We start from the raw sequence: 71,138 nt of genomic DNA, 5'->3' as shown, positions 1-71,138 counted from the left end.
AAAGATTATTAAGCTCAGTTCTTTGGCATATATATCATCAAACTTTGAACTGTTCCATCTGACGCTTCTTTCTGTACGTACTTCCCCTGCATCCTACTTTAACTTTGCCAAGTAATAGTGTTTCTTAAATGTCTCTAACTTTGTTCCCCTTCAACTGAATCCTTTACTTTACATACTCCTCGCTCGAGCAAAAAGTACATTTTTGAAGGGAAAAACTACTCTTTTTGTCCCAATTTATGCGAACTTTTTTTTTTTTAAGATTCAAACTTATTAATCTTGATTGTATATTTGGACATATAATTTTTAAATTTTTCTAAATAAAATTAACATATTTAAAAACTATGTAAAAATATTATACAACAACAACGATCCAGTGAAATTTTACTAATGGGGTCTGGGGTAGTGTGTACGTAGACCTTACCCCTATCCCGAGGGAGTAGAAAGGTTGTTTCCGAAAGACATGTAAAAATACTATTAGTACAATAATTAATAATTTAAAATATTTAAAAATCATATGAAAAAGTTATGAGAATAATTTGTTTGACTCTCGAAATCCTAACACCATCACGTAAATAGGGATGGAGGGAGTATCTAATAACGGTGAAGAATGCACCTTCATCATAATTCCGAGGTATAATTTCAGCTAATCGATTCAACAACGAGTGGCGCAAAGAATATAATAGAGTTAGATATTACGAACCTATTTTATCTCAACTTAAAAGTGATAACGTCTAAATTTTAAATCCACTATTGTCAACAAGCAAGCCTTTCTGATTGGTCGTGGACTCATACTATGTATCATCTAGTCTTAATTGCTGGTTTCTGTATAACCTTTCATATTTGTCAAGGTAAGAGATTTACTCTTATCTCCGTGTAGTCTAATTTTGATTGCTCGTAACATACATTAAGGTTTGTTATATGTAGCAGAAGAATACATACATATCATGAGTTTTACAATGTATATATGGACAAATAATTACACACACGCTCTCTCTCTCTCCAGTTGGATTTAAGACGTCAACGTTGTCCATTTTACTATGTAAAATATTGATAACTTGAGAGCTCCGTTATATATCGTGAGAATTAATGACAACTTTTTTAACAAGAAATATATTTCATAAACAATACTAATTGCATGAGTGGTTATTCACATAAGTAAATAAGTACGTAGTATATCATATTGGCATTCACCAAAAGGAAAAATGTCAAACAGAATTTACCTTTATTTAGGAGTAATAAGAACGTGACAGGGCAAACAGTTAATTTAATTGTTGAAAACCAATACATATAAGTTTAAAAAATTTGAAAGTTAAATACTAAACTTTAGGTTGACATTCAAAATATATATATAATAAACAAATGCCACGGAAGAGTGTAAATGAAATTTTAAATTATCCTCAAGTCAATTAAAAGATAAACATTACTTAATAGATAACCATTCAGACATGCTAGTGGGTGTGAAAATTCTTTATGCTGTAACCACATATAAGTTAAAAATCTATCCTGGAGTGGTGCATAATTTGTGTCACAGCATAATTTGTGTCACAACTATAATTAGGCCAACTTTCTAAAATGAGTAAAGTCTTAAACGTAGTCCCAAAATGGTTTCATAAAGTCCTGAAAGAGTTGAAAACTAGATACTCGCCGTGTTTCTCTGACTAGTTCGTTCTCAATCCCCTAAGGCCTATATCTAGTCTGATTGGAACTAGGATAGTCCCTCTTCAGAAAAAACAAATAATTCTTAGTCCCTTGCAACAGTCCTCTATCGTACGTTCCTCAGTATGCAAAAGCAGAAAAGCACATTGGTATTCAGTTATCTCTGATGCAATTCCCAGAAAAAATTACAAAATATTTTCAAGTTAAGATTTTTAAAAAAACGTACTCTATGTAAAACTTTTATTTATAGAGTTTGATTATATCATATACACGACAGAAAAACTTCAACAATATCAACTTACTTTTATACCGAGGCGGATTCAGGATTTTGACAGGATTGGTACACTATTAAGAAGAGGTGGATCCAGAATAGCAATTTTACGGATTCAACCTTTATTTCTTACGATTGCGTATCCATTGCACTTTTGAAATTATAAGTTTATTTTTTTTTTAAATAGTAAAGTTCTTACATCTATATCTATTTTTCATGTTGAAAATATTGAGATCAGCTGAACACATTGACTATATGCTACATCATATACTGCGACTAGTTAATATATACATTTTGTTTAATCATATAAGATTTTACAACAACAAAAGAAGAATAGGAATTTCAACGTGTGAAAATTTTGAAAGAATAAACCAAACAAAAAAAAAATAAAAAGAAAAAGTACTTAATTAATACGCAAAAAATAACACCAGACACGTCCATCTCCCGTGGGCGTCTACTTTTAGAAAAAAAAAAGGAAAAAAATAACAAGATTGACATAAGATTTGAATTCACAATCTCACCTCAAGAGGTACACTCAATAACCATCACATCATATAATACTTTGAGCATGAGTGCACACACATATATTTAAATAATTTTAGAAAAATATAGCATTACTATACATGATATTTAGGGCGGGGAGCATGGGTTCAAATGGCCCCTAGATACGCCCCTGCTTTTATATGTTATATTAGCTAGGTTATTCACGCAGAATTCGGAGAAGGACAGCACCCCAAGGAATGACTCGATCCTGTAACCTATAGGTCACTTGGACAATTTTACCAAATTTGAATTATCGGTTTAGATAAGTTAAATGTTTATACGATGATAGTGTTAAAAAAAAAACTTAAAGTGTTTTAGTTGTAAATTGTGTAATTACCTAATAAATAATTGATATACATATTTGTTTTATGCTGTCAGAAGGTAAACTCTTATATGTAGCAACAGTTTTTAACCCTTTCATTCCATTTAACCCAAGTGTGTGCATTGTTATAGCATATGGACCCAGAGGCTTTCTCAGCGAGTTTGTTCAAATGGGACCCTAGAGGTGCAATGCCACCGCCAACCCGGCTGTTGGAAGCCGCGGTGGCGCCTCCTCCTCCACCACCAGTTCTGCCACCGCCGCAGCCTCTATCGGCGGCCTATTCCATTAGGACAAGGGAGTTAGGAGGGCTAGAGGAGTTGTTTCAAGCTTACGGTATACGTTATTACACTGCTGCTAAAATAGCGGAGCTAGGTTTTACGGTGAATACTCTATTGGACATGAAAGATGAGGAACTTGATGATATGATGAATAGCCTTTCACAGATTTTCAGATGGGAACTCCTCGTCGGAGAAAGGTACGGTATCAAAGCTGCAATCAGGGCGGAACGGCGGAGGCTTGAGGAGGAAGAACTACGGCGGCGCGGCCACCTTCTGTCTGATGGTGGAACTAATGCCCTTGACGCTCTCTCACAAGAAGGTTGTTTTCTTTGAACTTGATAACTCCTAGAGTATATACTTGCACTTGGATATACAAGTGCACATAACCAGTTCGAGTGATTTCTAAGACCAAATTCAACTTATTAGGAGCACGTAGTTGGTATTTAAATGTTTAAGAGTAGCTAGTTAACGAACTGTGAATTGAATTGCTACGTATTTCTAGTAGATAATAACATGCATAATTTTTTCGAAATAGCATTATGTTTAATTTGTGGAGCCACTGTTATATTGAACCTGAACCACGAGCCTAGCTATAGGAAAATACTTTATCTTTACTGATGCATGCAACCAAGCAACTATAAGGTATTAGGGTTCTTGTTGCATATTCCATATTTGACCATCTCTAGTTCATTCTTATGTAATACTATCACTCTACTGATCTGAGAGGTAAATAATTTTCTTTACTACAATTTTTTCATACTCGTTATAGATATTTTGGATTGTTAACTATGTTTAAAGTGATTCTCACTCAAATTAAATATATGTTATTTTATTTAAAAGTTATAAAAAATTAATATTCTAATACACATGAAAACTAAGTGTTTTAACCTTATACTCTGTCACATAAAATGAGAATTTGGGAGTAATTAGATATATTTTGTATGTACTCATTAAGGTGTCATGACGATATTTTAAACGTGTGTCAAAGTAAAAACGTATAGGTAGGAGTAGCACTTTTTTCCTTCACATGATATAAGTTCTCAATTTGTGTAAATATATATATATGGTGAAGTAGGGTTGTCTGAGGAACCAGTGCAGCAGCAAGAGAGAGAAGCAGTTGGAAGCGGCGGAGGGGGAACGACATGGGAAGTGGTGGCGGCAGTTGGCGGTGGAAGAATGAAACAAAGAAGGAGGAAGAAGGTGGTGTCGACGGGGAGGGAGAGAAGGGGAAGAGCGTCGGCGGAGGAGGATGAAGAAACGGAGGAAGGTCAAGAAGATGAGTGGAATATTAACGACGCCGGGGGAGGAATAAGCGAGAGGCAAAGGGAGCATCCTTTTATCGTGACGGAGCCAGGTGAGGTGGCGCGTGGGAAAAAGAACGGCTTGGATTACTTGTTCCACCTCTACGAGCAATGCCGGGATTTCTTGATTCAAGTTCAGAATATTGCCAAGGAACGTGGTGAAAAATGTCCCACTAAGGTCACCTTCTTTTCTATCTCTCTCTTTTTTCATTTAATTAAAAAACTATTTTACAATTCAAAAATAATTCGCGCCCTTAACTAATTTTACGTGATAAAAATGTCCTTATCCATGGATTATAATTTATTTAACACATGTTTTGTTGTTTGGATTCCTTAACATAAACACACATCTTCTATTTTATCGATATTGTCATACAACTTTTTATGATGAGATATTTTTAGTTATGAAACTGACATAAATTTTTTATGATGTTTCTAAGTTGTAAAATATATTTAAAAGAATATCGAATTGATATTACAATTCATCACACTGATAAAATACTCTATGAGATTATATTGGATTTATTGTTGTTGTAATTTAATTACTAAAATATATTGGCTTTATTCAATAAATGGAGCTGAGTATAGTATACTCAATTGTTTTTTTAAATTTTGAGTGGATATAAAAATTCTAGGTAGTAGTTGGTTGGGAAAAGGTTGGGCATAAAAATGAATGTGGGTTGAGAAGACCTCGTTAATTGGGTCAAGGTAACCATTAGCTGTCCGGAAGAGAACTCGACAGCTAAGGTACGGAATTGATGGGCTGAACCCTAAAGCTTAATGAATTTCGCCCTCGGCCCATTACTCCTTTTGTACTTTCACTCAAGTGGTTCCACCTGTGAGCTTGTCCTTGCCTCATCGAAGTTCTACACATTGACCAACGTATGAGTTTAACACTTCAACGTTTTTTGTTTGCGAATTAGTATGAATAAAGCTTTCTTTTCTTATTCTTTTTTTTTTTTTTTTTTAGTTTTTAGGAGCCAAAGCTTGATTTTAATAAATTAGGCTTATGCTAGGCGCTTATTTTTTTAGCCGAGTCCTTGTATGGTACCCGTCTCTGTCTCTGAGGGACAATTAAACTAGCAACTCATAAACGCTGCCGTAATAATTCTTTTTAGTTTGGGAATTATGAAAAAAAATTTAACTTTGTGGTGTTTCTGTTCCACAATATGTTGTTCATTAACTAAACAATCCTCTAGTATTCTCCATCAAAAATCAACTATTTGAAGTTAGTTTTTGGCAATTAAAATTAGGAAAAGCAATTATCAAACTGACGTATTTTAGCTTTTGAAATTGTTACGGTGCAAAAATTAATCATCTTACAGTAACGTTATCCTATGGAATGAAAATGGACAGGATGATATTATGTCGAAATTGCAGGTAACAAATCAGGTGTTCAGGTACGCGAAGAAGGCAGGGGCAAGCTACATAAATAAGCCAAAAATGCGACACTACGTGCATTGCTACGCACTTCATTGCCTTGATGAGGAGGCCTCCAATGCGCTAAGAAGAGCTTTCAAGGAGCGAGGAGAGAATGTTGGGGCATGGAGACAAGCATGTTACAAGCCCCTGGTGGCCATAGCTGCTCGACAAGGCTGGGATATCGACACCATCTTTAATGCACATCCTCGACTCGCCATTTGGTATGTCCCCACCAGGCTCCGCCAGCTTTGCCATTCTGAACGAAGCAACGCTGCTGCTGCTGCTTCTAGCTCGGTTTCTGGTGGTGTTGGTGATCACCTGCCGCATTTCTAAGTTGAGAGTAGAGTACTCAGTTTAATCTTTTCTGACTTTGCTTGCCCCTATATCTACCTCCTACTTTGTTCTACTTGTGATGTAATCTTTTCGGTTTAGAGACTAAAATATCTGCATAACATGGGTGTCCCTCAATTCAGTTCTGCAAATTCTGTAACTGCTTTAGTTTAGAACTTTTGACATATACTAATGGTTTGGTAATCTTGATGTCTACTATTGTCATGTAAATATTTCTTAGGAAACAGAGATAGCTTAGTACTGGACAAAGACAAAAGAAGAGAATAAGAATGAACCACGATTACATCCAAATTGGTATATCAAAGAAGTTTGTCAATGTCGGGTAAACAATTCAGGCTATTAAGTAAAACATTCTCAATTCAGGGGGTCAAGAAGAATGAGTAGGGTATCTCCACAACACATCACCCCAAGTGCTCTGACCATCGGTTACCTCCTTAATAACAGATGCTACTTCATCCACATTCACACGAATCTGCTGCTTGCTGTCCCTTTCACGGATTGTCACAGAGGATGTTGAATCCACTGTAATGGCAAAGGGAACTCCAAGTTCATCGGTTCTTGCATACCTTTTCCCTATTGACGTACCTAAAACACAAAATCACAAGGACCACAACTAAGTATCAAATAATTAAAGCACCACCAGTTCATCAAAACCAAAAACAAAATATGCATACAACAACAACAATCCCAATGTATCTCACAAATAGGGGGGCTGGGGAGGGTATTATGTACGCAGTTTTACCCCTACCTTATGCAGATAGAGAGGCTATTTCCGGTAGACCATCGATTCCAAGCAAGCATACAAATCACAACAGTATAAAGAAGAAATACAATAGTGTAAAAGTCAGGAAAGCGTTAACAAAAAATACAAAATATACATATTGTAGCACAATGACAAAGACAGGTAATCATTGTTATGATATGCCCACCAAATATTACATCAGTCAAAATCTAGTGGTATACAAGGTAAACTTTAGCATATTATATGATAACAGTGTATCGATGCAGACATGTTCAGGTTATGGTAAATCTATATATCCTATAGAGATATATAGGATACAAGCACAAGGGTGCATGGTAAATCAAAAGGAAGATGAAGTAAACTCAAATTTCTGCATTTAGACCATGTGAACCCAGCAGTTGTCAGGAGTGTAAACACCAACCTTAGCCAGACTTTAAAGTTCATAGCAATGAGCTAAAATAAGTTACTATCAGTCACATTTAGAGAGTAGAGCAAACAAATTTGATAGATGGAAAATATTAACCTGGACAGGTGGACCTTAATGAACAATCGAACAATACATCATGTCAATAACTTAATATTTGTTTAAAATTCATATAGTGAACTCAATAATTCCCGGGTGAATTTTCTCCCTTCTCTCTTATATGTTCCAGGCCAGCTCATGCGCCTTGACTGTTCCATTGGTTATTTGCATCTCCCACCATTAAAAGTATTAAAGGGCAGCCCGGTGCACTAAGCTCCCACTATGCGCGGGGTCTGGGGAAGGGCCGGACCACAAATACCACTAAAAGTATTGAGTAACTCTATTCACTAATGCTTAGGCAGATGAGAATAATCACCAACCTTTTTAGCCTACGGTGGGATTCGAAGCATAATCTCTCATTCCCCCTTCATCGACTACTAGGTCACACCCTTGGCTGCAATTCCCCAGTAAACTTTAACCCAATTTGCAACCAATGTTGGAATTTGATTAACCTATGTATGTTCGTTTTAGGACAAAGTAGAAAGCACATTTTCTTAGGAATTTTAAGTAATGTTGACATGTCAATATTTCTTATCACTGTCCAAAGAGTAAAGGATAAGAAAATAATTAGCAAGCAGCTGAAAGCTCAACTTATTTACTCCAGAAGTGGCAAAATGAGTAGACGGGTGAGATGTAATGATTATGAATGGGATGGGAATAAATATTAAAACACCCTTGATCCAGGTAGCTTTTAAGGGAAATTAGAGAGAAAAATTGTGACTTACTCAGAACTTAACATTATTGTGGCCAAAGCTAGTGCTTAGAATAACTCTCGAGGCCGAGCTTACCTGTTATATCAATCTTATACGAGATCCCATAGGCAGTCAGCGACCTAGCAATTTGTCTGGCAACTTCCTCATATTGTTGATTCTGAACCAATGGGAACACAGTGCATTTTATAGGAGCTACAATAGGAGGGAAGCTGAAAAAATTCATTTGTTCATCACCATCTCTGCTAGGTCTTGTGTTGAAAGAATGCTCATAGAGGCAGTATATTATCCTCCCAATACCAAAAGATGGTTCAATGACTGATGGAGTGAAAACCCTCTGGTGTTCCTTCTTCATTTCCTTAGAGATGGACACCATATTCTTGTTTATAGTGACAACCCTGTCGAGGGTGCAAACATGAAATTCAGCCTCCCCCTTAGACTCCAATGCTGCTTTCATTTCCATTGCTTCCTTTTCACCCATAGCCTTGTGACAGAAGAAAACAATATTCTTAATAATTTAACCCTCACATGAAGGGCATAAACGAGTAAACTAATGCAATACTGCTGTGTACCTCCAGTGCTTCAACCACCATCTTTTGGTTACCCTTAAAAGCAAGACCCAACTCCTTTTTAGCTGGAGTTATAATAAGCTTCTGAAAATAGAGATAACACATGAAGCTAGTAAGCATGTTTTACAAATTTTATTCAGGGTTATATTATAGACCACAATCTCTTGGGCACAAGTTGAAAGAAAGAGAGACCTCTACTTCCCTGGGCTCTGGAAACTTTTCATGGGCTACAAGAGGCACACCACTTTTATCCTGCAATGCATGACTCAGTTCAGTGTAGGATAGTATACTAAGAAAAGTTATGCTCATTTTGCATGAAACGCTAGGCGAACCATAAGTTAACAGATAGCTACTGAAAAGAAGTAAACAGTGAATTTGGAAACACCAAGCAACTGATGAAGTACCATATGAAAAGACTTGGGAGGTGGGTGGGGTGAAGAATATAAAGAACTAACAGTATGTGGCTATTTTAAGTAAGCCTCACCGTGTGAGCACGCAAGTCATACGCAGATCTATCAGCTATACCAACACACTCAATCCATCCATAAGAGCATTCAATTTCAGCATCCCAACAGTCTGCAGCATAATGTGCCATTTCATTTGCAAGATGTTGACGAAACCGTAGCCGGTCTTTGTCAATACCAAGATGAGTAAGAAATAGATATACTCTCCCTATGAAATATCCAAGAGTTTCATTGTTGACAATTCCCTGCAGAAGCAACAGTGATGACTCAATCAAACATGTATAATGGAAAAAATAGAGGATTTATCCAGGAGACTAGGAAGAAACCGAGAAGTTAATTGTTGACTTTATCTTACCTGGACAACTGCTTCACCAAGACGTATTCTCCTAGCTGATCTTCCAGAAACCTGATCTTCTCTCGGGAACATCAAGAACTCCAAGTTTGCAACATCAGGAAATTTTGGATGAGATTTATCCTCCGGGTCAACAAAGTGCTCAATCTCAGCCAGTGTAAATTCACGGACTCTCAGGAGACCTTGACGTGGTGAGATCTGCATATACCAAAAAAGCAAACATCGTTTTGAACATAAACATGCTCCATCTATGAGTTAATTAAAGAGGTTAAATAAATTTAGAAAGCTTCAGTAACATATGGATCAAATATGAATTGACCCAAAAAAGAACAGTTAGGTAAAATGTTAAAGCCTATGGTTGCCTAATATGGCGACCAAAATGTATTAGCATATGCTATCAGTTTCAAGTTTGAAGCATCATCTATGTCTACTTCGTCATACCCAAGGAACAAAATAAAATAGAACAGTCTATAGATTCTGATTATCAGCAATGTGGATAAATTTTGTTGCCCTGGCAACTATTCCATCATTCAGGATTTGACACAGTAATCTACTGAGACCTCATGTTATAATTTTTGCAAAATAGACACTATCCGAATTACAAAGGCTTAGTTTGGATCTAAAAGAATGATATTTTTGCTTGGTCGAAAATATACAAATATGACCAGGATACACATCAAAAGAATAAAGGCAATAATAAGATATGGATTTTATGAACCTCATTTCTAAAAGCTTGACCAATCTGTGCAGCCGCAAAAGGAAGCTTATTTCCATTGTAATAGTACAAGTCCTTGAAGTTAACAAAAATGCCTTGAGCAGTCTCGGGACGCATGTAACTGCAGGAAAATAAATTGCAGAGGCAATAAATTATAACAAAAAGACTTATGACAAACTAAGCACAAAAGTAATGGGTTAGCACACTTCTATATTATGTGTGCTCTAAAGATATTCTTACCCAGGACTTACGCCAGAAGGCCCAATGGATGTTTGGAACATGAGGTTGAAAGGATAAGGGGCAGAAAGAGGATTCCTGGTATCAGGAGCAGTAATGCCATAATCCTTAATCTTAGCACCGAGCTCTTCAGCAGAGAGATCATCCAAAACAGCAAGCACGTGCCTGAATTCCGCGGCCTTTTCAGCTGGAAGATTAGGATCTCTCTCAAGTTTGTCTTTGCAAAAGTCCTTGAGCAAATGATCTGCTCGGTAACAAGTGCCCGTCTTTTCGTCTTTCACCATTAGATCAGTGAACTTATCGACATGACCTGACGCCTTTAGCACAACTTCAGGCGTAACACATGGGCAATCAACTTCTAACATGTTCTCCTCAAGAACAAAATGCTGAATTACAGAACAGCAAGTCACCATTTGAAGTATCATATAAATATGAAAGAAAACCCCCAATTTTGACTAATTAAACCCATATTATTAATGTTCACTATCTAGTTAATTACCCCAATTTAGCGTAAAAGCACATATCCCTAACATAAAGTTGAGTAACTGAATTGGAAAGCACTATAACACAAAATTGAGAATTCTGATAGTAAGAGAAAGAAAAATACCTGGCGCCAGAAAGAGAGGACGTTGGATTTAACGGCACAACCGGGAGGGCCATAGTCGTAAAGGCCAGCAACGCCACGGTAGATCTTGAAAGAGGGGATGTAAAAGAGACGGCGTTCAAGTGTGTTAATAACAGCTTGCCGAAAAGCTTCTCTGTTCTGGGCTTCTTGGGCAGGGTCCATTTTACCAAAGAAATTCACTCAGAATTCAGATCAATTTATCTACTACTATAAGAATACTCACAATTGTTGGATTTTTGTTTTGTCAAAGAAAGAAAAATATCAGAGGTAAAGATATTTTTAGGCTTGAATCTCTGTCAGCACTTGAAAAGGTAGCGACACTGTGGATAACGGATATTTGAGGTTGTTTGGCTGGTTTGTGAATTTAATATTCCGGTCGCCCCTTGGTTTTTAGGGTTGTTGCTGCTAATTCACGCCAATCTCATGTTGCCTACGATTTATATATTCTCAAAGAATATGTTCAGTCCACAGAATCTAAAGTGCGTCTCTTTGACTGCTTTTCTTTTTACATTGGAAAAATTTAATAGAATTACTTAAATCTCTAGTAAGTTATATTACCTAAATCAGCTAGGATAAGAAACTTTATTTTCTTAAACGGTAACTTCCAGACTATTATAACTTCTTCGTGGTTGTGACCTTCGATAGCCAAAAAAATCTACATATTTCTTCGCATCCTCCAAATATGTGTAATAATAGCCTTGTTGATTTCCAAAGAACACTACTAGTGCTAGTTGCCAATATTAATATCAGTGTTACTACTTGTAAGATTCAACCCCCCCCCCCCCCCGCCCGCCCCGGGCCCCATCAAAAAATGCTACTCTAAATAAAAAATTTAAAATCTTTATAAGCTAAGCTCCATTTCCTTGACTGGATGCCCCGCCCAAGTTTATATGTCTTCATCGTACATTTTTTTTACTCATATGGATGTCATTTGCCAAAATAAGATGTAAAAAACGATAGGAATTACATAGATTAATTATCTAATCCATAAGTCTCAAAGTCTTGTCGTAATCTTTATCATATAGTCAAATATAACAAATAGCCAAATTTAAAGAAGTGACAATTTTTGGCAAATGAAAATCTTATGATACTACCACTAATTTCAAAGTTGGACTTTTGAAGTAGTGTTAAAATGGCAAGAGCACGTGAATTAACGGTCATTGACCAAAAAAATTTTTAAAATAAATTCAGAAAGCAATGGATTTCTTTTAAAAATCTTTTGGCAATATCTATCAGTATCTTATTCCCCTCTATTGAAATCAATATGTGCAGTGTAGAGTTGTACATTAGTAGTATAAGTTGTACATAATTAGTTAGAATTAGTTTAGTGTTAACAGATGGTTATATGTATTGTTTGAAGTAGTTAGTAAGGTGATATATATACAAGTGACTACCCACGTGTAAAGTGAGATGGAATAATATAGTCTAAATTTTCCAGAACATTCTCTTCTCTCTCTTTCTGCTATTTTCTTCATAGCTCGAAGAACAGCTCCCATTTCCCTTTGAATATGGTATTAGAACCATAGATTCATGGCGGTTTCGAGCTGATTCTTTGAGGAGTTGAAGGCTAGTATTGACTATTGAGATATTTACTCAATTTCGTTGGAGAAGTGAGAAGTTAAAAAAGTTCGGCAGAGATTTGGGTGATTCACTTAGGGTTTGCGATTCATCTCATAATTCATAAATTTCGGCAAAGAGTAAGCTTTTCCTTGAAGATCGACCTTGAATCTATCTTCGATTCACTGATTTCAAGCCTTGACGATGACGAACGCAACTTTGAAAACTGAGAAGGACAACGGAGAAAAGTTTACGGACATACACCCTAGACATCCTCTCTACTTACATCCTTCCGATAGTCCAGGTAGTGTTCTAATCCCTCAACAACTAACGGGAATAGAAAACTATACAACTTGGAGTAATTCCATGCGAGTTGCCTTATTAGCCAAAAATAAGCTAGAGTTCATAGACAGAAAATGTCGGAAAGAACAGTACAAGAGTGACATAGAACATGAATGGGAAAGATGTAATGCCTTTGTGCTATCCTGGATCGCCAATTCAGTGTCTAAAGAACTAACAAATGGAATAATATACTCAACCAATGCCTATAATGTTTGGACAGACTTAAAGGAGAGATTTGATAAGAAAAACCTCACTAGGGTCTCTCCATCACCCATCCGGCCAAGGCTTCCAATATACACTTAAGGTGAGTTTCTAAGTGTGTTTTTATGATGATTTCACTTCTCAATCACTAGTTACAACAAGATTTTGTATTGGATTTCATAGGATTTCTTCAAAATCTCAAGAAAACCCCAAAAGTTGACTTTCAGGATTTGGTCTACAAGAGGTAATCTTTCACCCTTAAACCTACATGCATGGATTGATAGTGAATATATGAGCAAGGAATAAGTACTAACACTTATGATATGGTGATTGGTATCCATAATTAATTAAACTAGATTATTGGGTGTTGTAGAGATTTTATAATGAGTTAATTAGTAAAATTTAGTAGATGTGAGTTCATTGATGATTATAATGGTGCTAAGGAGGTAGCTAGTGGACAAAAGATGTTGTAGTATCTCTTTTTGGTGGTAAGGAAGGATTGTTGGATGAAGAAATACCATTACTAGAGGTAGTTGAATGCTATACACTCTAGGTGTTTGATAAAATGCCAAAACGACCAAAAACCTAGAAATCTTTACTAATATTGGTCCAATTGAATTATGTTGATGTAGATTGAAGTTGTAAGAGTAGCGGGTGGTTTTAGTAGCACTAAAGAGCTCCATCAAGGTATGTTGTCTAAACTTTCTCTCTTAGAATCGAATTCCATAATGTTCCCATAAGTTTCAAAGTATGGGTTGCGTATTAAAATGTTATGACTTTGAGTCGTGTTTCAAATGAAAGCTAGTATGTCAAATTGTGTGAGAAAAACTCGATATGTTTAAGGTTCTAAATTGCTCATATGTGTACCTAAAGTCTTGATTGAGAATGTCTTGTTGTTGATAATCTATAAAGATGCTTGAAAATGAAATAAGTGAATTGGGATATAGAGTGTGGTCACTGTGCCAAGAATTTAAGTTATAATTGTGGCTAGTTGTGCCAATGAAATGAGAGGGTGTGATAAAGATTATGAAATGAGCCTCGACTCAACTGTTTAAAAATAATTTCGAAAATAGAATTGCCTAAAAGCTTTTGTACTCAATTCATGCTCATAAGTGGTTGTTTTAACTAATGCTTTACTTTATAAATATATCCAGTATGATTCGAGTTCGTACATACTCATGTGTTGAAATTGTATATTGTCATTTCTCGGGAAGAGTATTGCAAGAATAAATGGTGTATTGATTGTTTATGATTTTGATGTGTGTTTTTATTACTGGTTGGTATGCCCCATTCTTTGGGAAGAAACCATTTGTATTTAAAGTTCCCATTACAAATGGATTTAAAGTATATAATTTCTAAAATATTCTATATGTTGATATTTGATGGTGATCTTTGAAATTGAAAGAGGTGACAGTGTGGAATATGAAATATGGCCATCATACCATGAATAAAGAATCTTGTGAATGGCCAAATGAGCTAAGAAAATATCGGCGTTATGAATGTCTGAAAATACTAATGATAATTTATACAATATGAAAGATGTTGAGGTGAGTACAATTGTATTTATGTTACCTCTGTGTGCAAATCAAATCAAATTTTTTTTTTGGGAGAATCATTATCAAAACCGAGGAAGGGTGGGTCATAAGACCCACACCTGAAACTACACGTGTCGGTGGAGGGTGGATTGTGATTATTCCCCTTATTTGGGATGGAATTGAAATATTGGTAAAATTGTGATATTATTCCCCTTAATTGGGATGAAACTGGTAATAATTATGGATTGGGAAAGTCAACCCATAAGGCATATGTGGGAAGACGGCCTAGCTGATCGGGTGGAGATCGGACGCCATGTTGCGCACATGGTGGTACTACTCTTGGTAACAACTTTCTTTCGCATCACCTGTCAAACCACATTGTCCGTAAAGAGATGGCCTAGCTGATCGGGAGTGATCGGACTCCGTGCTAACAAAGACGGTGGTATATCGGTGCTAATAATCTCCCAACCAAAATTGTATATGAAGTTTATATTTTGAAAATTATTATGTTTTAACTGGACATTTGGATATTATTAATTGTGACTTGCTGTTTCTATGTGTTGCCTTTTCTTATATGTGCATTCTATTTTGAAAGAGGACTTTTAGCTATACATACTAGTGTTATTCAACAGTACTAACGTCCCTTTTGCCGGGGGCGCTGTATCTTTAATGGATGCAGGTGGTTCTACAGTAAGAGACATTGATCAGTGATAGCAGTACACTCTTTTCAGCTGATTTGGTGAGCCCCACTTCATTTCGGGGTCATGTATCTTTTGTTTTTCATGTACTGTGTTTTGAGGTATAGCCGGGGCCTTATTGCCGACATTTTCATATTACTCTTCTATTGTACTTAGAGGCTCCGTAGACAGGTTGTAGGTTGTGGTTGATGTTGGGAATTGAACTACAAATGTTAGTATTTGAAAATCATGTTTTTCGTTAATTCTATAAACTCGTAATATTTTAGAAATTGAATGAAGCTATTAATGGGAATGAGTTGTTAATAAAATCTTTTCAGTATTTGATTAATGGAGTACATCTCCTCTTTATTCATGGATGGGTTTGGGTAGAAGGAAATCTAACAGGCTTACTCGTCCGGGTTCTTTCGGTTGAGCGCCGGTCACGCTCCCCGAGTCTGGGGCGTGACAAACTTGGTATCAGAGCCAGGTTTTAAAGTGTCCTAGGATGTCTCGGAGCCGTGTCTAGTAGTGTCCTTCTTATCAGTGTGTTGTCGACCACATCTATAATGAGGAGGCTACATGGACATTTAGGAAGTTAATTTCCTCGCCATGTCTCATTTTCCAAATGAGTAATCCACGAGTTCGAAGTAGCGAGGAGGGAATGACCGCGTCATTGAATCTTGGGGAGATTACACAAGAGTTCTTTGGGAAAATGCGTCAAGCCGTGGAGGGATTAGAAGAACTTGTTCCTAAGGGAAGTGTCCTTGTTCCTACCAATGTCACCATACCACCGGATCATGTGGTGAGAGAATCTAAGAAATGAAAGAGAGTTGTTGGTGCTAATGAACCAGGTTGTGTGATTTGCAGCAAGCGCCACTTGAGAACATGTTGGATGACCCTTGAAATATGTTATGGTTGTGGAAAGAGAGGGCACAAGAAGAACAAATGCCCTAGGTTGGGTACACCCATCCCGGTCTATCCGATGTGCGGGAAGTAACATTTGGCACCGTGTGGTGAGTATGCTCAGGAGCATGTTAGGGGTGGCAGGTTTGGGAAATTCAATAAGGCCTACACAGCAATCCGGTACTGGAATTGTAACTCCCGCATTTGAAGCTTGGAGGAAGGATAAGGGGGATGCTTATAATGTATGCAAAAGGGGTAAATATCAGGTCAGTGGGACGAGTCAGTTTAGCAGACCTCATCCCCGTTGTGTGAAGTATGGGAGATGTCATCCGAGAGTATGTCACTATGGTACCTATGTATGTTACAAGTGTGGTATGAGGGGTCATATTCATAGAGATTGTCATTCGTCTCGCCAGAGCATGGGCGGGGGAGCGACACAACCATCCAGTTCCATAGATACTACATCCACAATGCCTCCCCCAGCTAGAGGCACTATACCACCCGCAGGGCGTGGAGAATCTAGGGGTGGTATTCAGAGCTCGGGAGGGCCCAACATATTTTATGCTATGAGGAGGCGTCAAAAGTTTGAGGCTTCTCCAGATATGGTTACAGGTATATTAACTGTCCAATCTCATGATGTGTATGCTCTTATTGATTCCGGTTCCACTTTGTCATATGTCACTCCTTATGTTACTATGGAAGTTGGGATAGAACCGGAAAAACTTTATGAGTCGTTCTCTGTATCTACTCTTTGAACGAGATGCAATATTTGTGAAGCCTCTTTATCACAATTCCTTATATTTACAGCCTCTTGAGAAATTGAGTTCTATAATGAGCTCCTTGAATTGGGTTATAACCTTAGGCTAACTTTCCTAAATTCTCAACAAGAGACTATACCTGATGAATTTATGACGGAACCTTTTGATTCAAGTAGATAACATATGCCCACTTGTGCTTATGCATGCATCGTCACAAAGTTTGCCTATGTGGTATCAAATCCAATGTAAAGCATCCTAGTGTTGAGATCCTTCTTGAGCCACTCTTTTTCTCTCTGGTGTATGTGGACCCTATGGTTTGAACAATAACTTCACTCCTTTATGAATACTATCATGAATCATTTTCACTGTCTAGTAACATAAGAGCATATCTCAGCACCTATCATATGTGTACCTGTCAATTGAAAGGGGTCACTTGTCCGCATAAAGTTTCTGGAAAATTTGAGATTTTCACAAATTTGTCACATGAAGATCTTTTTGTTTACCTATCTCAGTATGACTTTCATGTCTACCTAGATCATTCCTCAGTGACTAACTCACTTTGTTCCTAATATAGTAGTTGCCCATGATGTGGCCTGATATTACAGCTTGAGAGTTATTATGGCAGAAACATGTCTAGCTCATAGCAAAGTGTTCATTCTCTCTAATAAATACATGATTTCATACCAACATTAAGATTTCCTAGCTACATGATTGCACTCGTGTGTGGTTGAAAGTTAAGCAGCCTTACAACGACTTTCCTCCCCACTTCAGGTGGATGCTTCAGATTCTAGCACATATGGTGAGCATATTGATTTGAAAGACAAGTTTGTTGTATCTCTAGTCCTCTCATATAGGATCAACTATTGTAAAGGGTTAAGCTGTTAGAATGATAATAATCTCACAAGTGTTCAACTTCATTTTTCATCCTCATGGGTTTGTGGCATATCTATTCCTTGTGTTAGTTAATGTTGAGAGCATAATGCAACTTCATGTATTTTGAAACCTATATCACATTCAGGGTGCTAGAATATTCTCATTTTGTGTTAAACTGATTTTTCTTACATTCTAAGAGGCGATTGGTGTCACGTACTTGGATATTTCTCTTGAGGCCTACTATTGCTGAACAAGGCACATATGGAATGAAACAATTGTTGTTATCCTTTTTATGACTCATAGTCTTCCAAGAATAACTGACGCTAATGTCTTTATCCTCCCGACCATGCCTCACATATGTCACATGTCTAAAATGACTCATTTCTTTTAAATCACAGAATCATGAACATGGTCCCTACATTATCAATGCCTATTAGGCAACTCTATGCCTCATTTGTAGAATCAATGATTTCATCACAATGATTAACCATGTAAGTGTTATTGGTAGTAACCTTCATGTCTCTTAGGATATAACCTCCTGAAATGATCTGCTCAGCACATTGATGGATTCTTGAAAATATTCCAGCCCAATCTCGGACCTCATTGTTCCTATTTATAGTAACCTATGGGGGTTGAAGGTTCAAACATGTCAAAGAAGAAGTATCATCCTGTGATCAAATATATTGGATAGGAAGTTTTATGGTAATATTCATGCTAGCACATCTTAGAGTAATTGTTGGAGGTCGCCAAAGGTTTAGCTTGTGCGTTCGGCATAGGGATTTAGAGTTGAAGAAAGTGAACGGGTTATTCTCAAGATTATCTCTATGAATATATTGGGTGAATTGTTAAGGAAGGTAAAGTATGTGTAGTCACATTAGGTCTTATGAAATCTTGAACGAAATAGGCCAAACTATAAATATGATGTTTTCCTATTATTGTCCTCCGTGTACCCGGTGTTTCACGTGTCTATGTCTAAGGAAGTAATTGGAAATCCTTTGTATATTGTTCCGATATAGGTTATTGAAGGTCAAGTTAATGGATAGTTAGCTTATGAGAGGTACCTAATTGTCATCTTTGTTAGATAAGTCTGGAAGTTGGGATTGCCTACGTCAATGTGTTATCGCGAAGTCTGTAAGTCGAGAAGGTCACCTTGAAGGCCGAAAGTGTTGTGAAAAGAAACTATTTTCGCTTGATTGTATAGCAATTGGTTTTGATTTGAAAGGTACTTCCTAGGTGTTATGATTTAAAAATGTGCAGTTCATGTCCAGATATCACTCTTGATAATATAATGCCTGTAATGTTGAGATTAGTGTTGTTGATATATATCGTGATATTTGTTGAGTTGTGGATGTGTTGTTAGGAGTTGTTTTGGTGGTCCTATGGCAGGTGGTTAGGCCCAATTGCAAAGGAGACTCTGCCGAAATTTCTGAAAAATTTGGGAGTTAGTCAAATTTGGGAGCTTAAGATGTGTGGAAGAAGAAATGAGTTATGTTAAGTGTTCTGTGACGTACTCTACTTCTCATTAGAGGACGAATGATCCTAAGCGGGGGAGAATGTAAGGCCCCCCCCAAAAAAATCCAAGAACTCAAGGTTTGTGGTGCCGAGGTAGGCTAATGTGTAAGTCCCCTTGAATTTCTATTGCTAATTCGATTGATTTCGAGCTTAGGAATACAATTTAATTTAGACCCGAACCACATGAGAATTACTGAAGTGAATAAAGTTATTTGGATACTTGGGGATAATTATTTTATTAATCTTTGAGTGTTGTAATAATGGGGAACACTTGTATGTTAATTTCAAAGCAATAATATAACGACCCAACCGGTCGTTTCAACTTTTAGAATCCCGTTCCCTTAAATAAAACTCTCCGAATGTCTTTTTAATAATTTATGACTTGCGGGGATGGTTGGTTCGGGATTTGGATGTGTTTGGGTTGAAATCGGAACACTTGATTCCTTAAGTTAACTTTAAAAGGCCAAGTTTGACTTCGGTCAACATTTTGAGAAAACGACCTCGGAATCGGGATTTAACGGTTCGAATAGGTTCGTATGATGATTTCAGACTTAGGCATATGTTCGAATCGGGTTTTGGATAACCCAGGAGTGTTTTGGCGCTTAATAGTAAAAATCAACTATTTGAAGGTTTAAAGTTCTTTAAAATTGGTTTGGAGTAGGTTTTTGAGTAATTGAAGTCCGTTTGGAATTTCGAGTTTGGGAATAGTTCCGTATAGTGATTTAAGACTTGCACACAAAATTTCGTCTCATTCCGAGTAGTTTAAGCATATTTCGGCGCATTGGAAGTAAATTAAAGAACTTGAAAATTTTAAGTTTGAATCAATTTGGTTTGGGGTATGATTCTTAGATTTGATATTGTTTTACACATTCCGTGAGTTCGAGCGAGTCCGTTTTATGATTTCAAACCTGTTGGTATATTCGGGCGGGGCCCCGGGGGCCCCGAGTGTTAACCGGATGAGGCTCGAATCAATTTTTGGAATTATGAAGAAGAGCTGAAGCCTTCTGTTTTTGGATTGCAGATAAAAGTACTAAGAAACCTAAGGGAATAATTAAAAATGTGCTTGTAAGAGTAGATAAGTTTGTGTTCCCTGTAGATTTTATAGTGTTTGAAATGAAAGAATGTCCTGATGAACCAATAATTTTGGGTAGACCATTTCTTGCTACAGGAAGAGCAATCACATATGTTCATCAAGGACGGCTAATTTTGAGGGTTGATGAAGAAAGAGTCATTTTAATATGCAAAAGATACTAAGATTTTCAGGAGATGAGGCATCATCTTCATGCTTTTCTATTGACATGATTAGTGATCTTGCAGATGAATTCAAAGATGATCAATTAATTTCTGACTCAATGGAAAGATGTTTGACCAAATCAGGCACTACACAAGATGATGATCCCACAATCAGGAAAGAAGTTGAAAGACTGGAAAATGATTCTAAGGATAAAGAGATGCAATTAGAAGAAGTTCAACCGAAAATTGAACTCAAAGTTCTCCCTTCTCATTTAAAATATGTTTATCTTGAGCAAGAATTATTTTCAGTAATTATTTCATTTTCTTTGACTGCAGAACAAGAAGAAAGACTAATTCAAGTCTTAAAAGCACATAAAGGAGCTTTAGGTTGGACTATAGAGGATATCAAAGGAATTAGTCCAGCAATTTGTACGCATAAAATCCTCATGGAGGATATCTACAAGCCAATAATCCAACCCCAAAGGAGATTGAATCATGCAGTGCAGGAAGTGGTAAAAAAGGAGATTGTCAAGCTTTTAGCAGCATGTATTATTTACCTAATTTCAGACAGCCCTTGGGTAAGTCCAGTTCAGGTAGTACCAAAGAAAGGAGGTATGACAGTTATAAAGAATGAAAATAATGAACTCATACCTACGAGGACTGTTACAGGATGGAGAATCTGTATTGATTATAGACGTCTCAATGATGCTACCAGAAAAGATCATTTTCCTTTACTATTTATTGATCAAATGTTGGAAAGAATTACAGGATATGATTTTTACTATTTTCTTGATGGCTATTTAGGGTATAACCAAATACCAATTGCACCCGAAGATCGGGATAAGATAACTTTCACATGTCCTCACGGAACATATGCCTATAGGAGAATGCCATTTGGTCTGTGCAACGCCCCTGCTACATTTCAACATTGCATGTCACCAATTTTTTCTGACATGACTGAAAAATTTCTTAAAATTTTTATGGATGATTTTACACTCTTTGGCAAAACATTTGAAGTACACTCTTTCGCAAAATGTTTGAAGATTGTCTTTACCACTTGACTTTAGTTCTTAAGAGATGTGAAGAGACAAACTTAATTCTGAATTGGGAAAAATATCATTTTATGGTTACAGAGGGAGTTGTTTTAGGACATAAAATCACTGCTAATAGAATAGAAGTTGATAAGGCTAAAATTGATCTTATAGCAGGATTACCCCCTCCCACAACTGTTAAAGGCATTAGAAACTTTCTAGGTCATGCAGCTTTTTACAGACGGTTCATAAAGGATTTTTCAAAGATTTCAAAACCTCGGACTAACCTCTTGATGAAAGATATTAAGTTTGATTTTTCAGGTGATTGTATGATAGATTTTGACACCCTGAAGGAGAAATTATCAACTGCCCCTGTAGTTGTGTCCCCTGATTGGAGTCAGCCTTTTGAGATTATGTGTGATGCTAGTGATACGGCAATTGGAGCGATTTTAGGTCAGATAAAGGATAAAAATTTTCGTCCCATTTACTAAGCCAGTAGAACACTAAATGAGGCTCAACTGAATTATGCCACAACAGAAAAAGAGTTACTGGCAGTAGTATTTGCATTTGATAAATTTTGTTCTTATTTGATAGGAACGAAGGTCACTGTTTTTACTGACCATGCAACTCTAAAAATACCTCTTAGCAAAAAAGGATGCTCGACCTAGATTGTTAAGATGGATTTTACTTCTGCAAGAATTTGACCTTAAGATAAAAGACAAAAAAGGAATAGAGAATCAGATAACTGACCATTTGTCTAGACTAGAAGACCCTCCCCTTGAGTTCAACGAGATAAAAGAAGAATTTCCTGATGAACACATTTTTTCAGTTGACTCTATTGTGACTCAACCACCTTGGTTCGCAGATATTGCTAATTACTTGGTTGGAATCTCTTACCAACAGAGAAAAAAGCTTATTTATGATGCTAAGTATTATTTGTGGATTGAACCTTACTTGTTCAAAATTTGTGCAGATAATACCATCAGGAGGTGTGTACCTAAAGAAGAGATGACAAAAATTTTGTATCACTGTCATGATGGAGCAATTGGAGGTCATTATGCTGCAAACCGTACGACATTTAAAGTATTGGAGGCCGGATTTTTCTGGCCAACACTCTTCAAAGATACCCGAGCATATGTCACACAATGTGACAGGTGTCAGAAAATATGTAATATCACTAAGAGAGATGAGATGCCATTACAATCAATACAAGTATGTGAAATATTTGATGTTTGGAGAATAGATTTCATGGGTCCTTTTCCTTCTTCTCATTCTTTTGAATATATCCTTGTGGCTGTGGATTATGTATCAAGATGGGTTAAAGCTATCCCCACAAGGAAGAATGATGCTCATACAATGTGTAATTTTCTTAGAAAAAATATTTTTACTAGATTTGGCACATCTCGAGTCATCATTAGTGATCAAGGAACTCATTTCATGAATAAGAAATTTTCTGCTTTGCTATCAAAATATGGTGTGACTTACAAAACTGGAACACCATATCATACTCAAACACAAGAGCAAGTTGAAGTTTCCACCCGCGAGTTAAAAAGAATTCTTGAAAAGACGGTTGGAATTTCAAGAAAAGACTAGTCTTTAAAATTAGATGATGCATTATGGGCATACCGAACGGCGTTCAAAACGCCAATTGGAATATTCCTATATAAATTAGTCTTTGGAAAGGCTTGCCATTTGCCAGTTGAATTAGAATACAAAACCTTTTGGGCACTCAAAGCATTAAACTTTGAATTAACATCTGCTGGTAAAAAGAGATTTTTTCAGGTTAATGAATTGGAAGAACTGAGGTTGGAAGCTTATGAAAATGTCAGAATTTTCAAAGAAAAAATAAAAATATGGCATGATAATTTGATCAAACAAAAAAGTTTTAAAATTGGAGATTGTGTACTTCTTTATAATAGTCGACTCAGGCTATTCTCGAAAAAATTAAAATCCAGGTGGACAAGTCCTTACAATGTTACAGGTGTTACTTCCTATGGAGCAATCGAAATTTAACAGAACAGTGGAGGAATTAAGTTTAAGGTAAATGGTCAGAGACTCAAATTGTACTTTGGAGGACATTTTGAGCAACATCCATCAGTCACTCTGATAGACTGATGAATTCCACACTCAATAAGTCGAGCCGACGACGTTAAACTCAGAACTATGGTACCTACCCGTAGCTATTGAGGGTGAAGCAATGGAACCTCATAAGTCCAATATGATTTGTATGAATAAATGCTTAACCAATTGATCTGGTTAATATCCAGATTATTGTACAACCGGGATATCCCATTAAGGCCTCTACAAAAACAGAGCCATCTATACAGGAGTAATTCCATGCTGGTCGGTATGCCTAAGTCACTGGTTGGTTAACCATCTAATTGTGTAAATTAATTATTGGCTCAGGTAAAATTTCTGGTTTATATCAAAACCCGAACCCTATGACTGCTAAGGTGTTAAATTAGTCCAGTCTATTACATATAGAACATGTGTGGTCACAGTTTCTTTCATGCTTTCTTCCATGATTGCAAATTTGAAAGTCAAAAAGATTTTATTTTATTTATATGTTTATATTCTTATAAAAAGGAGTTTCTAATATATTTATATATGCATATATATATAATTTATAAATATTTACGAAATATCAAGTGCTTAGTTATATGTCATAATTCTATTATTTTGTTTTAAAAAAATGAAAAATATATATAATAATATAAAAAGAATGATCACGTTCTTTCTTTAAAAGTTGTTATAAGGAAAGTTTCTCTTTTGTTAATTTCTTTTTTCTACTTGAAAAACAAATTCTATAATATTATAATAATTTGTTTTTTTCTTAATGATTGTGTCATTGTAGGTTTTTAATTAGTAAAATAAATTATTTCTATTGTGCTCAAATATTAAGTCTTTTCTTCATTATCATATCAGTTCCATGCCTATGACTTTAATTTTGTGAAGGCAAAATTAGCGTCTCCAACTCGCAAGATCAAAGGAATTGAGAAAAGTTATTATCACAAGAAGGTAGACTCAATAATTTTTCTAGAACTTGCTCTAAATGTTCTTCGAGGCGAAATAATGGATGACACTGATTCTTGAAAGATGAAATTAAGCTTTCTTTGATACACCTTTTCGCCTCTTTTAGTTTATTCTCTCCAAGAAAAAAAGAAGCTTTTACCTCTTGGAACCTATCTTTGAGCCTTTATCCTATTTTTGTTTTAAAAAACACCATGGTCTATAACTCAAAAACAAAAAAAATGAGAAAAAAAGATGTATATTACTATTATAGTATTACTTCTTCCGGCCATGATAAGTAATGTTTGTTAGAAAAAGGGAAGAAAGATTGTGCAAGGCACGAAACAGAAAAGAAAAAAAAAGGAGAGAGATCTAATATATAAGAGTGTGTATATTCTTATATCTCTTTATGTTGATAAAAGCATATATACAAAAAGAAAAGAAAATACAAAAATACTGGAAAAAAAAGATGGAATAATTAGTATCAAGGAGCATTTGCTCTAAGCTGAAAGAAGAAAAATCACTACAAAAATATCTTTATCCTACTAGCCTGAATCCTGACATTATAAGCCAAGAAAAAGTCCTAAATAGATTTTAAAAATCAGTGTTAAATCTATATTAGTGAAGATTAACATGAAGAGCAAGCCTATGGACGAAAAATTGTGATATTCAAGACGTGTGATAATAAAGTTATCAATTCCGAAAGATTCAAGAGAAAAAGAATGCAAAATTTTGTTTTTTCAAAAAATGAAAGCAGAAGCAAGGTAAAAGATTTGGTGAAACTTAAAAGATTAATCATTTGACATGATGGAGAAAATTATTTTGAATAAATTTTCTATCCTACAAAGACCAAAAGTTTTGAAGAATATGTTATATTTTTTTTTCATTAGAAATGTTTTTCCTCGAGGACGAGCAAAGATTCAAGTGTCGGGGAATTTGATGGATATAATTTATTCATATATTTTTATATGTAAATATTAAATATTTTAAACAAAACATGAATAAATATACCATGTTCTCCCATATTTTCTAACATACTTCGTAGGAGGAAGAGCGTATGAAAATTGAAGAAAAGAAGCAAAAAAAGAGTGGGAATTGAGTAGTCAACCGGGAATGAAGAAGCAAATATAACACCATAATTGCGACAATGGCAATTGAAAATTATGGAGCAAATTACATAGTTGCAACTAGCAAACTACTGTTGAAACTATGGTTCTTCCTCTGCAGAATGAAACTCAATTGGCAAGGTCATAGTTGCACCTACAATTTCCATAGTTGCAACTATGGGGAACCTTAGGCAAGAAAACTCTATAAATAGAGTGTGAATTTTGAAGAGAAGACATCGAGTCTTACGGGAGAAAACTACATTTTGGTCTCTCTCTCTTTTGTCTTTAGTATTTCCTACTAGTTGTCTTTCTTTTAGAAGAATAATATTTCTTCATAAGTTCTTTGTTCCTAAATTAGTTTTTCTTACTTCGTAATGGAGTAACTTCTTTTATTGGGATAGTTGATGAAGATTGATATATATATTTATAATACTATCTCAGTTTAATACATCCTTGGCTTGAAACTTTCTTTTTATACTTTGTACTGTGCCGTAATAATAGTTTTAATTAATCATTATTATCACTTCTACATAGTTTATCTCTAAGTTATTCTTATATTGATTTTGTAATTCTCACGAAGCAAAATTGATATATAATAACCAATGAATAATTAGTAGAGTGAGAGTAATTTTTAGTAATCTATTATTCCAACTTCGTAATCTTGCTTGCCTCAGTTTTAATTCTCACGGAGGAATTGTTGTAGGCAAGATTATTGTTTTTTTAGTAAAAATATTCTCACGAAGTTTTTACTACCTCTTAGCACAATTCAAGCAAGAAAAATATTTTGGTTTAATCGTCACTAGTTTTAACTCAATTAATCACATAACCTCATGGAGTGCTATTAATTGACTACTTCTTAGCGAGCTAAATATAATTATATTAGTAATAAGCAATTATTCCTAAGAGAAATACATGTAAAATTTGAGATTTTATTGTAATATATTATCAAGTGAATTCAACGATTCCCAACTCTTTTAAATTATAAATCTTCCGAAAGTTCTTGGTTTTTGTTTAAGTAATTAACAAGCTTTAAACCTCACTCACTTTTCATCAAACTGATTCTCTCAAATAGTAGTTGAAATATTAAAAGTTTGTAGTATAGATTTTTCAATCTCTGTGGGATGATATCATAAACTATATTAGAATTTGACAAAGCACGAGCAGGAAAATCCTATTCACATTGGCCTCGTCAGTAAGATATGTGAAAGACTGTCCGGGGCAAGGTCTACTAATGAGTAGCAAACAGAGTGGCAAAGTCATTGCATTTTGTGATACTGATTGGGCATCATGCCCAGTGACCAGAAAATCAGTAACAGGCTATTGCATAAAACTTGGAGATTCAATAATTTTCTGAAAATCCAAGAAGCAGAGTACAATTTCAAGAAACTCAACAGAGGCAAAATACAGGAGTATGGCCACAACTGTAGCTGAATTAGTATGGATACAGGGATTGCTTGAAGAATTGGGTGTGAAAGTTGATTTGCCCATGGAGTTGTACTGTGACAATAAAGCAGCACTGCAGATTGCATCCAATCCTATGTATCATGAACGCACCAAGCATATAGAAATTGACTGTCATTTTATTAGAGAAAAACTGCAAACATGGATGATAAAGACTTCACATGTACCCAACAAGGTTCATATAGCAGACATATTGACCAAGGCACTTGGGAAGTACCTGCACAGTGAAATGGTATGCAAGTTGGTTATGATAAACATTTTTCATCACCCAAGTTTGGTATGCGCAGTGTAGAGTTGCACATTAACAGTGTTAGTTGTACATAATTAGTTAGAATTAGTTTAGTATTAACAAATGATTATATGTATTGTTAGAAGTAGTTAGTAAGATAATATATATACAAGTGGCTACACACGTGTAAAGTGAGATGGAATAATAAAGTTCAAATTTTCCAAAACATTCTCTTCTCTCTATTTCTGCTATCTCCTTCTTAGCTCGAAGAATAACTCCCCTTTCCCTTTCAATACCCTCTCTCCCCCATTTAAAAAGAAATTATTTTTACCATAATTAGTGGAGTCAACTAAACTTTTACTGGACCTGAATACCCATTGACTGAAAATGTAAAGTAAATTTAGGGAAAACTATGTTTGACCAGTACAATAACAATAATATATCTAGTATGATTTTACAAATGGGGTATGAGATGTGTAAGGTAAATATGTTGTTTTCGATAAATTATAAGCTCAAAAAAGACATTTTCAATTTGAAAGATATAAGAGGAAAAAAAGTTAAGATGAAAATACTGAACAAAAGAAAAGTATTGACAACAAAAAGAATAAAGCTAACCAAAATTAAATAAATAACAATAGTGATAAAATTGAAGAATAAGACAATAATTAAACAATAATAATATTTTACAGGATTCCTAATATTGCCATCATTTCTAATGATATTTTACAGGATTCTTCTTTTATTGTAAATGAGATTACTGTAATTTCTTTCTGTCTTCTAACCATGAATAATTTCAAATACTTTGGTTTCTCTGAAATTATCTAGCCTTGGAAACAAAAGGGAAACTATAGTAATTAATCTGTTTTTGCAATGAAAGAAGAAACAAAAACAACAACAACAACAATCTAGTAGAATCCCACTAGTGGGGTTTGAGGAGGGTAGAGTGTACGCAGATTTTACCCGTACCCCGGAGGGATAGAGAGGTTGTTTCTGGGAGACCCTCGGCTCATAGATAATAGATTTGTAACAATATATAATAGAAACCAGAAAAATAGTACCAGCATCGTAAAATACAGCAAAAAAGAAGAAACAAGACTGCTGTAAAAATTATTAGGAACGACAAAAATCTAATACTCCTAGCATATTAGGAATCAATTTAGGTGAATAGCAATAGTCAAATATAGACCAAATAGTCACATATGAAGGATGGTTCAATTTCCCAGTAAGTGATATTGTTCACAATATATCGAAGTAGAACTCGAGTTGCCAGTTGACTTACTCGGACTAAGGCCAATAACATAAATGATATGTCATTCTTTCTGGTCGCCTGTGTTGGTACCAATGTTCTAAGATCGCATTGGATCTTCTGTGATTTTCTTCCTCTCGAATTGTGAAGAAGTAGTACTTGCAAGATGAATACTCAAAGACAAAGAAGAAGAAAAAAGTTGTGTACGGTTAAAACCGATTGAGTCAGTCGTACGGACTGATCGAGACGGCAATATTTCGATCGAAAGGTATCTACGTAAGGTCAGGTCGAGGTCCGAAGAAAGGGCTTCAGGATTCGAGCTCCAAATTCGAATCAAGGATCAGTTCGGCATCATTATCGGGCCCATGACCAAATCGAACCACGAGGCAAAAGGTTGTCGGAAATGCACAGACCGACCAACACCCACCCCGAATATCAAGACTCCGAGTTAGGACCGAGCTCGAGTCAAGGCCAATGGCTCGACCCGATATCGAGTTCGAGTCAGTATCGAAACTCACAGACAAGGCCGTTACAACCACACTAATGGAGAGAATCCTGGTGGGAAGTAGGGAAAAGACAATACATCATAGGCTCTCCACTACGTATTTTTTATTGTATATAAAGTAGGATCCTTCTACTATAAGGGGATGGGTTGTAAGCAGAGAGACATTGTAACAAAAGAATTCTTCTCATATTGAAAAATATTCACTTGTGTTTATTTCACTTTATCTTATTCATTCTTCTTGCTCATTGTTCTCATTCTCCTAGTCAAGAATACATGTATTTCTATTTCTCTATGCGATTTGTATCAAATTATATCACATATCCTTAGAACCATACACAAATTTAACTCTATTCAATTTTTCGGGTAAATAATTTGGCGCTCACCGTGGGGCTAAGCATAACAGTGGTTGTTTGATACGAATCCGAAGAAACACATTGTTGTGTTTTACGCTCGATTCCGAAAATGTCTTAGATTTCGGATTAGCAACGACTAACTACCAATCAAATGGCTTCACCAATTGACAATAGAGTCGGTCTTCAAGATGAGAACAATAACTTGACACCCAATATCGAAAGGCCACTTGTAAACGCCGTTGGAGCTCGAATCGGAGCGCCAATAGATATCAATTCGCATGTAGCCATCGAGGCAAACCTCCATGCTGAACCCGAGAATAGCATCCATGGTGGCACTCGATCTGCAGCTCGAGATACCCATAACGTCGGGGAAAACGGCGTTAGCTTGCGTATGATTTTCGAAATGTTGCAAGCCCAACAGGCAGCAACAGCTCAGTTGCAGAGCCAAACCCAGCTACAAAGTAGGCCGGAGCCCAGTCCACCTCGAGAAATCAACCACAGAACGGAGCTAGCCATAGTGAAGTCAAATGAGCAAGAATCGGGGACTACTCCTGAAATTACTAAATTGCTCGAGGAACTCACAAAACGAGTCGAAGCCAACGATAAAAAAGTAGAAACATATAATTCCAGGGTCGATCAGATCCCGGGAGCTCCACCAATGATAAAATGGTTAGATTCGAAAAAATTCATTCAAAAACCTTTTCCCTCGAGTGCAGCCCCAAAACCAATTCCCAAAAAATTTCGTATGCCCGAAATACCCAAATATAACAGAACGACCGACCCCAATGAGTACGTCACTTCTTACACGTGTGCCATCAAGGAAAATGATTTGGAAGATGATGAGATCGAATCTGTATTATTGAAAAAATTCGGTGAAACCCTGTCAAATGGGGCAATGGTATGGTATCATAATTTACCATCTAACTCTATTGATTCTTTTGCTATGCTTGCAGATTGCTTCGTAAAAGCACATGCCGGATCCACAAAGGTCAAAACCAGAAAGTCAAACTTGTTCAAGGTAATACAAAAGGATAACGAGATGCTAAGGGACTTCGTATCTCGTTTTCAAATGGAACGAATGGATCTGCCACCAGTCACAGACGATTGGGCTGTTCAAGCTTTCACTCAAGGTCAAAACGAGCAGAGCTCGATGGCTTCACGGCGACTAAAGCAAAATCTGATCGAGTACCCAACAATTACTTGGACCGATGTGCACAATCGATATCAACCCAAAATAAGAGTCGAAGATGACCAGTTGATTTCTAGGTCCGTTACTAAAAGAACTACCAAGCAAAGGTCGACAAGAGATTGATACCAGCCATATAGCGGAAACGATATTACTGCTGAGTATCTTAGGCCTCTTTAAAATCAACCTCGTATACTAGGGGGCTTTATCATTGAACGTATCTGTGATGATTATCAAGTTCGGTGCAAAGGAAGTTACTTCGTTATTTCATGACAAACAGTGTCTCAACAGGAAACGTTGTAAGAGCCAAATGGTCAAAACGAACCATGCTTATGTAGTTGGCTCGAGCCCTGACGCAAAACATGAACACATGTATAATGACTTGCAAAGAAAGCCCTTTTCTTTACCGATATTCTATGTTCAAGATTTATTATGCAAACAGAATCGAGTTCGAGCAAGCGCTCACTCGACCATTAAGCCTACGGGCTACTTTGACCATTACGCCTACGGGCTACATTATTTCGAGTTCGAATCATTCACTCGACTACTAAGCCTACAGGCTACTTTTATTTCGAGTTCGAGCAAGCACTCACTCGACTATTATGCCTACGGGCTACATTGCATCAAGTTCGAATCATTCACTCGATTGCTAAGCCTACAAGCTACTTCTATTTCGAGTTCGAGCAAGCACTCACTCGACCATTAAGCCTACGGGCTACTTTTACCATTACGCCTACGGGCTACATTATTTCGAGTTTGAATTATTCACTCGACTACTAAGCCTACGGGCTACCTTTATTAAGAGTTCGAGCAAGCACTCACTCGACTATTACGCCTACGGGCTACATTGCATCGAGTTCGAATCATTCACTCGACTGCTAAGCCTACAAGCTACTTTTATTTCGAGTTCGAGCAAGCACTCACTCGACCATTAAGCCTACGGGCTACTTTGACCATTACGCCTACAGGCTATATTATTTTGAGTTCGAATCATTCACTCGACTACTAAGCCTACAGGCTACTTTTATTTCGAGTTCGAGCAAGCACTCACTTGACTATTACGCCTACGGGCTACATTGCATCGAGTTCGAATCATTCACTCGACTGCTAAGCCTACGGGCTACTTTTATTTCGAGTTCGAGCAAGCACTCACTCGACCATTAAGCCTATGGGCTACTTTGACCATTACGCCTACGGGCTATATTATTTCGAGTTCGAATCATTCACTCGACTACTAAGCCTACATGCTACTTTTATTTCGAGTTCGAGCAAGCACTCACTCGACCATTAAGCCTACGGGCTACATTGCATCGAGTAAAACTACTTATTTCTTCGAATTCAAACGAACACTTGACTATTTAAAGCTGAAGGATGTTCGAGCCCGATAAAGCAAATGTGACTACCCACAAGGCCCGAAGGCAACAAAGATTAAAATTCAAATTATCTATCTAGCTTGAAAGGCTATTTTGCTTCAAAAGGAAGAAAGATTTATATTTATAAATTTTTTATACTGAGGCGGCTACTCTGCCAAAAGGAAGTTCTTTATACAAAAACCGAAAGCGGCATCGAAAGAACGCAGCAAACGACCTAAGGCTCTAAATGACTCAATCTTCATCGGAGGCCGTATTCTCGGCATCGTCCTCATCTTTAGACTCCCCCGAGTCATCAGAGTCCTCCTCAGGAAAGGCCAACCTCCGAGCTTTGTTCTCCTCTGCCCTGGCGACTTCAATCTCGGCCCCAATATCGAAGCCCTGAGCTCTGACGTCCTCGGGAGAATCTCTCCGAGCTTGCCATTTTGCATGTTCGACCATGCTCTCAGCTTTGGCTTGGTTAACCTCGACATCGATCCTAAACTGAGCCACTTTGGCATCATCTCTTTTATTGGCCTCGATCACCTCAGATCTGGCCACTTCAAGTTCTTTGGCCAAATCTGCTTTATTTGAAGCGGCCAAATCCAACCGATATTGAAGCTGTTTCATCTTTTCGATCATCCCCAAAGCATTTTCTTTCGCAGATCGAAGTTGGACATCAGACAGCTCCAACTGAGCTTCGACGGCTTCCTTTTCGAGCAAGGATATCCATACACTTTTTAAATTCTTCTGCCTCGGCCAGTAGCGCATCTACCTGTGAGTTAAGCCATCCAATCTGCTCGATCCTCTGCCGAACCTGCAAAATCGGATCATTAGTGGTTATCTCTTTTTCATCTTCACTATCATGGAACATTCGGAATACCTGCTCAGCCATCTCCTTATGCTCTTTCCGAGCCGCTGTCAAATATGCTCGAAATTTTTCACTAAGTAGCTTGTACGAGTCACTCTTTTCAGTGAGGCTCCGAACCCCGGCATCCTGCTGCTCCCGGATTCTGTGGCCATAACTTCTGCTTGAAGTGCTTTAAAAAAATGGATTGGTCAAGGTAAAGATAAATGTGTCAAGTGCCGCAGTCAAATTAGTCGCCAAATGATTGATCAGCCACGTATAAACTCGGCATTAGTGACTGCCATAAGAATGGCGAAGGAATCGAGAAAGAATAATGCCCCTAGAAGGCCTCAACCAGCCTATCATCAGGTGAGCAGATCTGGCGAATAGATCTAGTTATAGTAGTATTGTTTACAAGTTCAACTTAAACTTATAGTAATATTTTGACATACAATAAAAAGATTTATATGAAAAATCACTAAAATTAATTTTGAATAGTATAAGATAAAGAAGTGTTAGGAACCTTAAGGTTGAACGCATCAAATTTAAATTTTGAATTTATATATGCAGATGAGTGAGGAAGTTCGTCCTGATAACCCATTTATTAGGGAAGGAGCAGCTAAAAGGGCTGGAATGGCTAATGCATCAAGCGGGGGACCATCCCTTCGGATCATTTCGGCCCAATATTAGCCGAGAATGATCCGGAGAGAAATCAAGGTGTTTTGGTAGGGGAGTCGTGGACACATCGTTTGAATTGCAGGCAATGGGGTGTGCACTGGCCCCATGTGGCCGGAATTGCTGGACAAACAAAATATGGTGCGCAATCCGTGGTGCTCTCAGGTGGCTACGAAGATGACGAGGACCATGGAAAATGGTTTCTCTACACTGGAAGGTACAGTTAATTAATTATCTCTATATATGAGCTTAATTTCAACATTTCTTGTTTAATTGAAGGTAGTATTTTAGACTCGAGGCATGCATGTTCCTATATATACAAGTTAACATCTATAGGTAATTCTCCTTTAAAATTCCTTACGATCTATATAACTTAAATTTTATTATATTATAGTAGCTCCTTTTAACTGAAGCCTTAAGCTTTAGGAGGGAAAAACAATCTAAGCAATTGAGATTTTGATTATCTCGATGAGTCCCTCTTAGATCTAATTATTTGCTCTGTGACTGTTTCTAATATTATTATTTTACGAGAAATTAATTAAGACCTTCCTTCTCTTATTGCAATATATATGCAGTGGGGGAAGGGATCTAAGTGGTAACAAACGAACGAATGAGGATCAATCATTTGATCAAACATTCACCAATTCCAACGAAGCTTTGCGAGTCAGCTGCCAAGAAGGTTATCCAGTTCGTGTTGTTAGGTAATATATCATAGAATTTGATGAGTAATATATTTTTTTTCATTAAGCAAGTCATGACTCCCTTGTAGTTATTGTATAAATACAATGATTAAAACTGAAGTAACAATTAATGTGATATATTTTTTCTATTAAAGTTGACTCATACACATTTTTATGCATGATCAGATCTCATAAAGAAAAGCGTTCATCCTATGCCCCACAGGATGATCTTCGTTATGATGGTGTATACAGGATAGAGAAGTGTTGGAGGAAAATGGGAAAACAGGTAAAATATTTCTTTTATAAATTATAAGATTCCATAAACTTCTCTAGCTAGCTGTTAATTAATATTAATTATTCTAATTCAACTGACTGAATTTGAGACATCATATGTATTTTTATCATCAGGGGTACAGGATGTGTAGGTACTTATTTGTGAGATGTGACAATGAACCAGCCCCGTGGACGAGGTTTGTACATGTTTTCTTACTTCCCCAATTGATTACTCTACTACTGTTTAATTCTTAGCTGCAGATTAATTATATTCTTATGCAGTGATGAGCTTGGGGATATGCCTCGGCCCTTGCCAGAAATTCCTGAACTTGAAGATGCCCTTGACATTTTTGAGAGGACCCGCAGTCCTTCATGGGATTATGCTGTATGATATTCTTTTCCTTATAATAAACTTTTTGAGTACTTTAATTAGCATGCAATATTTTGTTTTTCAGTTTTCCATCACGAACACTAACTTAACTCTTAGAAATTTCTCGAGTATTTACATATATAGTACAGTACTTTCGAAGGAGTTTAATTTGTATATACTTTGATAATGTGAAAGATTTTTTATACTATCAAGTCATATAAAGATAATTATAGGTAAAAAACAGAACTAGTTAGCATATTATTTGTTACGACAAGTTAAAACATATTGATAGCATTAAAAATCTCTAGGTGTTTTCTCTAAATTCTATTAAAAATATATTATTGGAAAAATAATTCATGTCTGGCCAAGAGGAAGAAGGTAGGTGGAAGTGGAAGAAGCCAGCACCGCCAAGCCAACAAAGAGTAATTGAAGGAAGTTCGACGGATAGGAAGAGAGCAAGGAAGACACCAAAGAAAACATCTATGAATAAGACACTTTTAAAAGGTTAAGCAAAACCAATACTAGTTAGTAGTAATTAGTATAGTATATTTCTCACCCTTTCCCTTCTTTGTTTCGGATACGTCTAATGCAAGTAAGATTAATTAATCTAAGTAGTGATTAATTTGTTATTTGACGCAGGGTTCAGTTGTCTACTTTGCAAGAATGTGTTAACTCTCCCTGTGACAACTCCTCGCGCTCATAACTTTTGCAAAGCTTGCCTTGAGAAAGCATTTAAAGGACAATCCTTTGTAAAGGAAAGGGAATGCCATAATGGGCGAAAGCTTCGGACAAAGAAGAATTTTATGAAATGCCCCACATGCCCACTTGACATTTCTGAGTTTTTGCAAAATCCTCAGGTTAATAGAGAGCTGGAGGATGCCATTGGGAAATTACAAGAGGAGTTTGATGAAAAAGACAATACTGATGATGATATTGAAGATGTAAAGGAAGAGGTTATAATTAAAGAGGATAATGAGAGTAATGTCTAATGATGATGACATCCCTTCAAATGATAACAAGTCAAACAAGAAATTAAAAGAAAATTGATGCTGGGGAAATTGATGGTAGTAATTAGCTGATGTCCTGATTATTGAGGAACTTTTTAATTTAGTAAAAAACGTAAACATTTGTCAAGGAGTTATATCCACATATTGGACCTATTTCCTAACATATGTCATCTTATTACGTCTCTTGAGGATTTTTATTTGTATTTTGTATTCTCTGCCTGAAATACATTAATATTTATTTAGTACTTTAGTTTTATTTGATGTGACAATATTTGATTTAGCATGAAATTTAAAATATTAGTTTAATTTATATGTTGTATTAGATATGTTGGAAGAAAATTATTAAGCTAGTTTAAAAGCTAGTTAGATAAATTAAATGTCTGACGCCTTTTAATTAGATAATTAGGAGGTTGACTGTGAAGATGATTAACCAATTTAAATTAAAAGTACAAAAATTGCTTGTTCGAAACCGTAAAGATAAAATAATAAGTAGAAAGAGGTAGTAATCGGCCAACTAAAACAAAAGGTTGCTGTATTTGCACAGACAAAAAAGTGGCTATGCCATTGAAAAAAATATTGGTATGATGCCTGGTTTGTTAAGAGAGTGAATAGGAGGTTAGGTTTGCCAAAAATTTTAAATCGTCGCTAATATTTAAATACAGGCCTTAAAAGTGATTATTTGTGCAAACGGCCAGTTGAAGTAATTGGGTTTGGGTCTTCTCTAAACCTGTCCAAGAAATGGGCGTAATGCGCTTAAATGGGTCGTAAAACAAAACCGTCTTCGAACTCGGAGTACTGAGTAAATTGGTTCCTTCCAAAGCAGCACACTAAATTTTACACTCTTTGATGGATTGCTTGTTTCCTTCAAGTATTTGCTTCTTACTTGTCTCATCCTCGCCGTAGTCAGGTTTTTTCTCCTCTCTTTCTCTTTCTCATTATTCAATTCTAATTGCGTGCAACAACCTAAAACTTTTGTAGTTTAATGAGGTGAAATTGTTAATTAATCCTTTTGATTCTGTTCAAACTAAGACATATTTTGTTAAACTGTACCTTCTTTTGGTTATTTGATAAATCATTTTCTGACTTTTTCCATTCGGTGAAAATCCTCAGGCGAAGTGCTCTGTGTTTTGTTGAATACATTGAAATTCACTCTCCTGCCTAATTGTAATTTTAGTATTTTGCTTTACAGGGACCTTCTTGTAGCTGTATTTTATAGGATATTTGAATTGGTAAGTATCTTGCATAGATATACAGTAACATAGGCATAAGCTAACCTCTTTAAGAAACATAAGAGCACATGATGATAACATACTCCTATATATGGTTGGAAACTTAACTACATAAAAATTTAGTGAGGAGTCTTTTTATGGTAGTGATTTTTTTTATTTGCACTCTATATAATATAGTTTTGATTTGTTCTTTAGGTGAGGAATACATAAATTGTGTAATTATGATCTTCACTCTAATTGGAAAAGTAAAAATAATGTTATCTGCCAAATCATGGGGCGTGAGGCGAGGCGTTTTACCGACCAACTTTGTCGGTTAATTCGGCCGGTCATTTTAAAAAACCGATCAACTTTGGTCGGTTATTTTCGTGCGAAAATACAATTAAAGAGTATGAATCAAATAAAAGACAGCCTTAAAACAAAATGTACCAATGGTCTAGTGGTAGAATAGTATCCTGCCACAGTACAGACCCCGGTTCGATTCCCAGATGGTGAATCTTTTCATTACATAATTAAAATACCGACCAACTTTGGTCGGTTTTTTTTGCAATATTTTTTTTTTTGAATTTAATTGACCAACCAAAGTTGGCAGGTAATTTCCGACCAACTTTGGTCGGTATGCTTTTCCGACCACTAAAATACCGTCCACACGTAAATGGTCGCGTTTTGGACGGTTATTGGCCATTACCGACCAAAGTTGGTCGGTTTTTTTGGTCGGTTTTTACCGGATTTGTAGTAATGCATGCGAGACTCATTTATCTTATCAGATGGTTTAGTGTATAGATGGACAATTTTGATTGGCTTGATGTTGCTGATGTTCCATTTTTCTTTTTCCTCCTATTTTCTCATAAGGATTCATGTACCTAATCTTTGATTGGCTTAGAGTAAATCATTTCAATCTTCTCCTGGAAGAATACATAATTTGAGCTAACTGATGCAAAACCTGCTATTAAACCACCAAATGATGTCTTTTTGAAATGGAATGGAATGGACCCTTTTCTGGCAATGGAAATGGTGTCTTTTTTTCTTTTGAGATTATTGTTTTCCTTTTGCCTTTCTTCTCATTCTTAAAATTCCTATATTTAATCTGTTGATTATGTAATCACCTATTCACCCCACTTGCGGGATTATATATGTAATCAACCTATTCAATCTTAAGGAAAAAGAAAATGTTAACATTGGATGGCTTCAAGTAAGGGATACGGTTCATATAAGTGAAAGATCTTAGATAAACTGCAAATATGAATAAGAATTAGTAAATCGAACCCTTACGTAGACAAATTTATACCAAATGTTCAGCGCCCGAAATGAATACATAGAGTATTTCCTTTGTTGTTCTCTTCTTTCTTGGTCATAAAGAAAATAAGCAAGCTCATTTATTTTATTCTACTAATAAGGCCCCAGCCTCCACAGTATCTACATCTCCCACTTTTTGTCCTATTATCTGCAATAGAAAAAAATTGAATGACATTGAGCAGAGGGTCTAGTGGAAACAACCTCTCTACTTGCACAAGGTAGGGATAAGGTCTGTGTACTCATTGCCCTCCCCAGACCCCACTTATGGGATTACACTGGATTGTTGTTATTGTTGTTTTATGGGATTGTTGCTATTGAAGTGTGTGTATCTTATCGTGTAAAAACTTCAATTTAATAGTTTTGCATTTGCAACACTCCCTCTGTTTTTTTTTCTTGATCGGTGATGGTGAGGCTCGAAACCAGAACTTCAGTCTATTCTGATATGCTCTAATATCATACTGAAGTGTATGAACTATCTAATCTACGATGTTATCTGAATTGTATGGACGGCTAGTTTAAAAGTTTAAACTGTTAGAGAAGGGATACTCTTTTTTATTAATTTTTAGGTCTACTACAATAGCAGAAAATTGTTAAAAAGTGTCACAAAAATGATGAGTGTGCCATGATAGCTGGTTGAGTAATGTACGAAAAACTCTGAATGATATTGCAATACTGAAAAAGCCTCATTTGAATTGCTCTCGCCTGAGTTTGTTATTTTATTTTGAGAGATATTTAAAGAATGTATTTAACTAGTTCGATATCCAGCTGGCTTCAAACAGTTTCGGCTTCCATAGCCTTGCAGCCTATTCTTTTGTATTTGCTTCCCCTGGGCACCGGTCTTGGTAACATTAATGTAGTTAACTGCAACCATTTTTTATTTTAGTTTTGCAATACTGCTTTTTGGATGGTTAAAAAAGAATAATGTGCTTACTGATACTCACTTCGCAGAGGTGCTTGGGAGGATAGAATCCTGTTTTGAGCTGAGCCTCTATTGCCAAAGAAAAAAGGGAAAAAGAAGTAGAAGAACTACCGACCAAAAGGAAAAAAAAGGATTAACTTTTGAGGTTCATTATACTATTGGAACAAAAGTTGCGTTATTGTTTAGGTGGAACATTACTTTCAATTTTTGGAATCAATTTGATTTTTCTTACGTAGTTTCTTTGCTATGCAGAACTAAGTTTATCTGGGAGAACATTCATGTTTCACATAAGTCTGTTGGTTGCTTGACATCTGTTCTGTCTTCTTAATTGCAGCCTGTGAGAATTCTTACAGATGTGATTGTTATGGGTTCTGGAATAGTGGTAAGGGCCTTTGCTCAGGCATGTCATCAGGCACTTGCAAGTAAGTTTCCGTGAACATATGTCCGATTTGTTGAATTGATTCTTAATTTTACAACAGTTAGCATTAGCATTTTACACCCAAAAAGAAGGTTTTCTTAATGGGCTTTACTGATTCATATTTGAGCAAAACCAGCAGGGTACTTTGTTGACAATCCCAGCTAGGTGTTCCTGCAGTGAAAGCAAGTGCAAATGGAAATAATCTTCCATCTAATGCTGCACAGCTGCAGGATCAAGCTCTTGGACTATCGAATTACAGTACCATAGATCATGATATAAAGTAGATTGTATTTCTGCTTGATGACTCAGTTATACCCCGGTGATAAAAAATGCTCGATGTTTTGCCTCTTTATTGATTGCCTGCCAATATTTAATTTGGAATTTAAAATGTGTTTGGTTAATGGCAGATTCCTCAAAGAACCAGTGCCGCCCATGAAGCAATACACAATATAAATGAGCAAGCAAAAAATCAGAGGCTACACAAATTCTTGGTTTGCGGAGCATTCATCATGGGAGGACGCGTTGCAGGTTTTTCTCATTGCGATTGCTGTTTTTGTTTTTTGTGTTGGAGCGCATTGCACTTGAATTCTTCTCTTTATCTATATTTTCGCCAGAGATATGTTTACTTATATTTGAGAGATGCAAAGACTTGGGAGTTTTCATCTTCAAAGTTCATAGTATCAAAGAGTCTTCAGAAACAAGGTGCCAGGGTAGGACAGGATCCAAATTAGTAAACTGGAGTATTATTTTTGCTCTGCTTGTGCTAGAGAATCTCCTGGTCTTTTAAGGAATATTTTGAGCAGAAGGGCATTGCTCCAGTCACCAGATTTTCCGGTAAAAGTTTCCGTATGTATCTGTTGTTTCATGTGCTTGTGGCAGTAAAACCTTGCGAGTGTGATGAAGCGCTATCGGCTATGCCCGCTGATATTGGTGGAGGAACTTTAAATTGCGGTTAGACAATTGAGAGTAAAATTAAAGAATGGCTCTTGGTAATTTGTCATTGGTGTAAGATTTGATCTCTTGCAAAACTTACAAGTTATTAGCTGTTCGATTGAGTCCATCAGGGAGAAGCAGCTTGAGGAATCACCCTTGTGAAGAGGCATAGTTCGATTTGAAGTATAATGGTGTTGAAAAATAAACCCGACCATAATTGGTTTGGTTTGGTTTTAACTAAATAAAGTCAAACCGAAATCAAAATAATCCGACATTATATTTATACAATTTTTAAAAATATTTTATACATATAAATATTTATTGTAATATAATTTATAAATATTTTTAAACATGTTCACAGTTTTGTCTTTAAACTTATTATTTAAAGTTTGGACTTAGCATTCTTGAATGGTCCAATAAATTATATAACCCATAAAAGTAGTAAGTCAAATAAAGTTCAAATCAATACTGTTGCTAATAAAGGAAATTCAATTCAACACTAGTAATGATGTTGGATATCTATTTCTTAGTTTTGCATTGGTTTATAATAAAAATGCATAACCTAGTTTATCTTTTTCTTTAGTGTTTGGTTGTGTAATTAATAGTACTTATTTTAACATGACTTGTATAGTGTTTTTAGATTATGTTAATTTTATTATGGCGTATTAAATAGTAATATTTTCTTTATGCGATTTTATTATCTTTGTTATTGAATATTTTAGTACAATGCTATGACTCATTTCATATTATTGTGTTATTTATTTGAAAAATACATTTTATAGTTGTATTCTACTAGGACTAAAGAAATATTTAGAGCACAAGTTACATATTTGGTGCTACGAAGATTTTACCGGAAAAAAACCCGAAAATTCGAGAAAAACTGAGTTTGAAAAATCCGACTTTATTGATTTGGTTTGATTTATAAATTTAAAAATTCGATATCATTGGTTTGATTTGGTAATTAAAAAATTTGAACCAACCCGACCTATGTACCGAAAGATATCATATACTAGTTGACTAGGATGCCACCATTTAAGAAATATAGTAGGGGTTAGACTTGAGGTCGATAGAAATAACGCCGAAGAGTTGCAGGACATGGGCGTTGGGATAATAACTTGTATTAAAGGATAATAGTGCAGAGATATATGATTTTGGAGAAAGTTATGTAAAATATGAGGATTTTTTTTATGTTCTTATCTGTTACTAGTAATAATGATTTCAACGATATAAGTATCGGATACACGTGTGGGTAGCTAGTGAAAGGAATTTAGCAAGTCGGCGTGCCTAAAAAAAGAAGAAACAGTTGTACTATCATATTCAAATGTAATTATTATTAGCTGCGCGAATCACTCCTTTTTATCTTCCCTTTCTTCTCAATAACAAGTCATTATCATGAAAATCGTAGTAACATTTTAGTATTGTTTTAAGTATAACGAATACTGGACTCCTAACATCTTGAAAAGACGCATACAGCTTTTACTATTGTGGTTTGGCACATGAATCTTGACAAACTAATATGAGGAATTTAGATTTAGACAACTAAATTAATCAAACATGAGGAATCTTTAAAAAAATATTATATCCCTCCTATATGTTCCACATTTGGTTATATTCGAGTTAACTTCTATGAGTGTAAAAGGAATTTTATCAGGTACTAAAAACAATTACAAGTGACCAAGTAAAGTGTGATATTTATAACCCAAAAATAAGGCATGTTACTATTGCTAGGGGTGTACAAAAAAAAAACAGATAAATCGTACCAACCCGATAATTCGAGTCAAACCGAGAAAAAAAACCCCGATTGTGGTTTGGTTTGATATTGAAAAAAAAAATCCGACCATAATTGGTTTGGTTTGGTTTTAACTAAAAAAAGTCAAACCGAAACAAAACCAACTCGACATTACATTTATACAATTTTAAAAAATATTTTATGCATATAAATATTTATTGTAATATAATTTATAAATATTTCTTAAACTTGTTCATAATTTTACCTTTAAAAGTATTATTTAAAGTTTGGACTTAACATTCTTGAATGGTTCAATAAATTTTATAGCCCACAAAGGTAGTAAGTCAAATAAAGTTCAAATCAATACTAATGTTAATAAAGAAAATTCAATTATGGACTGCTTAAAGAAAGGATGCCTCTCATCAATTTAGTCCATTATGGTTTTCTTTATCATTCTGGACTACTAAATTCAGTTCTAGCAGTGGCCATCTCACGAAATTGGCTCATTCGCCAACTTGACGTGAATGACGATAGTGTTCTATTTTTTAGTTTTGCATTAATTTATATTGAAAATGTATAACTTATTTTATCTTTTTTATGCTTAGTTATGTAATTATAATACTTATTAGATGTACTTATTTTAGCACGACTTAGATAGTATTTTTAGATTATGTTAATTTTTATTATTGTGTATTAATTAGTAATATTTTCTTTGTGCGATTTTATTATTTATGTTATTGAATATTTTAGTACAATGTTATGTCTCATCTCATATAATTATTTTATTTTCTTGAAAAAATACATTATATAGTTGTATCCTACTAGGGCTAAAATAAATATTTTGAGCACAAACTACATATTTTGTGCTATTAAGACTTTACCGGAAAAAATCCCGAAAACTCGAAAAAACCGAGATTGAAAAATCTGACTTTATTGGTTTGGTTTAGTTTATAAATTTAAAAACCCGACGCTATTGTTTTGGTTTGGTAATTGAAAAATCCGAACCAATCCGACCTATGTACACCCCTAACTATTACAACGGATTAAAATAAACTAATAATAGGTATAGCCGTATAGGTCTTAATAGTCCTACCATAACAAAGGCGGATTAATTATTAACTTTCTCTGATCCCAAATATTAGTCGCTTTGGCAAAATAATTTTGTTTCAAAATATTTGATACTTTAGTAAAATAAGAAATCATTTGCTCTTACTTCTTTCCAGATCTACCTCTCTACTCTAACTAGTGGAGTATTACTGTATTAGTTAAGCGAGAGAAAGATAGTAGTTTAGACAAATATTCTTATGATCTATAAAATAAAGTGTGCAAAATCTAAAAAGATAAATATGAACGGGAAGTAACAATTGATTAAAAAAAACACATCAACCAGTATTCATATATTCCATATATTATTACTTCAATAAAAAATTATTGGAATACGAAAGGGACTCGAGAAACCCTTTAATAGGGCTTGCTTTAGGATGAAAAGCAATTAACGTACTTATCTATGTTATTAAAGAAACTTTAGATAAAACTAGGTGAACGCCCCCCACCCATGATGGGTCTTGAAGAAAAAGCAAAGAAATGAATCATGATTTATGAAAGTTAGACGGTCCTTGTTTCGCTACGTGTTTTATTCATTTTCATCGTTGAATGATATGACTTTCTTTTTAGCATGATTGTAACAACAACAAAAGATAATATACTTTGTCGAGGTAAAATGATTGTTTTCGATAAATTCCCGGATCAAAAAAAATATAAATTCGGCAATACTAAAAAGAAAATACAGTAATGAAAAAGCCGTTTAATATGGTGTAGTCGGTTTAAATTTATATATTGGCTAGAATTCGTCAACCAAAGCCGAATTCCATGACTTCTTGGATTACTTTGTTAAACATTTGTTCAACCTTTCACATTTGTTCTCTCTCTATCTCTTTATAAAGGTAATATAAGATACAGAGAATGCAGACCTAGAAGTTGAAAAATGCATGCTGTAAGTTCACTTTACTTTCACTCTATTCTCAAGCTACCCTTTTTAAGACTAAAATATAGTCATCTTCAACTTGTTTTTCAATAAAGCTTCTGAGAATGATCAGACATGCACGTTTATATGCTAAAAGAGGAAGCTCAGATGATCATTTTTTCAAGCTTTGGAATTAATGCCAAAAGGTCAGTTTTCAAACTAGCTTCATAACAAAGGAAAGGGAAGTATATATGCCTTTTCTTTCTTATATATATATATCTATTTTTTCTACTTTTTCTCCCTCCTTTTTTAAGTTCGCCGGTTTATGTTTGGAATGTTTGATGTTCTTTAACAATCGGCTAAAATATCGTCGGAATTATCAATTAAATAAAAAATTATTTTATATTATACAAAAAGTCAGCCCGATATATGCCCAAAGTATCTCGAAGTATATACAGAGTCCGAAAAAAGACGTATACGAATAGTTAATATTGGTCCATTGTGCCCTGATCACTCTATGGCTTAAGCGCCGCAATCATTAATTGGTGAGCAGGACGTCTTTACTACCTATACGTAGGATTTGACTTATACGCAGCGATGTTCAAGAAAATATTGCACAGTATTATTTAATTTTTTATTACTCTCTTATAATTGTAAATCTATTTGACTGGACACGGAATTTAAAAAAAAAAATATTTTTAGAACTTGTGGTCTTAAACAATTTAAAAAGGGATCCACAATATTTGTATGGTTATAAAAGCTTCTCATTAAGGGTAAAATTGTAAGTTTAAGTAAAATTATTTTCAAATTTAGAAAGGAGTCATTCTTTTTAGAACAGACCAAAAAGGAAATAGGTTCACGTAAACTGGAACGGAGGTAGTAGTAGATTGTCTTTTTATTTTTCATATAATTAATCTACTTCATCGGACAGCTATATGTTATTATATTTTAGGGCGTTTAAAAAATTAAAATTGTCTTTGTATAGAACTTAAGCTCCTATATATACATAATCTAATATGTGGGTCTGAAAAAAGTAGTGAGTACGCAACCTTACTCCTATCTTGTGCAGACTGAGACTGTTTTCGATAGAATATCGGCTCAAAGCAAGCATGCAAAATCACAACAATCTTAAGAAGAAATATAATAATGTAAATCTTCTAATATTGGTATTATTGTATATGATAAATAAAATCAAATGGTTAAGATGTAGGGAAATCGCGAAATATTTCGTATGTTCACTATGATCTATTAACGGTAGGAAGCTGATCGAAAACTGGATATCCTTACTTACTTAGCAGTATCATCTACTACTTTATACCAGGGGCGGAGCTAGCATAGAGCTTGCGGGTTCGGCGGAACTCAGTAACTTTGATCCAAATCATGTATTTGTCTTAAAACTTCATTGAATATGTATAAATTGTTAATTTAGAACCCAGTAACATAAATGAATTAGAATCTCGAACCCACAAACTTTAAATTCTAGCTTCGCCTCTAATTTATACGTAACAATTAAAGGAAAGGACGGCGTTCCACAAATCTAATTGCCTATAATGCAACTGAACGGAAGCAAAACTTAGTTGCCCAATAATTGCGTTCCCCCTCGTTCTTACTTTAATTAATTTCCTTGCCATGCAAAAGAGGCAATTCAATTACTAGCCAACTTCAGCTACAACGTAACATAATCAAAATTCTATTCTTCTATTAGCTATATATAGCTATTAGCTTCCACTTATTTAACTTGACATCATTATGCATGTACCATTTTCATTGAATGCCATATGCTTTACAAATACTCACATTGAGAAACATGGACTAGGTGTAACACTTGACAAATTTGTAATATTTTTTTGAGACGATTTAAAATTATTTAGAGAAGTCCCATATGAATTGAGTTTATCTTTGCAAATGACTGTCTTGTCCAAAATGAGAAAGGGGTTCATTTTCTTTAATCCAATACAGTGAATAGTGCTCTATTTAGCCGTTTGTAAGGCACAATAGCAGTCACTAAATGAATCAATGTTGATGCATCAAATAAACACATTTCATAAATTTGTTAATTTTTTTAGACGATTGAAAATTATTCGGAAGTCCCTTAAGAATTGAGTTCATTTTTGCATGCTTGCTTTCAGCCGAGAATCTATTAGAAACAACTTCACTACCTGCACAAGGTAGGGGTAAGTCTGCGTACACACACTACCCTTAGAGGCGGCCTAAGGGCAAGGCAAATGAAGTCATTGCCTTAGGCCCCCAAAATATTAAGGCCCAATTTTAAGTACTATGTGTCACATATATTTTATGTAAATATTATTAATAAAATATTTTAAAAGTTTTAATTAAAGATATAGAGCTGGGTGGTAAATAACGATAAATTTCTTTCTCGTTTAATTGAATGATGTATTTACCTTTATTATCAAATTTAATTTTTTTCTCCTGTATGTACACTCATGTTTTTTTCTAATGTTTCTAATGATTTTACTTACTAATTTTCAGTTTCTCTAAGTTGGTTATTTCTTTTCACCTTATTTTATTGATCCATCAAGCAACTCTTTTTTGGTTCATCTTTTTAAGAGAAAACCCCCCAAATGCAATGGCGCACAAGATTCGAAACAGATAATCGTCGTGCTCCCTCTATCTTCTTCCACTTAATTAATGTCATATTTTTATTTACGATACCACTAAGCCAAAGTCCTAGAGTTTGCTTTGTATCTTATTATTCTATGGATTTTATAAAAGAAATAAATTTAAGGGCCTTTTAATATATTTTGGCTTTACGCCACAAAATTCGTTGAGCCGCCCCTGACTACCCTATTCAGATTTCACTTGTGAGATCACACTGGGTAGGTTGTTGTTGTCGTCAGGAGTGTTAGCTTGACACTTAACCTTTAAACACATAAAACCACACCAATATTTTTCCATTAATTCATGAATATATATAGTTCTACTATTACACTTAACTGAAATACAAGATCAGAGGACAGAAAACCCCAGTAAAACCATAAACTACGAAATAAAATGCGACGGAAATCTCATAAAACTTCTTTCAGTCTTCGTATCTCTTAATACTAGGGAATGAACTTATGACTTTCTATCTTCAAACTCTTCCCAGTTACTTTCATGAGGTCCAGATGAGCTTGAAGTAGTACCAAAATGCGATGAAAATCTCATTAAAACTTCTTCTTCTTGCTTGTAACTTGATTGTAATTGCCTCTGCTCATAAGAAGCTGGCAATTCCGATAATGTACTGTTAGATGATGATTGCGCAAAATCAAAAGAAGCAGATAACTGCTGATTATAACTTGGCGAGATACCGAAGTTTAAATCAGTAATATTGCTGTCACTCTGAAGTAGCTGAGCATAGTGATGTAAACTAGGATAATGTTCTTGACAAGGGAGAGGATGATTATTATTGGAGCTAGTTGGAATATATTGTTGTTGAACAATATTATCAGGCAAGTGATGATTTTGACTAGTAGTAGTAGTAAGGTATTGGAATTTGCCTTGAACTCTTTCAGGGAAGTTGAGTTTGGCTTTGTTGCCTTTGAATCTGAGAGCTGCTTCATCGTAGGCAATTGCTGCAGCCTCAGCAGTTTCAAAAGTGCCAAGCCATACTCTAGCTGCTTTCTTTGGGTCTCGGATTTCGGCTGCCCACTTTCCCCATGGTCTTTGCCTCACTCCTCTATACCTTTTTCTTCTCGAATTCCCTTCACATATTATACACACACTGTTATTAGATTGATCACCTAAAATCTCTCCATAACAACATCCTTTGTTTCGAAACTTTTTGACTACTATTATGAAGTGCTGTCATAGAAAATATATATTATAACATAACATGAAAAATTAGTTCCAAAGAAAACTTGACCGTTATAGGGAAGTGTTATTATAAAGCACGATTGTTATAGAGAGGTCGGACTATATACGTATACGTAATAACTTGAAAAATAATATTATTTCTATAGATTATCTGCAATAGGGAGGTTACGTTACATTGATAGTGTTAGTTTTTTTTTTTTTGAATTTCAATGTATATAAGATAAATTCTACTCCTATTAAGAAAACTTGATTAGATTTGTTGTGATCTTGACAACCGAGGTCGGTGTAACTCTAGGAAGAAATTGAACTAGTTGAAGTTAACTGCTACCTAATGTTCCTTGCTTTTCTTTTTCTTTTTCTTTTTCCCCGGAAGTCTTTGTTTTCCTTTCTCTTTTGTTTTGCTTCGAAGAAATTTAGTGGGAAGAATGAAGGAGGAAACAATCAGTTTATTTCCATTTAGGGAATTAGAAACTAGAATGTCAATTAATTAAGGACGCCACCCATAGTAGTGGTCATGAACAAGATATTAATGAGGTGCATAATTAGATTATATAGAGTTATAAAAATATGTATCGGCTTGGGAAAAAAGAAATGAGTCAGATAATACATATAATTAAATATAGTAATCTTTTAAGAAAACGATTGTCATTCTTCAAGCTACGTACAGAAATTCTGCCAACGAATATGCTTAGCAACTTGTAAAAATATATATATATATATTTTTTTTTTTTGCATCTATGTTAATTAAGAACATGGATCTTGGATCTAACTCAATTCTGGAACTAATTTAATAGGTTAGCATTGTTCAAGATTATATAAGGAGACGACGACAACTCACTCCCTAACGTGAGACACTTAACAACACAGTGTAATCCCATAAATAGGTCCGGGGTGTGGGGAGAGTAGTGTGTACCTTGATCCTCAATAGATTGAGATTGGTTTTGGAGAGCTACAGCAGATTGAGGTAGGGTTAATGGAGTAGCATTAGCAGAAGAAGAATGGGTGGTACTGTTTCCAATAACTTGAGAAAGGACAGAAACCATAGCAGACATGTCATGCTGAGATCGAGCTGAGTATATATTATAGAGCTCCTCTTGAAGTTGAGGATCATCAATATTATCGTTATTCTCTTTCTCTTCCATTTCCATTTCATTGGATGAAAAGTCCCCTCTTTCCATGCCTTGGATCCACTGTTTTTGACTCTTTAGTTTCTTCTAATTAACAAAACTCTAACAGTACTAGCTTAGCAGCTAGCTTTAATCTGTTTTAGCAACCAACTCCAAAGTAAATGAAACATGGAGGAGGTCCACAAGGAATGGGGGAAGAAGAAGAAGATATTAGGGTTTACTATTCTTGCTTTTTATATCCGAATGTGAATACTTTAACTTAGTGTGGACTACACTATGGTCTATAGAGAGAATTGTGCGGTCCTACTTTTTTTTGGGATGCTTGTGTAATTATGTCACATAAGAACAATATGTATATCCAACTGTTTATGCTTTCTTCTTATCTTACATTCATATGGGACAAAAGGTAGCGTTTGCGCCAAAATTTCGAAGAAGATTTTTTGGAAATTTTACTTTTTAAAGATTTTGCATAAAAATGTTTTTCTACTTAACATAAAGAAAAGAGAACTTTTTTTAGATTTTGCAAAAACTCAAAAATTGCTAAAAACTTTTTTTCATCGTTTGCAAAAGCTGAAGGAAAAAACTTTTTTGGTGTTTGGTTGATAGCAAAAAAAATATACATTAAAAAGGATATTCTAAGATAAGAAACCATGTTATGAAATTTAATTAAGTACAATAATGCTATTAATAAAATTTGACAAATAGTGTATAGGACTCATAGAAAAAGAAAGATAATACTCATATAACTAGAAAGGATATCTCTTAATTTTAGAGGTATGTATACTGTGAGATATTGCCAGGAACGAAAAAAAAAAAAAGGAGAGCGCCAGGAGAAAACAAGACTAAATTAGCTAGCAGTTTCTATTATATTTCGTTAATATATTCAAAATTTATCTTACTTTATCATGAATTTCCTTTTATATCTAAATCTGAGAGTACATTTGATTTATATCATTCTATACTACTGGTACTCGAAGATTAAAGGAAGGATAAATTAAGTGAATGAAATTAAATCTTGTTGAATTGCTTCACAACAGCAAAAGGTTGAGGTAACCGAAATTTCCACATCTTAGTTAATTATGTTGGACGGTAACAACAAGTCAGCGACCAGAAACTAGCGGTTTTACGAACGTAATATGGCACCCCTTGCTTTTATAAAACCGCACCCCTCCACGAATGAGCCATCATTTTGGCGAAAAGCAAAATACTCATTTCGTCTGTGTTGTATTTATTTAAGCATAATATTAAGGTTAAAATTTGTAATTTTATTTTTTCCGAATGAAGATGGGTCCACAGCAAACGGTAAATTGATTTTTATTCGGACTCGATTATTGTACATAATAACTATTGCAAGGAATCATCATAAAAGGAATTAAAATTTTAAACAATTTCAAATTGAGACTTTTCACATATCTAAAGATCTATCAATAAGATGTCTTACCGTGATTTTCTTCAAAAGTAATTGATAAACAGAAGTAAGACGTAGATTATTTTTGGGTGTTTGGTTGAAGGGATAACGATAATAATTCGGAATAAAATGTGAAATTGCTCCATCCCATGTTTGGTTAAAAAATTTGATCGGTATAATTAGTCCCAGAACTATTTCATACCACACTTTGTGAGATAACTATCCCCGAGTAAAATAATAAATATCTTCCTCCAAAACTCTTATCCCAGGTACTTTTAAAAAGCCAAGATTAAAATTGGAAAGTAAAGTCTATCCAAATTTATCTAATTTATAACCAAATACATGTTATATTGTGTTGTATATCTCAGTTTTAATCCAATGAGCTAATCATCTAAAAAAAGAAAATATGCAGTGAATAATCTCATTATAATTTAAAAGTACTACCCACCCAACAACACCAAAGGAAAAGAACTTCCGGTACTGCCAGAGGAGGCGTCACACCACCCATCGGCTTATTCGTTTACCTTGGTTCTGCCAACTGCCTTTCAAATTGCCAGTTATTTTGCCAGCGGCAACTGCCTTTACTTGTTGGGAGCTTGTTGCAAAGTAATCGTGATTATCACAACTGGAAGGTGATCACGACGCCCTTTACTCCTAACGAGATTGGAATTTGCAGAACAGAAGGCAATGGACATGGTTTTTTTAATCAACAAAGCAATTACAACACGATGCCGGAGAAAACAACATACCCAGTATATTCCCACATTGTGGGGATCTGGGGAGGATAATGTGTACGCAAACCTTACCTCTACCTCATGATAGAAAGATTGTTTTCGATAGACCCTCGGCTCAATGATGCTGAAGAAAAATATCAGCTAAATCTTCTGGGCAACATGAAGGAAGACGCGACCAGAAATCTAAAAGCAAAACTTAGTCTTGGGAAGCCAGCTCCAAAATGGCAAATAGCATGGGGCAATAGATGAATCAAAATCAATATGTACAATTATTATACGATCATAAAGTCGGCTGCACCTTTCTGAACCGCATAAATTCCAAAAATTGGGAAGGTAATTCTGCTAAAAGCGATTGAACAACTGAGACATCTCCATCTGCAAATCAATGATGGCGTCAGTTCATACACGAGAAAACAAATTGCCTTATTCTCTCAAGCTCTTAAGAAAGTTTGATTTTCCTTTACTATACGAGGAAGCTTTAACTGAGAAATTTATAGTAGCCTACTTTGTACATCTCGGAGAGGAACAAATTGTACTATATCCCGCACAGCAACACGTCCAGTTGTAGACTCTAGCCTCTCTCCTTTATCAGCATCTAATATCTGTGAAAACGGATCACATGGGAAATCATCACAGTTAATTGAATTGGATGACACAAAAAACACTGCTAGCTGAGGAAATAAGTTGTTGCACTTGCATACCTCCATTTCTTTGAAGTCTGCTCCTCCAACCCCAACAATAAGAATTGACAATGGCATATCCGCAGCTTGAACAAGAGCATCCATTGTTTCTTGGAGATCTGTTATCACTCCATCCTGGAAATTTTCAAAAATATTATCACATTGGAGAACATATGACATTCAGTTATAAAAGTCTGTAATAAAATCAAGTTCAACTAAAATAAGATAGACAAAGTTCAATTTCCAACAAAAATTCAAGTTTGAGGTTTCACTGCATTTTTATGCGTTCAGGTGAAGTTTATGATGTATATGCATAAAGATATATACACATGATTGAGAAGGGATCGGTTCACTAAAACTCTGATTGGTATAGCAGATGATGGTTAATATTTCACTTGAAAGGTCTAAAAAAAATGATGTTCATCAGGAAATCAGACAAGACATAGAACATAGATAATGAAATGTACCGTGATTATTAACAAAACGAAATACTTCCGCTCATTGTTCGTGAAAGACTGACTTGCTATATGTGCAGCAGAGGTAATCACTGGTCCGAATAAAGTTGGACCTGCAAGTGAAACATTATGAAGAGCACTCATGTATGCCATCATGATACCCTGGATTCCTTCCACCTAGAGTTTAAGGGGAAAAAAGAGCTGAAATTAATAACAAAAACAAAATACAGAAAGCTAAAGCAATAACGAATTTGGAAGTATATAAGGCTCTCTTAAAAAATACCTCACAGTAACTGTTGCTACCATTTAGGTTGAAGCAATGAGAAACTGGGCCATCTATTGGCCGTGCTCCAAAACCCCAAGCAGGAAAATGTTTGTCTGTATCATAATACTGCAACACCTCTCCAACATCCAAGATTGCCTGAAATTGATATGCTCATTAAATAACTTACTTCATATGAGGGAAACATATCAAATCATTATTACTGAGACAATATTCTTACTCTCTGATAAGCATTCGGCCGTCCTGAAGGGTCGATATAATGCAATGAATCAGGGAGGCGTGGATTTCCATTGGAAGCTGACATACAATAATTCACGCAAGAAATGATTACAGGCTCAGATGCAAGCTAAGCATGAATGCAAGCACTAACATACAGAAGCTTTTTGTTTCAATAACAGAGACATCCCATGTGAGTTAGCTGGCCCTACCCCAGTTGGCCCACAGGTTTGGAACTCCGGAGAGTATGGACCCTCCCCACTACCCTATTCGAGCTGTTGGTTGCACTTAAATTTCTGAAAATTTGCTGTATGTGTAAATTCAATGCAGAAGATTATTGAGAAAAGATGAATGCAGCCAACAACTCAAACAGGATCTACATAATTGTTAAAAATTATTCCCTCCGGTCCATTATAAGTGACTTTTTAGCCTTTGGCACACCCCTTAAGAAAATACGAACTCCTAGAGAAAAAAAGATGTATTCACAAAATTACAACAACAACAACAAACCCGTTTGATCCCATTAATTAATTGTTACCTTGACACATTGGGATATGTAAATAAGGGCAAATTTTGGAAAAATAAAATTAATTCATTCTTGATTATGTAAAAGAACACTTATTTTGGACCAAAATAAAAAGGTCAAAAAGTCACTTATTATGGACCAGGGGGAGTTTTAGTTTTTCCCTCCAGGGATATTCTGACATAAATGAGGGGGGTTGCAAAGATTTTCACATTCCATAAAATCTTTAAGTTAAGCTAACATTGGAAGAATAACAAATAAGAGTTGTCAATGGAGGCATCAGTCCAGCCCCGACTGCGCATGCGAAAAGTGGAAGACGCCCAGAGTTTGTCTAAATAAATCATGCCACTGATGAAGACGACAACTATGATTTCCATGCATAGCTATGGAAACAAAGGAAGACTTACGAGAATCTGGTATTTGGAGACATTAAATAGGTACTTGAAAACATGAAAATATATGTATCATTAGGCAAACACATACCAGTGAAATCAATGGCCACCATGAAGTTGAGTTCATAGCCCCATGCCAAGTAATCAAGGAATGTATACTGGATTTTCTCAGAATAGCTTTCCACGAAAAGCTGACTCTTCAGAACCTGGATAAAATCCAGTGACTGATAATTAAATAAGTTGCAATAGCAGTATTGTTTACCTGATTAATAAGCTCTTACCTTGTTTTGTTGATTAGGTCCCAGAGCAGCTGGTATAAAAAGATTTGCACCAGTACCAGCAGAATGTAACTTTTCTAAATCTGACAGTGACTTGTGAATCTTTCTGACAATCAGGAGAAATACTGTCAGCTTCCAGTCAGTAGAGGTCAGAAATGATGAAGAGATGAAAAACGAAGCTCATTTACCCAAGTAAACTATGCTTGCCGTTGCTATTGAAGTCATAACACTCGATAGTTAATGGGCTGTCCTGCAGTAATTCAAATGTTTCTAAACTGAAAATCAAAGAATAAACATTGTGCAGAAGTGATATCCCTTTCGATTATGCATCATACTGTCAGCACAAAGTAGATGGTAATTTCCACAGAGGAAAAGTATATTACCAATCACATCCCCTAAAACGAGTGAATTCTTAAAGTGCAGGCTCAAAGTCAAAACCATTAACTACTTCGATGAGTAAAGTTTGTTATTGCACAAGAGGGCAAGACTCCATAGATATCTGCTGAATCCCATCAATTGGAGTACTTTAATTACAGAGTCCAAAAAGACAGCTAATTTAAAGTACTAGAGAAAATAGCTGGTGAAATCTACTCATTAGGGAGCAAAGATCTGTGAAAAGTGAGCACTGGGAGTTTCATCATTTAGAGTTTAAATTTGTTTCATTTGCACATAATTCGTATGGAAAATATTAGCAATTTCAGAGCTTGCCCGAAAAAGCTTTAGGGAAAAAAAGGGCGCATCTAGCTCAAAATATATTGATTGCTTGGAACAGCATATAGTCTCATGGAAAAAGAAAATTGCTTTTGGAGGATATTACTTCCTCCTTTTCAGGGTTCTATTTGTAGGGGATTTGCCCAAGAAACACAACACGTTCTTAAGAAAATGCATAATGGATCACTCGAAAGATAATTGTATTGTACCTTACTTCCAATTTGTTGGATATTCAGGAACACCGATTTCCAGATGGGTGAATGATCATTTTTTATCACTTCTGTTTTGCAAATTGGAACCACCATTCCACTTTCTGTAGCTTTTGAGACCACCAGAAATGGATCCTGCCAAAAGCAGAAGAGTCATCATCAGCATCACACGTTTCATAGTGAGAAAAGATAAAACTACTCTGATGAGTTTCATACACTTTTTGAGAACAAATCCTTTGATTCCAATTCTGAACATCTTAATCTCAACTCAATAGTAGTCTTCGAGCTGACACTTTCTTCAGCTAAAACAGTAAGCTTGCCTAACTTTCGAGCATGCGTTTGACCAGAAGATTGTTCGCCACATACAAGGTCCAAGGTCAGGGACCTGCCCGACTTTGTGACAATCTACACGGAAATATGTTTAACAACCATTGGATTAATAAACAAAACAACCTCATATGTACAACTACATTATTAAAATGGACAATACCAGAATTTGATCCTAAATTGTGGAAGAAATAGTTGTAAGCAAGAATATTACACAGAGATGCAATAATTGAAACGGTTCACGGCTTGTAACCATTATCTGGCAGGAAATTCATAACCTCTTGAAAATAAAGCAAAAAGGTGCAACTGGAAAAGCAGATCCACAATACTGTAGCTACGACCAACAAGAAGCCATTCTGAGTAGAAGCAACATTTTTCTTTTTCCTAAGTACTTACAGCAGTTTCAAAACAATTTTTTTTTTAAGAAAACATTTTTTTTTTTAAATTACTTACAGGCAAATTAAACTTTGAACAATCTATTTCGAGCCTCAACCAAACGGAATGCATAGCTATAACCAAGTACTATACAAAATAATTAGTAGAAGAGCCTCAAGGTGAGATGTGTCTTCTCCTTACTCTTCAGTTAGCATGCTAATAATAGCCTTGATGGTAAATCATGCAATTTCACTTCTACCAGTGCCAGAAAGCTATGGTGATATTATAATTTTGGGAACAAATTTTAATGATTAAAAAGGGATGCACACCTGGGCCAATGTGCAACTGGCCTCACCAAGAAAGTCCTGCTCTTCCAGTTTAAGCATCTGCAATAATTATACAAACTTCCATGATTTCATAAGATTTTTGCTGTGAAAGCACTTGAATGAGCATTCAAAAGAACATGATTATATACCTTGTATCCTCTAATATTTTTTCACATGATATTTTTTTTTTTTTGGATAAGGTAAATTGTATTAATCAAAAGGGAGAGAACTCCCGTATACACGAAGTATACCAAAACGTAGAGAATTTACATCATTTTTTTCACATGATATATAACAGATGATTGTATCTTGTACTCTCTAATAGCATTTAAAAAGAAAAAATGGATTACTCATTGTCCATAATAAGCAAACAAAAGCAAATTAAAAGCATACGGCGGGCACTCAAATATACAATGTTAAACTACTCCCCCCCCCCCCTCTCTTCCGAGATGAGCATGTAGTAAAGCAAGAGAAAATGAAAGCAGAAATATGGTAGTTGTACATATCTATCTTACTATTGATCTGCTTTCTTTTTTAACTATTGATCTAATTCAAGATTCAGGTGAAGCAAGATTACTCAATTTGAAATGTAACCGTCACTACAAACAGCTAGCTCCCAAAAACCACCATATGTAGGACTACTTATGAGACCAAGCATCTGCAAGGATCTCAAAAAGAAAAACTCCCTTCAATATACAAGAATGGAGGGAATATTTTTCAAATGTTGCCTGAGATGTCCAAAAAATGGAATTGTCCCGTTAAAAGACGATACAGATGAAAAGTGACATCACATAACTTGAGATATATTGTGTAAAGGAAGCGAATTAGAAGGTTCCATCTGTTACAGCAACACAAGGAGAATTTGCTTGAAAGTCTAGAACCCTTTCCTAAAAAGTGAAACTAACATGCCAATGCTGCAATAAGCTGTAGTGATTACAACCGATATTACTTCTAGCACGGTGCAAATACGAACTGTTGTTTTATGCTTCAACTCGGGTAAGCTATTGAAGTGTTGTTAGTTCACAAACTATATGCAGCTCTTTTACTACATAAGTGACATGTTGATTTCGAGATCAAGCACATAAGCTAGCACAAACAACATAACAGTAGGGATTATGACAGATAAAGCAATTAGCACATACAGAATTCAAATTGCTAAAGCAGCAGATTGATTCAATCACTCTTCTTTAAGTCTTCTCCTTATAATCAGCCCAAGGTTCATGTTAAAATTTACATAGCAGAGTTTAATATATTCAAAATTGCAGGTTAATCTGATATGAATGCCTCTGGGGACAAGTAGAAACTGTAATTATCATTATCAGAAATTTTAAAATGAGCACATATATACCTTGACATCTTGATTGTGAAATTGAGTGTCAACATCGTACACACGAAACCTGAAATAAAGGCAAAGCTTGTGAGATGGAAAACATGTATTTCAATAGAAACCAGGAAGTGGAGTATCAGGACTCACACCAAATTCTGCACTGTCTCAAAATAATAAGCAATAGTATATTTTGTAATCCATTTCGGGTTCAATGAGTTCAAAACTACTTCTGTACGGCTAAGCTCTTTCAATGAACCATCTTTTTCTTTTGAATAAAGGACTGCCATAGGGTCACTCTGTAATTTAAAAAAAAAAAACTAAATTATCAGTTAAGTTAGTAACATGTTTATTTTAGAAAACAGACTATGATGCTTGAAGATAGAAGGCATCCCATATTGACAAGGAAAAATCAATACAACTAAAACAATGCCATTATCAAAAACAATGGGATAAAAGACAATTAGGTAACTCATAAACTGAAAAAAATACCGAAGTCCAAAAATAGCCATAATGAGAATTGGAGAGTACTTAGATATAGTTGGAAAGCAAAAACTAGTCTTTTGTTATAGAAGTACTACGCACAGTATCACAGCCAATCAAACATCAATGATCAATGAGTAGATTTCACCTCCCTTTCCCATATCATAACCGGAAGGGATAGCGTATCCGCAGAAGAGAGTACAAGCCCTTACCCTTAAATTAGTTTAGGCGCGTCTCTGACGCCTTTATGTTATAGGCTGGGTAAGCATGCTTCTTTGCCACAAAGAAAAACTCCTTGTACATGGGGGCGGTAAGCTCTCTATCAACAATAGGGTGCTATTCATAGCAAAACACTACTAGACTATACGGATTCCAACTAAGGTCAGAGCATAAACCTCACAGAAGTCAATAAATTCTAGCTGGTACAGGACTGCTGATAACACTCTACCCAGAATCTGGTGCACCAAGTATGAGCTTTTCCCGCAAGCCATATTTTAAAAGCTAGCCATACAGAGTAAATCGAAGACAAAAATGGTAACACGCTAGCAGGCTGCACTCGTATTACATGAAAAATAACCTCAATGTTTGGTACCACAGTTTCTCTGAGTATAGTTCCATTAACCTTTCAGTTTACTAGGTTGTCTTTAGAAGCTAGCTTTTGAGAGTGAAAAACGTAAGGTCAAATAAATCATATTTTGGAGTGTTCGAGTAAGTATTATCCCCGAAAGTGGAATTTCAACTTCATACAGGAGAAACTATTGCACTGATGGAAAAAAGTAAAACAAGAAAACACCTAGGCAACGATTCAAATTTGTAGTCATATTACGGAGATGAACCAAATTCATATTCAACAGGAATATAAAAAAAACGAGAAGCAACAATGATAGTTAAAACTAGAAAAGATGACACTCTATCTAAGAATAACCCAATGCTACTATAAAACACGGCACATGAAAGCCAGCATTGTCATTTAAATTATCTAACGCGCACCAAATAAGCAACAAACCTTGGAAAGCACATCACGATCGCGCAAGCTGGAAGCAGATAGAGACAACTGCAAGTGCATAAATAAATATAAGAAAGCTCCAACATTGAAAATGAAGAGCACAGTTACAGAAATCAAATAGCCAAGACCTGCAATATGATGTTGCATAGTGAAACAGTCAATTCAAAGCTCCTACAATAACGGACTGGTGATGAAGTAGCTTGGTTCACAAATAACTGCACCGCTATATTTTCATCGTATAAAACAAGAAAAAGTGGACTTCGTCATCAATTTAAAACATCTAGCAGTTTGGCTCCCTTCTTCAGATAACATTATAGGACATTAGCTAATCAAGAGCAGTGCAATTAAGTAATCACAGCACTTGTCAAATTCCAATTACATCGGGCCGTCCTCCAAGTCAATGACTACTCTTAGGTTCTTAGCTAACAAAAACGAAAAATAAAAAACACAGCTGTACAATATGAAGAGGTACAAACAATCCAGTTCTAGAATTAGGAGGGAATCCAACAATCGCTTGGAGAAACCTCAAGCTCGAAAGTATAATCTTTTAGATTTAAATGAATAACTATATTCCCGCTACCCATTTACTCGGAACTTTTTGCCTTTCTGTTTGGTTGGAGCCAAACATATTTAATTTTGATCATGATCTTGTGAAGGATAAAGTTAGTATTTCAGAATGCTCACATTTGCAGTTGGAAACTTTTATCTATGATATCTACACACTAAACTTTAATAACAAAAAATAAAAAAGCTAGTTATTATCGTAGGAATTCTGATATAACAAGACCATATCTACCTCAATTACCAATGAAAATTTAGAGAGACATACAATCAAGCTAGTTATTCCGAATCGCAGAACAAGTCAGTTTCTCGCACGGTCAATGCCAATTCAACTTGTAGTATCTTAATTCAACCACAATTGGTAATGAAACGACAAACTAAGTCCTCAAAATCACAGTCGTTTAGCAGAACATAGGAAAAATGATATATGTGCGTATAAGCTAGTAAGGTTGAATGAAAATCAAAGTAAACAGAGAGAGAGTGAAGTGCCTCGATCTGAGAGTAGAGGCCTTGGTAACCGCGAGACTTAAGGAAGGCATCGACGGCTTCGTTAGGAGAGTAAGCTGGATCGTTCTGGTTTTTTCCGGTACCGCCGACTGCCGACTGTCCGCCGGCCACGTCGGAGCAGCAATTTCCCATCGCCGCCGCCGCCGCCTCTTCTCTCACTTTCAAAAATGTCCAAATACAATTATCTATTCTCTCTCCTCTCTGTAAATATGTATTCACAAATTTATAGATTCACAAACGTACATTCTGTGTGTATATATACTTCAACGTCCGTTGAATCTGGATTTTGGCAGAAACTGAGACAGAACTTTGTGGGCCACCCACTGCCGCGTTAGTCCTATCTGTTTAAACAAAAGCGCGTTTTTTTTTCCTTTCAAATTAAAGAATGACGATTAGGTGGACTTTCGATTTGGAAACCGAAAATTCAAAGAAAAATAAATAAATAAATAAATAAACTGAATGAATAATCATTAAGAGAACCAAATAATCACAATAGATTAAATAACTTAGCCATGCAATCGTGAAAATCTAAAGAGAAGTAGATACTCCCTCCCTCAAATTTATGTGGGCATTATTTGATTAGGCATGAAATCCAAGTGGTGAAAAATTAAAACTTGTGGTTTAAAATATGTTATTTTTGTGTGACTATACATTATTCTATTTAGGATAATATGAAAAATTTAAAACTAAATAGTTTCTGAATATAAAAAGTATCATCATTTTTCGGACAAACTAAAAAGAAAATTATATCATAGAAAATAAAAAATTGTGCCACATAAATATAGAATATAGAGGGTATTTCATTTTCTTAGCATCTGTTTTCCAACTCACCTATTCTTTGATAACCAAAAATAAAATAAAGTAAGTTCTCGATTTACCTCTAAGAGAGGTAATAATGTATTCACTTAAATTGACTGTCCAAGAGTTTTAGATCTTTTCCTAATAATAATTATTATTATAATAGTAGTATTGTATTAGTAGTAGTAGCAATAATAATAATAATAATAACAACGACAACAACAACAATAACAATAATAGTTATTCTTTCATGGTTAGGTCTCCCAAATCATGAACGTACACCCATATACAAGCATATCAATATCATTTTTTTTATCACTCAAATATTAAAAAAGACATTTTCTTTTATGACTTGTTCATTTCTGATCATTGTTAATAGTTGACGGGGGATTTCACAGTTATGAAGTGTTAAACTAGATAGTAGTCTTTTTTTGTTTTTTGCTAATAAACTAGATAGTAGTCGATAACTCAAATTTTCTTTTCCCATAAAAAGTTCTAATTACTAATACTTGCAATATCAAATGATATTTACAAATAAAAATAACCAATGAAACTCACATAGATAATAATTTATATTATAATCCTTATGGCCCGCTTCAATTTTAAACTATCGTTCATTAGTTTGTTGAATTAGGTGTGTCTTTAAAGGAAAATGGGTGGGTGTACAAAATAGAAGCTTCTATTTGGACAGATAAATGTAGCTTACGGATTAGAAATCCGGTGGTCATATACACTATGCTTTTACAAAATTATACTAGGTAAAATTTCAGTCACATGGCATGTCTTATTAATATTATTGGTTATCAATTTTTAATCCAATAATTCATATGGTATTTACACATTTGATACGAGTAAATAAAGAATTATATATGCATGCATAAATCAAAATGTCCAGCGCTAGCTGACCCTACATGCCGATAATTATCGTATTACTTTAGAAATTAAAGCCATGTCGATTTACATGTAAGCATTGTAAAGTTTTTAGGAAGCATCATTTTTTAGCAATTCCACTTTGTTGCATGTAATTATTGAAATTGGAAGACTTCCCTGTCTCTATATCACCTTTTTCTATAATTTAATTGTAACAGTGTTAGAAGAACCCACGAAAGAAGATTGTTTTTGAAGGGTTTGCGACAATAGGACTGGTTGAATACCTTCTTTTTTTTTCTTTTTTTTTTAGGGTTGCATTTGGCTAGCTTGTGCGCATATGCATGAAACTCTATCAATTAAAACTTAGACACATAAAAATAAATCACCTAGTATTTTTCTAGTCTACTAAAAAAATTTGAACTTAAAACCTCAACGTTCTGCTCCCGCCTCATTGATCGGAAAAAAACTAGGTCACACCCTTTGGGTGCACCTTATTTAAACCATTTTTACTTGCATAGGTCATTCAATAAAAATACAACACAATCATTCTCCATCAGGGTAGTCTTACTTTAAAAGAAAGCAACCAAAAAGGCAAGGCCTCCAATTAATAATGTGATCTATACGTCTGGCAAACTTTTTAGAGCATGATTAGGAAATTCATTCATACTTTCGTTCATTGAGTGCAAATGGAAAGTATATTTTGTCCACGCCACAACAATAGAAAGAGACTACTTCAAGTCTTCAACAAAGACTTACTGCTCAATCCTTTTTCTTGATTTAACCAATCTCATTTATGCACCAAAATCTGCAAATAGTCAGTCACAGTATTCATACATACTTATTATACTCTAACCTTGATGCACACATTTTAATACCTCTAAGTTGGTATATCAAAGTCAAGTTAGTGGTCAACGGTCAAGAGGTCAACCACTAAAGGATATGTCTAAAACAAGGATGGAATGCTGGCGAGATGTCCATTACATTAGACAACTTTTAACAGTCATTTATTATTATTTTTTTATGACGGTTATGTCATGGACAACATGCATATCTCGATTAATTCACCAAATATCTCCTACCTCCCGCATATATATTGGGTAACTCTACCTACTAACATTAGACGGATAATAACAAATGGGTAACATTTAGTGTCTGTCTCTACTGGAGTTAAATGTTGGTACTTGGTTGTCAATTAATTGACAGACCTCTGAGCTAACAAAGAGGTGAAATACTTCTGAATGATACAGACAGCCTTTTTCATAGGATTTAACAGCTTGAATGCAGAACAAGGCACAGGAAAAGATGACACTCCTTAACATTTCCTTTTCAAATCGCCTGCTGTATCAAACCCACGCAATGAATTTCTTTGATCTAAGAGCCCAATATGGCTTCGCGGTAACGATTTCCAAAATGAATGGGAACAATAAGGGCTAAAAAGAAAAGGAAGCACACCTCTTTAAGCACCTCATAAAATTCTGTGCAATCCAATGTTCAAATCAGAAGATATAGAAATGAGGAGCGGGAGAGTGTGGTGCCAAACAGCTTTGAAGACTCGCTTATGATGAGCTCGAATGGACTGGGAAGGTTTGTGAGAATTGTACCGTATATCAAATATGTGAATGTCAGGATCAACAGAGCCAGATGAAATGTACAAACCATCAGGTGACCAAGCCTGATTTATAAGAGCCGAATGCGAGTCACTGCTTTCTTGTTTCCACCCAAAGGAATGAATCTCGGCTTGCCTCGATCTAAAATCAAACAAGCGAAGCTGTTTCTCTAAGGTCCTGCATGTGAAGATGCAGTCATTGGATCAGAAAAAGCACAACAAAAATATATCAGCCTAATTAACATATTCCTGCTTCAATCGTATCTACTTTAAGATAATAATTCAAATCAGACTTGTGACATCATAAGAAAATAGTTCAAGATATAAAACAGGCTTTACACTGCAACAACTAAGCGTCAACCCCAAACTACTAGAGGTTGGCTATGTGAATCCTCAATATCCTTCACTCATTTTGGATCCATTTTATTCCATAACTTAAAACTTTTAAGAGAAATTAGGGGCTTCCTATAATTTTAATATAAGAGGTTCTCTACATTTTCTACTAACATACCAATAAGAACAAACAAAAAATTCTTGCCAAACACCTAACCGAACGTAAGTGTACCAGTAAAAATAAACCCTAATCCCAACTAGTCGGTATCGCTTCTTTGGATCTTTCACTTTCATCATTTTTATCCTTGGCAAAATTTGCATGGAGTCTAAGAGACTGTAGCTTTTTCCTGACAACACTACTCCACGTTGTAAGTCTAGGTCATCACCTTTTATGACCTCTAATCATCATAGTGTCACATGGACTAGTGTATTTGAAAGTTGATATAGCCAAAATCAATTTCAAGGGACCTTCACTTATTTTATCCTCCATGTGTGCTATTTGTACCTTCTATCAAATGTGGTAAATTGTGATCTTGTCAAATTTCGAATGACTCTCCATTTTAAAATCTGTATTTTCGGAACACTCATTTTGTGAATATGTTGGGTCATTAGAGGTCCAACACTCCTTCAGATATAAACATTACTTGTCTCACAACCGCTCTATAAAACTCGCCTTTAAGGCTTTCACTCTAGTAGTTATCTTCCAATTACATCAAGATCCTGTAGCACTCTAAGTATGTGTTAATATCTTCATCTAGCATGCTATTCTCCTGAACACCAAGTCTAGATACTGAATTGTTCACATTTAGGTACCACAATAATGTTAATAAAAGAAATTTATCAAAATACTTTTTAGATGAACCCCAGATCTCTTCCTTTTAGGAGGAATGACTTCATAGGATTCCAAAAACAAATTTTATGGATCCATATCAAATTCTAGATTCTACATTGTTCAGGTTGCTCCTCTTCTTCTTCTTCTTCTTCCTCCTCACAGGTATAATGTCACAGGTATAATAGTTCTTAAACATAATTAAAGCAGACCACATCATTTTCCGATGCATTACCAAAGAAAAACTGATATATTTATCATCTTAATCTAAATGTATCAAAAACAATATAGTAGGAATCCATTTTACTCAAACATTATTGCACATAGCACATTTTGACAAAGAAAGAAAGGGGGGAAAAGGGGAAAAATTACCAAAAAAATTACAACACATTGGGTGCTTTGGAGGAAAAGGGAATGGGAAATAGTAAGAAAAATTACTACTAATGTAAAAGAAATATTTACATAATGAAATATGCACATAATGGAAACAAAGAAACATGCACATAATGATCATAGAATGACCATAATGGTAACTTACCCTGTCTGAACCATAAAAAGATTCAAGTCATGTGGATTAGGCAGGACACTCATGCATTTGCTTTCTAGTTGATGCTTGTATTCTATCCTCTGAGCTGGTAAATCAAATCCTAATATACGTTTATCGGCACCAGCAGACATCACAACTTTCTTATGCTGCAAACCAGCAACTCCCATTACAGCAGAAGAATGCCCTCTAGGCAACACTTTAGGCTTCCATGAATTTTCTCCATCTTTATTGGTCCACAAGACAACTGCATGATCATTACCACCAGTAACAAAACAGTCCTCTTCCCATGGCATGAACATTATGCTGTTAATGATCCCTTTGACATGAGGCTTCTCCTCCAAGAAATTTACTCGCGTAATCTGTTAATATACCAGGATATGAGATCAGAGCAGAGAAGAGAGTCCTTTGACACAATAGAGTATGCAAGACATACTATCAAGTGCTACATAACCAAGCACCAATAGAATGTATGATAATTGTGATAATAACAGAGACAAGAATAACAATGCACCTATAAATCATAGACTTTAGTTTAGGCTGGAGGAGCAGCATGTGAATATCAGGTTAACCTGGTGGGTTTCCATGGGTTTTTTTATCTTCCGTGGAGGGAGGAGACTTCAGAGTTTTCTATGTACTAGAATATTTGACAGAAGATATGTTACATCCCTTTTGGAGGTTTGCTCTATGACTACAGTCTAAAAATCAAACCATGTTGCTGCCTCTGACTTTTTAAACAATGTTTTAAAGCAAAATCATGAGAGAGAGAAAGGCATAGATCCCTGAACCTTATACTCCACAGTTTTTTCCTAAAATTTAAACCGTGATTTACCCCGTATTCCTGCTATAAACCTCGTCCATCATAAGGCCAAACATGTCAGCCTAAAAATCAAACAATGCACGCATGCTTTTTCAGTCATGCAGATTTTACAGTGAAATGATCTTTGTCATATAATTTCATCAAGAAAATTCCTAAAAATACCTCTTTTCCCTTGTTAAGTTTCAAGATTGAAATTTGTGAATCCCCACCATCAGCGCTGTACACAGAAAAGAGACTAGTGCCTTTCGGATGCCACGCTACATCTTCTGGCCATCTTCTACACTCGCGCGAAAGGCAATCAGTGCTACTGAGAAGATTGGCACTTGACCTAATTACCAAAGTGACAGACCATCAAAATACAAGCATTTGGTGATGCAAGCGGAAAACAATTGACATTTAAAGTTATTGCCTATAAAGTGGGTCCTGCAAAGGAAAATGATACAGATGCAGCTCTGGAATTTGAATGCTAAAGTTTTGACATACCCCCTGTCCTGCACCTGCCACAAGTTGACAACCCCATCCAGTGCACTGCATATTAAGCAACTCTGTGTTAGCTTTTCTAAACAAACAGAAAGAGTTCAAGAAAGATTTGTTTCATTCAATGCTGAAATGTTGAAAATTGTATGAGAAAGACTGAGAAACATGAGTAACAGGCCGTTCTCAAGAGAAGCAAGTACAGTGCAGCGTTAAATCGAGGAAACCAGTGTTTTTTAAAAGCGAAAAGCGGAGAAAAGCAGCATGGTCCATGAGGCTTGTTGAAGCAAAAAGCGAGAAGTGACGTTGCACGCTTCTTTGAAGTTAAGCATTAAAAAATACCAAACACAAATGAATTTAGTACCATAATGATCAAGTTGCAATTTGAAATAACCAATTTTAGTATCCTATATACAATAATGTCGATATTAATCCAACTCCTCCAAGTTGAGATTCAAAAAACCGACCGCTTCCCATCCGGATTATTTTAAGTGTCATTGTTTGAAGTACATATTCAATGAAGCACGTGGTTTCACCCATGAAGCGATAGCTCTTCGCTTCATCACTTTAAGCGAAAAAGTGATGGCTTTTAATAACACTGAAGGAAACAACTTATCAAATCATTACTTAGGCAAATTAAACTTATTATCATCTAATATGACCAATTGCAGTGTGCAATTTAGGAACTCGAATTTTGCTCGGGTACGGACATCTTCAGATTGGCCACAAGATCCAAACATGTGACATTAGTGTAGGATCTCTTAACTAGATTAAATCATAACATACATGATGAAGTTGGTAGAGCCATGACATACATGACTAACTGTAGAAGGGAAAGGGACAAGCACCTTCTACAGTTAGTCCACCCGTAATTCATTTATAAATATAGAAGCAATGAATGAAATACATCCACAATCACAATTGTCATTCACACAGAGCGCATATCTACCTGCTCGCAAAAAGTTGATCATTCGTAGGGCACAAGACAATAGTTCTAATCTTTCGCTTGTGTTGACTAGGTATGAAATTGCACGTCTGGCAATGGATCTCACTTGCTGTAGCGGACCTACCTATCAATGGAATCAACTCTTTACACTCATTCTGTTCTATACTCGCAAAAAGAAGATGAGAAACAAGGTCGTCAAATGGTAATTTTCATATGAAAAAAGCATTTGCATATTCTGTCAGAGTGCATGTTAGCACATACTAGTATTGAAAGATCAAAGGTAACGAATTAAGTATTACCAAACTTCCTTTTTGTTCCTTTAGGTTGAATCTCAGCAGCCACAATGTCAGGAGGGGTTTCCACAATCGTATCTGCTTTTGACCTTGCAATGCGAGTGTTACGAAAATTAAAACCTGACCCTCCAGCACAAGAATCAGATCCACATAGGGCGGAACTAGGTTCTACCATCTTCAAAGGCTGAGAAACCTTTGGTCTCACGTCAGGAATGATAAGTAGTGGCTTTGCCGTGGGCGGCTTCGCGGAATTATCATTGTTTTTCTGAAAAGGGCTTGCTATTTTTCTATCAACTGCTGAAGATTTCCTAGCTGTGATGATCTCTTTGTCAGGAGAATCATCATTTATCTGAATAAGACTGATGGATCTTATTTTAGCTTTCACCGGATTCAAATCATTCCCATGAGAGCTAGTGGATGTTGCCACATTGACCCGACCCCGGAGGCTAGCAAGTTTCTGTTGTGACTCCTCTAAATTCCTCTCTGCTTGATCAAGCTGTAAATCTCATTCCAAAGAAGGGGAAAATGGAAAATAGTAGTTATGGTCCCAAAGTAAGAGAAAGACCCCGACATAAAATGAGCATTATTTCAATTACATATTAAATTAGATAATAAATCATCCGCCAGGTAATAGCCAACATTCAACAGCCATCCCTTTGTGAGTAAAATGATTGCAGGGTAAGTTCAGAGGTGTTTATGAAACTTGATAGATACACAATCATCCCTATGGAATTTAATAGATATATACTTTTTAAGACAAAGAGATTCTGTTACACTACACTAAGTTTAACTCATAGCTGGATCTGTTGCCACATGCAAAGATTTGAAGCTTAACACTCATAAAATCGGACATTCAAGTATCCTCCTTTTGCCAAGGAATCAGAAATATCTGGAGTAACCTTAGCATATAGAAAACTTGCAAATTTCAAGAATGGGAAGAAAGACATACAATTGGCATTCATGTATAAAGCTTCTGCACAAGCATTAGAAACGTAAACAGCTGAACAGCCAGCTCATATTCCAATTGAAGACCCCGGAATGTCATAATTTGAATAAAAATCGCATTAACCCACATGACAATATCTCCATGTCATCTATTTGAACAATGAGAAGACCATTACAGAATCATCAAGGGAAACTCTTGCAACCACTGGATGTGATCTCAATTGAACTCAAAATCCTTGTGGTCTGGGAGAAAGGAGAAAGTATAGTAGAGTGTTTAGGTTCCTCAAGGCACCTATCTTCACTAGACCACTTGTTATTGAGAGAGAGACAATGAACTACAAACATGTAATTAATCCCAAAAAGGAAAAGAAGGAAAGAAAACGTAAAAGATATGGTAATTAGCTTTTTTCTGACTATATTGGTCCTTGACAGAAGTGATCTGACTTTGGTCGATCCAGATATAGCCGCATTGCATAGATGTCACTAAGATTGATGGTAAGACTTGCAAGTCTATCGAAGCTATGCTACTTATTGATTATCAAAAGATGAACATCCCCCCCCCCCCCCGGGCCCTCCAATTTGGGGCTACGCATACACCCTAAGATAAGACGGTTCCCGCCCTCAAGTCGAGAATAGAGCTAACGGCATAAAAAAATAATTACTAGTCTGAATCCTGATCTAGTTCACTCTTTAAAGAAGTAGTTCTTCTTCCAATTTCATACATCAAATTGTATATATAAAGAAAGAAGATCAAGTCAGGAGGCCCTTCAACAGAGGCTTCAGTCATCCTTAGAATCTTGGAGCAGCCCAAATGACATGATACTTATTTCAAAGTGGTTCAAGTAGTTCAGTGGACTAAAAATCCTGGTTCGAATCCACATCTACTTCACAACTCTTAATAGTCCATACCAGCAACTTGTGTCATTCCTGCTGAAGCATATATTTCATGGGGAGGGTCCTCTCCATTAAGACAACGATTTTATCAAAAATGTTTTTCTATGACTGGTGGTCTCCGACTATTTCTATGACTGGTGGTCTCCGACTATTCCATCTAATTCCTACTAGAACACGACTTAGTAAAATGGGAAGAAATCACCTGTTCAAGAATGTTTATAGTAGGGTAGACATCTTTTTTACATGTACGTACATATATACACGTGCGTGCACAAAACTGGAAAGCCCCTAAAATACATAGACATTGAAGTTAATTATTCTTAATAAAAGAATGAAGAAAAAAAAATTGAAGGCTTTCGGGACAACTCATTGATTTTCAATTTTGGAGATTCAAACCCACGAAGGAAGGTATCAATAGACTTGTGAGTAGATAGCTTTTTTTACATTTAGTAAATATTTATAAAGAATGTTAACCGCAAAACTCCTAGGGATCAACAGTGGTTTTCATTATTCAAACAAAAAAAGGGGGGGAAATTAAAGAACGTCCCGTACCAATCCCGGTCCCCTCCCAACAATAAAGGAAGTTGACAACTTTAAGACTCTACAATTTCAGCCATTAAAGTTTAAAAAGATATTTAATGAAAGCTTTGTAGGGTCCCAAAGAAGAGAACCTGAGAAGTGTAATAAGAGATGCGTTTGCGAAGATTTTCAACATCTTTAGTACGTTGTTCAATGAGAGACAACAGTACTTCTTCTTGCTCCCTTCTTATTTCCTCTGCTATGACCTTTGGTTCTTCTTCCACCATTTTTCTCCTCCCCAGTCTTGCACCGCTTTCCGCTTTCCACAAAATTCAAGTTTCGAGAATACCCGCTCTCTCTGTGTATTGGGGTAAAATCCTGTACTCTACCCAAATTAAGTAAATAACCACAGTTAACCGCTTAGTTAAGCATTTAAAGGTTTACTATAAATTATAGGGTAAGTTTTATATGTTTCTCTAATTTTTCGAACTTCATTGAATTTCGGTAATCCGTGAATGATATTAAAACTTCTATAATTCCATTATATGTTACTTTTATTCAATATTCTTTGAGAAATTAGAATTTGGTTATGTAATTATGGTCAATATTTTGGTTCGTGGAGTCCATCTCACATAAGCACAAGTCTATTTGTAAGTAGTCTTTGTTGGCAATATTCTTTGGGTCCCAAAAATATTGCATTATGTGGTGGATATCATTTACACAAGTTGTATCTTTTGTTTTACAATTAAGAGGCCAAGACTTTTGTTTATAAAAGGAAATGTCATTAGTTCATTTTAAACATACCAACAAGACCCGAGTATTCATTTCTTGTTTCTTCTCCTCCTTTAGTAATTGAGAGTATTTTATAAGAGAGTTGAGTGTTGGAAAATTGTGTGATACCCTTTCTTTGGAGTGATATTGTGAAGTTATTCTCTCGGGGGTATTTGGAATTAATTAGAGACTCTAATTATTGTACGCTCTTTTGTACTCATGTTGCTATAGTGAATTTGCCCCTCTCCGCTTGTGGACGTAGGTCACACTGACCG

At 35.5% G+C, this 71,138-nt stretch overlaps 5 protein-coding genes, 1 long non-coding RNA gene and 1 pseudogene across 18 annotated transcripts; 3 read left to right on the top strand and 4 right to left on the bottom strand.

Moving 5' to 3' along the window:
* Positions 1 to 2,907: 2,907 nt before the first annotated feature.
* Positions 2,908 to 6,308, top strand: LOC107822738 (floricaula/leafy homolog 1). 2 transcript variants are annotated; one of them, XM_075250640.1, is made up of 3 exons: positions 2,908 to 3,389; positions 4,143 to 4,549; positions 5,752 to 6,308. In XM_075250640.1, the coding sequence occupies exons 1-3, from the start codon at positions 2,927 to 2,929 to the stop codon at positions 6,124 to 6,126; spliced, it is 1,245 nt and encodes a 414-aa protein (XP_075106741.1). In that variant the 5' UTR covers positions 2,908 to 2,926; the 3' UTR covers positions 6,127 to 6,308.
* Positions 6,309 to 6,408: 100 nt separating this feature from the next.
* LOC107822727 (glycine--tRNA ligase, mitochondrial 1) lies at positions 6,409 to 11,514 on the bottom strand. The gene is made up of 9 exons (XM_016649298.2): positions 11,064 to 11,514; positions 10,460 to 10,842; positions 10,223 to 10,340; positions 9,508 to 9,702; positions 9,173 to 9,397; positions 8,881 to 8,940; positions 8,692 to 8,772; positions 8,198 to 8,603; positions 6,409 to 6,729 (listed from the first exon to the last, which is right to left on the bottom strand). The coding sequence occupies exons 1-9, from the start codon at positions 11,241 to 11,243 to the stop codon at positions 6,512 to 6,514; spliced, it is 1,866 nt and encodes a 621-aa protein (XP_016504784.1). The 5' UTR covers positions 11,244 to 11,514; the 3' UTR covers positions 6,409 to 6,511.
* A 21,534-nt stretch (positions 11,515 to 33,048) lies between these two features.
* Positions 33,049 to 35,981, top strand: LOC107822708 (E3 ubiquitin-protein ligase ORTHRUS 2-like; annotated as a pseudogene).
* Positions 35,982 to 36,608: 627 nt separating this feature from the next.
* LOC107822748 (uncharacterized) lies at positions 36,609 to 41,481 on the top strand. Of its 7 annotated transcripts, XR_012708545.1 has the most exons (6): positions 36,609 to 36,906; positions 37,189 to 39,374; positions 39,470 to 39,626; positions 39,775 to 39,862; positions 40,266 to 40,386; positions 40,473 to 41,481. It is a non-coding gene; the product is annotated as an uncharacterized LOC107822748 (long non-coding RNA). The 7 variants fall into 7 exon arrangements; XR_001656460.2 differs by having other exon boundaries at positions 36,676 to 36,906; positions 37,189 to 37,228; positions 40,266 to 41,481; XR_001656459.2 differs by lacking the exon at positions 37,189 to 39,374 and having other exon boundaries at positions 36,686 to 36,906.
* Positions 41,482 to 47,364: 5,883 nt separating this feature from the next.
* Positions 47,365 to 49,626, bottom strand: LOC107822779 (uncharacterized). Its single transcript, XM_016649348.2, has 2 exons — positions 49,210 to 49,626; positions 47,365 to 48,184 (listed from the first exon to the last, which is right to left on the bottom strand). The coding sequence occupies exons 1-2, from the start codon at positions 49,472 to 49,474 to the stop codon at positions 47,559 to 47,561; spliced, it is 891 nt and encodes a 296-aa protein (XP_016504834.1). The 5' UTR covers positions 49,475 to 49,626; the 3' UTR covers positions 47,365 to 47,558.
* Positions 49,627 to 51,126: 1,500 nt separating this feature from the next.
* On the bottom strand, positions 51,127 to 60,470 carry LOC107822761 (protein BONZAI 1). Of its 4 annotated transcripts, none has more exons than XM_016649334.2 (16): positions 60,204 to 60,470; positions 59,154 to 59,201; positions 57,815 to 57,963; positions 57,689 to 57,737; positions 56,344 to 56,400; positions 55,529 to 55,717; positions 55,313 to 55,447; positions 54,581 to 54,642; positions 54,396 to 54,498; positions 54,206 to 54,338; positions 53,204 to 53,280; positions 52,984 to 53,121; positions 52,713 to 52,877; positions 52,267 to 52,380; positions 52,071 to 52,167; positions 51,127 to 51,940 (listed from the first exon to the last, which is right to left on the bottom strand). In XM_016649334.2, the coding sequence occupies exons 1-16, from the start codon at positions 60,351 to 60,353 to the stop codon at positions 51,846 to 51,848; spliced, it is 1,761 nt and encodes a 586-aa protein (XP_016504820.1). In that variant the 5' UTR covers positions 60,354 to 60,470; the 3' UTR covers positions 51,127 to 51,845. The 4 variants fall into 4 exon arrangements, with proteins under 4 accessions (XP_016504820.1, XP_016504826.1, XP_075107559.1 ...); XM_016649340.2 differs by having other exon boundaries at positions 54,206 to 54,320; XM_075251458.1 differs by having other exon boundaries at positions 59,282 to 60,449.
* A 2,780-nt stretch (positions 60,471 to 63,250) lies between these two features.
* Positions 63,251 to 70,557, bottom strand: LOC107822795 (uncharacterized). Of its 3 annotated transcripts, none has more exons than XM_016649367.2 (7): positions 70,245 to 70,557; positions 67,741 to 68,230; positions 67,445 to 67,565; positions 66,505 to 66,549; positions 66,184 to 66,349; positions 65,196 to 65,563; positions 63,251 to 63,673 (listed from the first exon to the last, which is right to left on the bottom strand). In XM_016649367.2, the coding sequence occupies exons 1-7, from the start codon at positions 70,377 to 70,379 to the stop codon at positions 63,355 to 63,357; spliced, it is 1,644 nt and encodes a 547-aa protein (XP_016504853.1). In that variant the 5' UTR covers positions 70,380 to 70,557; the 3' UTR covers positions 63,251 to 63,354. The 3 variants fall into 3 exon arrangements, with proteins under 3 accessions (XP_016504853.1, XP_016504847.1, XP_075107558.1); XM_016649361.2 differs by having other exon boundaries at positions 67,445 to 67,601; positions 70,245 to 70,556; XM_075251457.1 differs by lacking the exon at positions 70,245 to 70,557 and adding an exon at positions 68,684 to 70,238 and having other exon boundaries at positions 67,445 to 67,601.
* Between the last annotated feature and the right edge of the window lie 581 nt (positions 70,558 to 71,138).

The sequence above is a fragment of the Nicotiana tabacum genome, chromosome 4 (assembly GCF_000715075.1).
Source record: "Nicotiana tabacum cultivar K326 chromosome 4, ASM71507v2, whole genome shotgun sequence".
Classification (NCBI taxonomy): domain Eukaryota; kingdom Viridiplantae; phylum Streptophyta; class Magnoliopsida; order Solanales; family Solanaceae; genus Nicotiana; species Nicotiana tabacum.
The sequence above is the reverse complement of the archived record's forward strand: the minus strand, read 5'-3'. Positions and strand labels throughout refer to the sequence as shown.

Excerpts from the sequence above, each read along its gene's own strand:
- LOC107822761 (XM_016649334.2), bottom strand. The coding sequence starts at position 60,353 with ATGGGAAATTGCTGCTCCGACGTGGCCGGCGGACAGTCGGCAGTCGGC. Across the intron at positions 57,964-59,153 it reads ATCGTGATGTGCTTTCCAAG|AGTGACCCTATGGCAGTCCT; the intron begins GTTTGTTGCTTA and ends TTTAAATTACAG. Across the intron at positions 53,281-54,205 it reads GGTGGCCATTGATTTCACTG|CTTCCAATGGAAATCCACGC; the intron begins GTATGTGTTTGC and ends ATTGTATGTCAG.
- LOC107822738 (XM_075250640.1), top strand. The coding sequence starts at position 2,927 with ATGGACCCAGAGGCTTTCTCAGCGAGTTTGTTCAAATGGGACCCTAGA. Across the intron at positions 3,390-4,142 it reads TGACGCTCTCTCACAAGAAG|TAGGGTTGTCTGAGGAACCA; the intron begins GTTGTTTTCTTT and ends TATATGGTGAAG. Across the intron at positions 4,550-5,751 it reads GTGAAAAATGTCCCACTAAG|GTAACAAATCAGGTGTTCAG; the intron begins GTCACCTTCTTT and ends TCGAAATTGCAG.
- LOC107822727 (XM_016649298.2), bottom strand. The coding sequence starts at position 11,243 with ATGGACCCTGCCCAAGAAGCCCAGAACAGAGAAGCTTTTCGGCAAGCT. Across the intron at positions 8,773-8,880 it reads CAGAGCCCAGGGAAGTAGAG|AAGCTTATTATAACTCCAGC; the intron begins GTCTCTCTTTCT and ends CTCTATTTTCAG. Across the intron at positions 8,604-8,691 it reads TGGTGGTTGAAGCACTGGAG|GCTATGGGTGAAAAGGAAGC; the intron begins GTACACAGCAGT and ends TTCTGTCACAAG.
- LOC107822779 (XM_016649348.2), bottom strand. The coding sequence starts at position 49,474 with ATGGAAAGAGGGGACTTTTCATCCAATGAAATGGAAATGGAAGAGAAA. Across the intron at positions 48,185-49,209 it reads TCAATCTATTGAGGATCAAG|GGAATTCGAGAAGAAAAAGG; the intron begins GTACACACTACT and ends TAATATGTGAAG.
- LOC107822795 (XM_016649361.2), bottom strand. The coding sequence starts at position 70,379 with ATGGTGGAAGAAGAACCAAAGGTCATAGCAGAGGAAATAAGAAGGGAG. Across the intron at positions 66,550-67,444 it reads GATCAACTTTTTGCGAGCAG|TGCACTGGATGGGGTTGTCA; the intron begins GTAGATATGCGC and ends CTTAATATGCAG. Across the intron at positions 66,350-66,504 it reads TGGCAGGTGCAGGACAGGGG|GTCAAGTGCCAATCTTCTCA; the intron begins GTATGTCAAAAC and ends TTTGGTAATTAG.